At 38.4% G+C, this 53229-nt stretch overlaps 1 protein-coding gene and 2 non-coding genes across 5 annotated transcripts; 2 read left to right on the top strand and 1 right to left on the bottom strand.

The window, feature by feature from the left end:
* The first annotated feature begins 3629 nt into the window (after nt 1-3629).
* On the top strand, nt 3630-3702 carry TRNAR-CCU (transfer RNA arginine (anticodon CCU)). Its single transcript has one exon. It is a non-coding gene; the product is annotated as a tRNA-Arg (tRNA).
* A 1025-nt stretch (nt 3703-4727) lies between these two features.
* Nucleotides 4728-4809, top strand: TRNAS-AGA (transfer RNA serine (anticodon AGA)). Its single transcript has one exon. It is a non-coding gene; the product is annotated as a tRNA-Ser (tRNA).
* Nucleotides 4810-16273: 11464 nt separating this feature from the next.
* Nucleotides 16274-28166, bottom strand: LOC104087376 (gamma-interferon-responsive lysosomal thiol protein-like). 3 transcript variants are annotated; one of them, XM_009591807.4, is made up of 5 exons: nt 27752-28164; nt 19091-19156; nt 18713-18853; nt 17290-17382; nt 16274-16771 (listed from the first exon to the last, which is right to left on the bottom strand). In XM_009591807.4, exons 1-5 carry the CDS (start codon nt 28004-28006, stop codon nt 16565-16567), a joined length of 762 nt encoding a protein of 253 aa, XP_009590102.1. In that variant the 5' UTR covers nt 28007-28164; the 3' UTR covers nt 16274-16564. The 3 variants fall into 3 exon arrangements, with proteins under 3 accessions (XP_009590102.1, XP_009590103.1, XP_009590105.1); XM_009591808.4 differs by lacking the exon at nt 27752-28164 and adding an exon at nt 19898-20191; XM_009591810.4 differs by lacking the exons at nt 16274-16771; nt 17290-17382; nt 18713-18853; nt 19091-19156 and adding exons at nt 21105-21536; nt 22066-22158; nt 25564-25704; nt 26662-26727 and having other exon boundaries at nt 27752-28166.
* Between the last annotated feature and the right edge of the window lie 25063 nt (nt 28167-53229).

The raw sequence follows: 53229 nt of genomic DNA, 5'->3' as shown, positions 1-53229 counted from the left end.
CTTATACTTTCCTAAGCCGAAGGTCTATTGGAAACAACCTCTCTATCCTCACAAGGTAGGGGTAAGGTCTGCGTACACACTACCCTCCACAGACCCAATTATATTAGGTAATACTGGGTATGTTATTGTTGTTGTACTTTAGGTAGAAGGTAATCACATGAAAGATCTAAGTTAATCACGTACTTTGAGTTTGGACATTATTATACGACATAGACAAATTCAAAATTTTAAGTTAGCAAGTGAAAAATTATAACGACTCGGCCGGTCGTTTTGAGTATTACAATCCCGGTTTCCCATTTACTACTCAATTTATGACTTACCGGGTTAGTTGATTCGGGTCCGGAAAGATTTCGGAGTGAAATGAGACACTTAGTCTCATAATTAAAAACTTAAGTTAAAATAGCGACCGGATGTCGACTTATGTGTAAACGACCCCAGAATGGAGTTTTTATGATTTCAATAGCTCCGTATGGTAATTTTTGACTTAGGAGCGTATCCCAAAAATTATTTGGAGGTCCGTAGTGGAATTAGGCTTGAAATGACGAAAGTCGAATTTTTGAAAAGTTTGACCGGGGGAGGTTGACTTTTTGATATCGGGGTCGGAATTCGATTCTAAAAATTGAAATACCTCCGTTATATCATTTATGACTTGTGTGCAAAATTTGAGGTCAATCGGACGTGATTTGATAGGTTCCGGCGTTGTTTGTAGAAATTGAAAGTTTCAAAGTTCATTAGGCTTGAATTTATGTGTGATTCGTGTTTTTAGTATTGTTTGATGTGATTGGAAGGCTCGACTAAGTTCGTACGATATTTTAGGACTTGTTGGTATATTTGGTTGAGGTCCCAGAGGCCTCAGGTGAGTTTCGGATGGTTAACGGACTAAATTCGGACTTAGAAGAAAAAGCTGAAGTTTATGTCATATGATGCAATCGTACCTGCGGAAATTCCATCGTAGGTGCGAGCCCGCAGAAGCGAGCTTGACAAGCGCAGAAGCGGCAAGGGGCTGGTGTGGTAGAGTGCGCAGGTGCGAGCATTTTTCTGCACCTGCGAGGCTGCAGGTGTGAAAGGAAACGCGCAGAAGTGGAGGGAGCATTGTGGACGATCACAGAAGCGGGCATTTCGTTGCACCTGCGAGACCGCAGATGCGGCTAATCTGGTCGCAGGTGCGACATGCCCTGGACAGAATAAAATTGGAAGAGTTCCGAGTTTTACCATTTTTGGACCTTCAAGCACGGGTTTTGGGGCGATTTTCAAAGAGAATTCAAGGGAAACTTGATGTAAGTCACTTGTGATCATTTCTACTTCATAATATTGAATTATCATCGAATAATCCGACTAGATTACATGTTTTTGAGGTGTAAATCGGGAATTTGAACCTAGGGATTTGAAAATAAGATTTGAGAGTTTGAAAGTCGAGTTGAGGTCGGATTTTGATAAAATTAGTATGGTTAGACTCGTGGTTGAATGAGCTTTCAGGTTTTATAACTTTTGTTGGGTTCCGAGACGTGAGCCCCACAGGCGATTTTTGGGTGAAATTTCGAATTTTGATGGAAAATTTATATTTTCTTATGGAATTAATTCCTATAATTTTTATTGACTGATTCAGATTATTTGTGGCTAGATTCGAGGCGTTTGGAGACCAATTCACAAGGCAAGGGCCTTGCGGAGTAAAGAATTTCACGACTTGAGGTAAGTAATATTTTTAAACTTGGTTATGAGGCTATGAATCCCCGAATTTGGTGTTATATCAATTGTTGAAGGTGACACACATGCTAGGTGACGAGCGTGTGGGCGTGCACCATAGAAATTGTGACTTAATAAATTTTGTGGAGTTGTAAAATATAAAGAATCATGTTATTATCCGAATATCCTCCTCGTGTTAGGAAATTGAGTTGAGACTCTTATTAAATATCATGTTTAGGCTATGTGCCGATATTCTTGGACCCTTGGGGTCGTGTTGCTGTTGAAATAATTATTTTTTAAAAAAAATGTACATTTCACACTCAGTCGTATTCATCCATTGTGAGGATATTTATGGGATCGAGTTGCGCGCCACAGCAGGTCATATTGACTTTATATATATTATTATTGTTCTGGATCGGGTCTGCCCACCTGCAGCAGGCCATAATGGCTTTATACATTATTATTATATGGATCGGGGCTGCCCGCCTGCAGCAGGCCTTATAGGCTTTACTATCATTTGGATCGGGGCTGCCCGCCTGCAGCAGGCCTTATAGGCTTTACAATTTTATGGATCGGGGCTACCCGCCTGTAGCAGGCCTTATAAGTTTTATATCACGCTTGGGCTGAAGGAGCCCCTCAGGAGTCTGTACATACCCCCAGTGAGCGTAGATGATTATATATATTCGGGATGGACTTCCCAGGGCATGGACTTGCCTTACTTACGATGATTTTATATATATATATATATATATATATATATATATATATATATATATATATATATATATATATATATATATATATATATATATATATACTTGCTTTACTTATTTATATTGTAATGAATTTACCTGGACATGAATCTTGTCCGTATCATTTATATTTGGGGATAAATTACCCCAAGGCTGGATTGGCCTTATACGGTACTAAGTGACTTATTGTCACTCGATGTATATATATATATACGGGTTGGAACACCCCTGGGCTGGATTTGCCATAAACTGTACTGAGTGACCAAATAATTTATGACCAGTTATTACATGAGGTCTTGCTGCTGGAATGTCATATTCCTCATATCATGCGGTATTGATCTATTTCACTTGTACTGAGTTTAACTGTTGAACTTGAAAGCATGCCTACATTTTTATACCATTATTTATACTGGACTGTACCTGCGGAGCTCGTCACTACTTTCAGCCCCGAGGTTAGTCTTGTTACTTATTGAATTGGTTGTACTCATGCTACACTCTGCACCTTATATGCAGATCCAGGTGCTTCCGGACACGCCGACTGTTAGACCTCAGTGTGTTACCAGTTGGAGACTATCAGGGTAGCTGCCTGGCGTCCACTAACCTTGTCTCTCTTTCTTTCAGTTATTGTATTGTTCTATACTTTCAGACAGTGATTTTTATCAGTCATACATTGTACTCATATTAGATGCTCATGTACTCAGTGACACCGGGTTTTGGGAGTGTTATATTTGTATTTGTGAGATTTCTTCCGCTGAATTTAATTATATTATTTTCAAACCTAAAAGATATGGTGGTTTATTGAGATTGTTGGCTTGCCTAGTAATGAGATAGGCGCCATCACGACATGTGAGATTTTGGGTCGTGACAAAAATACAACTACAACAAGTTGAAAGCAATGGATGCCACACTCAGAGTATGTTCACCGCCATGGCCGGAGCTACACCGTCCAAGAATGATTGATTGAACACCCTTCACCAAAACAGTATACACTGTATATTAGTGAAATTTCTAACTTCCGCTATTATTCGCCGCAACTATGTACGATACCAATTTACTTTTCTTCTGATCAAAATGGATCTAAACGTTGAAATACAATATTCTAATATAAAAAATTTAGCCCCAAAGAGGTCACGTGATCATGTAAAAACTTAATGAGCGAACATGATAAGAGAAATGGAGCTGAAGTGCTATGTAGCGTCTGTAGCTCAGTGGATAGAGCGTCTGTTTCCTAAGCAGAAAGTCGTAGGTTCGACCCCTACCTGACGCGTTTAGTTTTTTTGTATTTGGTGTAAGTCTTATACTGACTTCTATAGTTTTAACGGAGTTTTAATTACCTATCAATTCTCTTGGCTACACGTATTAATTCCAAGTGGTTTTATTGTCAAAAAAGAAATTTCATTTTTGTTGTTGATTATAGTTTACAAAAAGTTCTTAAGTTGTGGCCATTCACATATATATTGAAATTAGAATGCGTGAGTGTACTCACTGTATTCGACTTGAACTATATATATGTAATCAGTAATTTTTTTTATTTATACAATGTTGGAGCATATTGATAACTAATATAACAGATTAGTGGAAGACTAGACCAAATGAATCATTTAAGACCGAACTAATATACACACACACACACACATATATATATATATATATATATATATATATATATATATATATGAAAAAAATATAGATGATTAATTAGTAGTCTAATTCAAGCTGCAGCCTGGCAGCCATCTCTGTCAAAGTTTTCCTTTTGATATTGTGATTATTCGATAGAACTTAATCTTTTATTGTTTGTCTCTAATTTGTAGCTTATGATTCGACTTGGTTTTTCACATTTGATTTTCCTCAATTGTAGTCGGTAAAACTTACCCACACTATCACTTACCTTCTATTCTAGGTAGAGGTATCAAAATTGGCACAGAAAATACATGATCCACCCAACCCGCCTAAGGTTGGGCGGGTCAATGACCCGTCATTTGTTGAATTCAGTCCATCTTGCTACGTAGTATTTCTTTTTCCTGCAATTAGCCCTTTTTAGGAATCTCCCTTCTCCTTGCAACAGCTCTATCCAAAGTGATGATTTCAACCTCCAATACTAAGATGTAATCATGTATTTGGTATATGGGCTTTATAGTTGGGTCAGATCTTCATAACAGTCTAAGAATTTAAGTAGGTAAGTGTAATTTCTTTGCATGCTTTTCTAACTTTTGTTTTAAACATTAATCAGCTAATAAACTATTAAGAACTGACATATTCTTATAGTATGATAAGTCTTCTTTCATTCATCAAGTGGTCGTGCCGGAGTGGTTATCGGGCATGACTAGAAATCATGTGGGCTCTGCCCGCGCAGGTTCGAATCCTGCCGACCACGCACTTTTCAATTTTTCATATTTTCTTTTCTATTTCATCTTTTCGAAGTTACCATTTTTGGACAGGTTGTCAAGGAGAAAGATTGCTAACTTGAAACATAATAAGTCAGCGATCTTTGGTTTGTCGTACACCCAGGCGATCTTTGGAGGAGCATTTGGTTATGTTCTAGAATACGATGGTGAAGACTCAGATTGACTACTTCCTCCTCAGGAAGTGTGATAGAGGGTTGTGTAAGGATTTCAAGGTTATTTCGGGGTAGATCCTCGCGACGCAGCATAAGCTCTTGGTGATGGATGTTGGTATAATGATAAAGAGGAAGAAGATGTTTGTACGAGGACAAACGAGAATCATGTGGGGAGTCTTGACTAAGGATAAAACTCAGGAGTTGGAGAGGAGGTTATCGGCTATAGGAGCCTGGATGAGTAGTGCGGATGCGAGCGCCATGTGGATGACGACGACGAACTGTATAAGGGACACGACGAGAGAAGTATTAGGGGTCTCGAGGAGTTACTCTAGCGGGCACAAAGATGACTAGTGGTGGAATGAAGTGGTCCTAGGTAAAGTGGAAGCAAAGAAGGCTGCGTACCTGAAGTTAGTAGGGAGCACACACGAGGAGGAGAGGAGAGCGAACAGAGAGAGGAATAAGGTAGCTAGGAAGGAGGCGAAGTTGGCAGTCACAGAGGCTAAGACTGCAGCGTTTAGCCGTCTGTACGAGGAGGGAGGAGCATTTGGTTACGTTCTAGAGTACTGTGGTGAAGACTCAGATTGACTACTTCCTCCTCAGGAAGTGTGATAGAGGGTTGTGTAAGGATTTCAAGGTTATTCCGGGGGAGATCCTTGCGACGCACCATAGGCTCTTGGTGATGGATGTTGGTATCATGATAAAGAGGAAGAAGATGTTTGTTCGAGGACGACCGAGAATCAGGTGGGGAGCCTTGACTAAGGATAAAGCTCAGGAGTTGGAGAGGAGGTTATCGGCTATGAGAGCCTGGATGAGTAGTGCGAACGCGAGTGCCATGTGGATGACGACGGCGAACTGTATAAGTGACACGACGAGAGAGGTATTAGGGGTCTTGAGGAGTTACTCTAGCGGGCACAAAGATGACTAGTGGTGGAATGAAATGGTCCTAGGTAAAGTGGAAGCAAAGAAGGCTGCGTACATGAAGTTAGTAGGGAGCACACACGAGGAGGAGAGGAGAGCGAACAGAGAGAGGTATAAGGTAGCTAGGAAGGAGGCGAAGTTGGTAGTCACAGAGGCTAAGACTGCAGCGTTTAGCCGTCTGTACGAGGAATTGGGGGACAAAGAAGAGGATAAAAAGTTATTCCGGCTGGCCAAGGCGAGAGAGAGGAAGGCTCGGGATTTGGACTAAGTGAGGTGCATCAGAGACGAAGACGGTAAAGTATTGATGGGTGAGACTCAGATTAAGCGGAGATGGCAGGCGTACTTTCATAAACTTTTGAATGAAGAAGGGGACATGGATATTGTGCTAGGTGAATTGGGGCATTCCGAGAGTCACCGAGATTTTAACGCATTAAGGTTGGGGAGGTCGTGGGGGCTATGCGTAAGATGAATAGGGGCACAGAAACTGGGCCAGACAAAATCCCGGTAAAGTTTTGGAGGTGTGTGGGTAGAGCAGGTTTGGAGTGGCTGACTAGGTTGTTTAATGTTATTTTCAGGACAAAGAGGATGCATGACGAGTGGAGATGGAGCACAGTGGTATCGCTGTACAAGAACAAAGGCGATATCCAGAGTTGTAATAACTATAGGGATATCAAGTTACTAAGTCATACCATGAAGTTTGGGAGAGGGTGGTGGAAATGAGGGTGAGAAAGACGGTGTCTATATCCGAAAACCATTTTGGGTTCACGCCGGGTCGTTCAACTACGGAAGCTATCCACCATATTAGGAGGCTGGTAGAACAGTACAGGGATAGGAAGAAGAATCTGCACATGGTGTTTAATGACCTGGAGAAAGCATATGACAAGGTGCATAGGGAGGTCCTTTGGAGATGCCTGGAGCCTAAAGGTGTGTCGGTCGCTTACATCAGGGTAATTAAGGACATGTATGATGGAGCTAAGACTCGGGTTAGGACAGTGAGGGGCGACTCTGAGTATTTTTTCGGTTGTTATGGGGTTGCACCAAGGATCTACGCTCAACCCGTTCTTATTTGCGTTGGTGATGGATGCTCTGACACACCATATTCAAGGGGAGGTTCCATGGTGCATATTATTCGCTGATAACATACTTCTAATTGATGAGACGCGAGGCGGTGGTAACGATAGGCTGGAAGTTTGGAGACATGCCCTTGAGTCTAAGTGTTTCAAGTTGAGCAGGACGAAAACAGAATACTGAGTGCAAGTTTAGGGCCAAGTCGAGGGAAGAGGGCATGGGCGTGATGCTTGGACCTCAAGTCATCCCCAAGAGAGACAGCTTCAACTACCTTGGGTCACTTATTTAGGGGGATGAGAAGATTGATGAGGATGTCGCACATCGTATATGGGTGGGGTGGATGAAATGGAGGTTAGCATCTGGAGTCCTGTGTGACAAGAAAGTGCCACTGATGCTCAAAGGTAAGTTTTATAGAGTGGTGGTTAGACCAGCCATGTTGTATGGGGCAGAGTGTTGGCCAGTTAAAAACTCACATATCCAGAAGATGAAAGAAACAGAAATGAGGATGTTGAGGTGGATGTGCGGACATACTAGGATGGATAAGATTAAGAATAAAGATATTCGGGAGAAGGTGGGCGTAGCTCCTATGGATGACAAGATGCAGGAAGCGAGGCTCAGATGGTTCGGGCACGTGCAAAAGAGAAGCCCCGGTAAAGAGGTGTGAGCGGTTGACGTTGACTGGTACGAGAAAAGATAGAGGGCAGCCTAAGAAGTATTGGGGAGAGATGATCAGGCAGGACATAGCGTGACTTCAGATTTCCGAGGACATGTCCCTTGATAGGAAAGTGTGGAGGTCGAGCATTAGGGTTGTAGGTTAGGAGGTAGTTGAGCATTTTTGTACTTCATTCTGGGTGCAAGACTAGTCTGATAGGGTTTTATCTTAGACTGCTAGTGGTTAATGTTGTATCCACACTATTCTTTAGTTTTTCATCATACGGGACCTTATTTACTTGTTACTGTTATTATTTTTTATTTATTTTTTGGTCTATATATTGCTATTACTATTTTTATGATTTTTGTTGATGGTACTGATTTATTGTCTCTATTCGTCTTCTTGAGCCGAGGGTCTTTCAGAAATAACCTCTCTATTCCTCGGGGTAGGGGTAATGTTTGTGTACTCACTACCCTCCCCAGACCCCACTTGTGGGATTACAATGAGTTGTTGTTGTTGTTATTGTTGTCTATATCCACATTTTGAAACAAGTACGTTCAAAGGAGTTAAGGAGCTTCAGCCATGGCAGAACTTGAAGATTCTAGAAGAAGAAGAAATGAGAGAAAGGCAATCTCTGTTATTAGCCAACGAAGAAAAGGAATGAATAGTTGTACAACACTATCAACTAATTACTGTATTTATATAAAATCAACTAATTAACTTTTAGTAGTTATAACTAATTACTACTAACTAATAAATAGCTGGGGGCCACTATACTTAACACTCCCTCTCAAGCTGAGGGATGAAATACATCTTTCATTCCCAGTTTGCCTAATAGATATTTATGTTGTGGCTTGCATAGACTCTTAGTCAACAGATCTTCTTGTTGCTCAGTTGTTCTGATGCGTTGAGTTCTAATCAGACCTTGAACAAGATTTTCTCTCACAAAATGACAATCGATGTCAATGTGTTTGGTTCGTTCATGAAAGATAGGATGAGATGCAATTTGTATAGCAGCCTTGCTATCACAATGCAGCTGTATAGGCTGTACTAGTTCAGTTCCTAATTCCTTAAAAAGTCATGTTATCCACACTACTTCTGCTACAGTAGAGGCCATACTTCGAAATTCAGTTTCAACAGAGCTCCAGGATACAGTTCCCTATTTTTTTGACTTCCATGATATCAGTGCTTCACCAAATTTTACTGCATAGCCTGTCACTGAAATCCTTGACTCTACACAAGCTCCCCAATCAGAATCACAGTATACAGACAAAGATTTGCTTACTTTTGCAGGCATAAATAGTCCAAGTCCAGGAGCAATTTTGATATACCTCACCACTCTTTGGACAGCTTCCATGTGAGACACCTTAGGTGCATGCATATACTAACTGAGCACTTGAACCACAAAGGCAATGTCAGGCCTTGTCATGGTTAAATACAATAACCTTCCAACTAGTCTCTGATAGCCTCCCTTGTCTTCAAGTTCCTTATCAACTGTAGATCTAACATCTGATATTTGCTTGTCAAACTCAATGGATGTGAGCTTGTGATTGAATTCCAGAGGTGTTGCTGTTGGATTTGCACCTGCTAGTCCTAGTTCAGAAACTAGTTCTAGAGCATACTTCCTTTGGCACATAACTATTCATTCCTGAGATCTAGAGAACACAATCCCTAGAAAGTATTTAAGTTCACCAAGATCTTTCATCTTGAACCTTTCCTACAAATCCTTTCTAACTTGTTTGATAAGTCTTAGACTACTTCCAGTTACTAGAAGATCATCCACATAGACTAGAATGACTACTAACTCTAAATTCATCTTCTGAGTAAATAAAGAATAGTCATAGTGACTTTGAGAAAATCCCATATCTATAAGAGCTTCAGTTAGCTTCAGGTTCCACTGCCTAGGTGTATGATTTAATCCATAGAGTGACTTATGCAATCTGCACATATGCTGACACTCCCCCTGGCTTGAAAAGCCATCAGGAACATGCATATATACCTCTTCAAGAAGATCTCCTTGAAGAAAAGCATTGTGAACATCCATTTGGAACACATGCCATCCTAAAGCAGGAACTAATGCAACTACAGCCCCCGCAGTAACCCTTTTGGCTATAGGAGAGAATGTTTATGTGTAGTCCAACCCTTCTTGTTGACTATAACCCTTTGCCACCAGCCTGGCCTTATATTTGTCCACTTTACCAGATGACTTGTATTTAACTTTAAACACCCACTTGCAACCTATAGGAACCTTGCCAGGAGGAAGAGAAACAATATACCATGTGTTATTTTCTTCAAGAGCTATGATTTCATCTTGCATAGCCTCAACCCACTTGGGATCCCTACTGGCTTCTAAGAAGGATTTGGGTTCCACAATAGCAGAGAATGCAGCAAGGGAAGCTTTATAAGCAGAGAACAACCGATCATAAGCCACATAGTTTGACATTGAATATGCAGACTTCTTTGGCGGAACAACATAATCTGCTAGCCACACAGGTGGCTTGGTGGTCCTAGAGGACTTCCTGAATGCTATGGAATGAGCAGATGGTTCACAAGCTAAGGCATGGGGAGAAATTGGTGAGGATAGATTAGACTGACCATGATCTTGAGAAACTGAGATAGAAGGAGATGAGGTCTCATCTGCATCAGTATAGTTCTGGCTAGAAGAGGTTGCAGGGAAATCAACATCAGCAGAAGAAGAATCATTAGAGGAAGCAGTTGGTTGTGTAGGTTGTTCTACAAACTCCAATACAAGAAATAAGGGAGAAGCACCAGAAGACATATGCTTGAAGGGGAACACTTCTTCTTTGAATACAGTGTCCCTGCTAACAAAGAACTTTTTGGAGCACAAATCATAGAGGATATAGCCCTTTTGAGAGGAGGATTACCCCATGTGAACAGCTGGAATTGCTCTGGGGCAAAACTTATCCCCTTTCGTCATAGTAGTAGCATAACTAAGTCTGCCAAATACTCTCAGATGTTGTAATGAAGGACTTCTTTGGAAAAACTTCTCAAAGGGAGATTTTCCTTGTAGTAATACAGTAGGTAATCGGTTTAGAAGGTAGACTGCAGTAGAGACACATTCTCCCCAGAATTTGAGGGGAAAGAAGGCTTGAAATCTGAGTGCTCTAACCATGTCTAGAATAGACTTGTGCTTTTTCTCAACGACCCCATTCTGTTTAGGGGTATATGTACAAGAACTTTGATGTACTATACCTTAAGTCTTCAACAAGGTTTGCATCTGGTCATTAAAAAACTCTGTGTCATTGTCTGTTCTTAGGCATTTGAGTCTGTTATCAAACTGTGTTTAGGCTATTCCTATAAAGTTTTTAATCACCTCAACAATATCTAATTTAGAATGTAATAGAAACAACTAGGTATATTTGGAATAATCATCTACTAAGGTCAAAAAATATCTTTTGCCATCATACGTAGGCACCTTATAGGGTCCCCAGACATCACCATGCACAATGTCAAAGATATATTTAGAGCAAGAAGAGCTAGTATGAAAAGGTAGTCTAGATTGCTTGGCTATAGGACATACAGTACAATGATGTTCCTTCAGCTACATACTATGCAAAGCATCTACAGATCTCAAGACCTTTAAGGGAGCATGACCTAATCTTTGATGTCACAAAGAAGATACATCATAAGTCTTATTGTTTGCTAGATTGCTACATTTATTGGTGTCACCTGGAATGGTATGTACAATTGAATAGGAATGAGTGCCTTGGTGATTGAGTATTGCTATGTCATCTGCCTTGAGAATGTACAGACCTAGCTCTTCCTTACCAATCCCCAACACCTTCCCACTTGAGAGTTCCTGAAAAATACAGAAATCAGGGTAAAATGCTGCTAGACATTGCAACTCCTTTGTGAGTTTGGACACTGAGATGAGATTATATTTAAACTCTAGAATGTGGAGAATGTTCTGAACTTTTTTATCCTTGAAAAAAGAACAAATACTAGTATGAGTAATAGACACATGTTCTCCAGTTGGTAAATGGACTTTACTCCTAACATTTTCTGGTATTTCATCATACTTCTCCAGCAGGTGCAAACTATGAACCATATGGTTTGTTGCTCCTGTGTCTATAATCCAGTTACTATGCATCAAGCTTGTCATACATGCATGTATACTACTTGTTGTCCCTGCAGTGACAACATTGGCAACAAGTTCAGCCTCCTTGTCCTTGTTCAGCAAATGCAGAATCTGCTGGTACTGTTCCTAGTAAAGAAGTAAGCTGGAGAAGTTGGTGTCTGATGTCCTTGACCTTATGACTCTGAAGTTAGAATACCAGAACTTGTCACACTATTAGCCTGAGCATTTTGTGCCCCTCATTTTCTCTTGGTTTTGAAGTCAGAAGGATAACCATGAAGCTTAAAACAGTTCTCTCTAGTGTGACCCTTATATTTGCAGTAATCACACCAAACTGCCCCTTTACCAAATGAGTTTCTAGGTCTATAACCTCCATTAGAATTAGTATTAGTCTGTCCTCCACCATTGTAACCTCATGTATAACCTCCATTACAGTTATTGTTAGTCTGTCCTCCACCATTGTAACCTCCAGTATACACCTTATTGCCCATCATAGCAGCTTCATTACTCTCAACATATACAGCTTTTCCATTAATTCTCTAACTCTCCACATTAACTATCATAGCATAAGCTTGGTTCAGATTAGGCAAGGGTCGAGTCATGAGGACCCGATTCTTTGCATTCTCATAGGATTTATTTAGCCTTGTGAGGAATTGATACAATTTCTGTATCTGATAGTATTCTACATGTTTCCTTGATTCAGCACAACCACAAGTAGGTGGTGGAGTTAAAGTTTCATACTCGTCCCAAACTCTCTCAGTTTAGTGTAATACACAGACACGGAGGATATGCCTTGAGTTAATGAGGCAATTTTCTTGTGTAAATAGCAAGCCCTAGATGCATTATCTTTATCAAATCTTTCCTTAAGATCCTCTCGCACTGTGTATGCATCGGAAACATAGATCACTGAACTAATTAAACTTGGTGAAACTGTGTTCATTATCCAAGCAAGTACAATAGCATTGCATCTATCTCACAGTTCATGCAAACTAGTATCATATCTGTTTTTTCTACAAGTGCCTAGGACAAAGCCTAATTTATTTTTACCATGCAATACGATTTTCATAGATCTACTCCAAATAGAATAGTTTTCTGAACCTTGAAGCTAAATAGAGATGATAACAGAACCTTAAGTATTGGAAGGATGAATGTAGAGAAAATGATTGTGGTCGATAAGTTCTGTAGACATTGAAGCAGCAACATGAGAACCAACTACCTCTTCATTAATCGACATTCTCACAGTAGCAAATGCTTTACCAGATATCTTCACAATTTAATCAAATGCACACAAATTTAAACACGATCTGACTGCGATTCAACCAAAAAATAAAAAAATTCCCAAATCCTAGGTTGAATAGAGAGATTTCTGTGTTGAAAAATAGCTCGATCAAATCGATGAAAGGTTGATGCTTCGATACAGTTGGATTATTCAAGTTCTCTCACAGCTGAGCTTAAGGAGATCGAGCACCGGGCTCTGATACTATGTTAAGGAGCTTCAGCCGTGGCAAAACTTGAAGATTCTAGAAGAAGAATAAATGACAGAAAGGCAATCTTTGTTATTAGCTAACGAAGAAGAGGAATGAATAGTTGTACAACACTATCAACTAACTGCCGTATTTATACAAAATCAACTAACTAACTTTTAGTAGTTATAACTAATTACTACTAACTAATAAATAGTTGGGGCCTACTATACTCAACAGAGAGATATGGTAAATTTACCAAGAAACAAGAAATAAATGCCCTTTCAAATCATAATAGTTAAGAAATTGTAACACCCCGGAAAATTCGAAGCACTTAAGTGTAAAGCCCCGTAAAATTTTACAAAAGAAAATAATGTTTCGTGGTGCCAAATAGGTTTTACGTGTTAAGGATTATAGAAATTCTTGCTCGGACTTTTTGGGTTGAATAATGCACTGAGGGATAAAGGAAAATTTTTGGCAAGAAAAATGCGTTTTTGCGGTCCATTATGCGACCGCAGAATCACTCCACAGACCACATAATGGCCGCAGAAGTGAGGCAGGAGAGAGTCAGTTTGGATGCAATTCTGCGGTCGACTATGCGACTGCAGAACAGGTCCGCGGGCCACATAGTGACCGCAGACCCAGATAGATTTTTGGCTAGTTTTGGACACCAATTATGCGGCCGATATGCGGTCCGCATATCGATTATGCGATCGTAGAACCTGTTCCAGAGCCTACTACCCGACCCTACTTCGTTAAATACACGCTTTGGGCCATTTTTGAGCTAAAATATGATGTTTTAGAGATAAGGGAGTGTTTTAGAGAGAGAAGAAACCCTAGGCTAATTATTCATCAAGTCTTGCTCAAATCTTGGAAGATTAACAAGGAAAACTCACAAGGTCTTCATCTTAAAGGTAAGATTCTACACCTTAACCCCTAATTTTGAAATTATCTGAAAATGGGTAATTAGCAAGATAATTTTTGGGCATGAGAGTTGTTTATTTTACATGCATATGATATCAAGGGGTTTAGAAAGATTGTTGAACTAAGCATGGTAAAGAATGGGTTGTGGGATGAAGGAATCCTCCATAAAAGGACCTTGAAACCTTAATGCACACTTACTGTTTGATAAAATGTTCAAATGAGCTAGAACCATGATTATCTTCCTAATTTTGGTTCAATTTGTTATATTTCTACGATAGATTGAAGTTGCTAAGAATTTTGGAATATTTTAGAGTTTAAGGAAGCTCAATTGAGGTATTTTAGCTAAACCCTTCTCTTAGAATTGAATCCCACGACATTCATGTAATTTATGTAAGTCACGAGTGGTTCTTTATAAAATTGGCTATTCCGAGTAAGATTGGGTTGAAAGATATATGTTCCATAAGTATCCCAATTGCTTTATTTATATTATGTTATCAATTGAGGATGTGTTAAAAATATGGGTTGTGCACTAAAAATATTCGACTTCAAGTCAAATTTAAACGAAGGCTATTATGCCAAATTTTGTGAAGAATTTCCATGTGCCTTAGACTCTTAATTGCTCACAGGTGTACTACACACCTTGATTTGAATTGTTGTTGTTGGTAATAATGATGTTGATGTTGGAAAGTGAAAAGGTGAGCATGAAATACTAAATACGGCCAACGTGCCAATAATAATTTATAATTATGGCCATTAGTGCCAATGAAATGAAAAGAGGTGAAAGAAGTATGAAATGCTATGATTGATATAAAAAGTTGATGTCTCGAATAAGACAGCCTAGCCGATCGGGTCGTGATCGGACATCATGCCGCACACATGGTGGTGATTTGTGCTGGAAATTGTAATTGAAATGGTGATTGTGGTTGATGTCCCTAATAGATAGCCTAGCCGATCATGTCGTGATCGGACTCCGTGTTAAAGATGGTGGTATTGATATTGAGAATAATTGTGGTTGATGTCTCTAATGAGATAGCCTAGCCGATCGGGTCGTGATCGGACTCCGTGGTGAGAGTACAGTGGTATTGGTATTGTGAATAATGGTATTGTGAAAAATAGTATATCGTTACTGAAAATCTCCCAACGTGAGATATGAAAATTAATTTGAACATTGTCTTGATCCTAAATTGAGGTTTGATGTTGTTTAAGGCTTCCATTGATATTATGATATTCTTGTTTGTATTATTCATTATTCTATTGAGAGGGTATTTTGTCATTCATACTAGTACTATTCCATATGTATTAACGTCCCTTTTGCCGGGGGCGCTGCATCTTCAATGGATGCAGGTGGTTCCATAGTAGGGGACACTTAACAGTGATAGCGGTACACTCTCTTTCCAGCAGACTTGGTGAGCCCCACTTCATTTCGGGGTTATGTATCTTTTGTTCCTCGTGTATTGTGTTTGAGGCATAGCCGGGGCCTTGTTGCCGACTTTATCATAGTACTCTTTTGTATCTATTAGAGGCTCCGTAGACATAGTGTGGGTTGTGTATTGGTGCTGGAAAAGCCAAACTATATTATGTTGTGGTTGTATTACTTGTCCATTTGAGACTTTAAAAATGATGAAACTATTGGTAATGAATTGGTATTGTAGACATGAACACCTTTTGTCTAATTATTGAAAATATGTATTATTTTCATTCATGGATGAGTTTAGGTAGAAGGAAATCTAATAGGCTTGCTCGGCCGGGTTCACTCGGTTGAACGCCAGTCGCGCTTCCCGGTTCTGGGGCGTGACAGAAACGTTTCCTTTTGCTCATGTTTAGATTTCTCAACTAATTGGTTAGTATTGAAGGCATGTGAGGCTCTCAAGTTGTTTCAAGTATTTGTTGCTTTTGGAACCACGAGTTTTAAATTGTTTAGTGCAACTTATAGTGAACTGATAGGCAAATAAAGTATAACAACACAAAAACCATGAGAGCATTTTAATCGCAGATATCTGAAAAATACCGTAAAGAATGGTTCAATGATATCCTTGGATTAACTACTGTTTCATTTATTTAAAAATACCAAAAACCATGAGAGCCGGTTTTTTGTGTTAGTTCTACACTTCTATTGAATCCATCGTTTTCAGCTTGAACTATTTACATATACGCAAAAGAAAAAGAATAAACTATAGTTGAATTTGCCTCTTATAGTTGCTAAAATGCAGACTCAGCGACATGGCTATTTTCATGTAGACAACTTATAAAAATCCTTACTTTCTATTTCCACATCCCAAATTAAACCAAACTCTCATATTGCGACATTTCCTATAAACAGCTGATTAGAGAACTGAGCACCCTCATTATCATCCATCATGATAAATATTTTACAAATGCATTTCATAAAAAGAACCAGCATCAAAGAACTTGGTATATTATATGCAGCAACACGATAGAGCGGCCTGTGGATTATGCAGATGCAGCCAGCTTAACGCGATTCACCGATGAAGTAAATGTTGAACTTATAGTTGATAACTTGGAGATGGCTGCTTGTTTTAAACAGAAAGGACTGATTTTCTTTCCCATTTTAATCACATTGACAGATGAGCTGCAACCGGGGATCGGAGTAGTTCCTTTATAAGCCTTGCAGATGTAGCTTATGAAGTCCCTGTAGTCCTGCAACAATGAAATTTATTGTCATAGAAGGAGAATTTTCATACAATAGTTACAAATTGTAAGGGCAGCTCGGTGCACTAAGCTCCCACTATGCGCGGAGCCCGGGGAAGGGCCGGACCACAAGGGTCTATGGTACGCAGCCTTACCCTGCATTTCTATAAGAGGCTGTTTCCACGGCTCGAACCCATGACCTCCTGGTCACATTGCAGCAACTTTACCAAAAATAGAGAAGACTTTTGAGGAACTATTGAGAGCAAAAGGCAATTTTAGAGTTAAAGAGCTCTAAATCAACCCCGAGGCTGAAGTCTGCTCCTTCTTAAAGTGAATTTACTGGCAACTTTCTTATTAGTTTTCCAGGGAAATGCCGGGGCCGGGAGCCGGGGGAGGAGGTTGTTGTCAGTGTGCATGCGAGAAAGAACTCAAAAACATATTTTGACAAACTGCCAGAACGAATGGGAATATAACACTAGAGAATGCAAAGTGCAAGTTCAGAAAATATAGAGCAAAAAGAAACTGACATCATAAAGTGGTTGGCCATCAACAACAACCCATGGTACATATTTATGAGGAGGTTGAAGGGCATTTGTCTCAGCCGCATAGCGTAATTCGAGCTGCACATAAGATCAAGTAACATTAATTCACACAACATAAGATATTACTATACGAAATGAAATATCAGACCAAATAAAATTTGTTCCATCAAAGTTGTTTACAAATCAAGTTCGCTTCAACCTCCAAATCGAACAGAAAGGTACTTCCTTCTGTTTATTTGTTCCTAACGCTCCATTACTGAGTAGAGATACCTTAATCAACTTACAGAAAACCGAAAGCCTGAGGATGCAAAACTGTACAAAGACTTGACTCTTAAGAAAAACACAACAAGTCAACAAAATCCAAGAGTTGCATCATATCATTTACATAGTTACATCTAAAAACTTATCCAAATGATTCGCAAAGTGCTGGCTTAGCATCCAAATATCTTTGCATGAAGAAAATAGGAAGGAAGCATATACAAGAGGGTGGAGCAAAGTGAAGGTTCAGAAACTTCTAGAGAACAAACAATAATAACACTGATAAAGAAAGCAACACGTTAACTAAATAAAGTTGTTGTCGACTCTCTCTATTAAGCTAACAAGCGTCGTCTGTGTGATAGGCATGGTTAGACGGGGGAGACCTTTCAAACAACTGCTCGTTACAGTGAGTGCTAGGTTATTGCTGAAACCCTTGGACAGGGAAATGAACACCGAGTATTTACTCCAATTGCAACCCAAATTCAGTCACTGAGCTTGGGATTTGCAAGGGGTACTGCTAAGAAGCTAGAACTGAGTGCAAACGTACAATCTAAAGGTGAATTAGCTGCGAGTTCTGATACACAAAGCTACGCAAAGGTTACAGCAACGAAACATAGCCAAAGTGAAGAACAACCTAAGGTGCCAATTGAACAACCTAAGATGCCAATTGAAGACAAATTGCCAGATTAATTCGTTTCCGATAAGCATAAAAATATAATGAGTTCAATGCTATGGTGACTGAACTTTGTCCTCTAAAGAAATTTCTGAAGTAGTTGTACCACTTAATACTTAGCATTTTTCTCTTGAACTTCTTCACTAATTTGATTCAACCCCCAACTTTATATTACTCTCATGCGTCATAAGAATAGGGTTACAATAACAAATTCAAAACAAGCTGCCACATCTCCTAGTCCTAGCCCAAAGAATTCGTTACCTAAATTTTATGTCATTAACCGGCCACTTAGATCAGATTTTGACAAAACAACAGGAGCAGATAAGACCTCAACAATGAACTTTAGGGCAGAGAAGCCAATAATCCTTTTAAGAAATGAACATGTTGATTGAAGAAATTTTTCTTTTTTCATATGAAATGCTCGAAAAAAAGAAAGAGAAACACAGGATTAGCGTTAAATCAACCAAGAGAACTAACCTCTTTCCCTCGCCCACTGCCGACACAATCTTTAACAAGCTTTGCCTTCAAATTCAGTTTTTCAAAACATGTTTCCCACTGGGTATAATTCTTATGGTAGACCAAACTTTCCACACAGTAAATGAAAGGAAAATGTTCATTCTGCATCAAATATCCAATGAAAATGAAATTATGATTTAGAAGTAAACATATATCTTCAATCAAACTGTGATGTTTTTAAGCTTGATTAACTTTGTCCACTACAACAGTAAGGTCATTAAAACTACTTTTTCGCGTTAAAGTAACTACTGGAAAATCATTTTATGAAAACTGAACTATGTGTGAATTACTCAGAAAATACAAAATGACCAGAAAGTACAATTTCGATTAGTAGCTTACCAAATCTGGCCAGGCATCAATTGCACAAGCCTCTAAAGTGTCCAAAAAACATTCAGCTGGACCATGCTGCAACCATCACAAAGAAAATTTCATAAATCTCTAAGTGTGCTTATACTATGCATACACACATATAAGAACCACAATATAACTTAAATTAACCAAACTATAGCCCAGAAACAGATCTAGCCCTCCTTAACGTATTCAACTGCACTCATTGTTTTTGTTCAACAGAATTTGACCAGAGGCGGATGCAGCGTTGCGGCACTGGTTTTTTCTGAAAGTAGTACTTTCGACGCAAAACATAGATTTATGTGTAAAAATATAGCAAAATTGCAACACATAGTAGATATGAACTCATAACTATAAAAATACAATGAGATCAATGCTAAAAACTTTAAATGTTGAATCCATAAAGTTTAAATCCTGAATTCGCCTTGGAGCTTGATACTATGCTTTTATATAAGTATCACAACATAACTTAAAGGGATATTTACACAATAGTTGGCCGGATTTACTATTTATTTTTCTAGCTAGTATACATAGATTATATACTAATTATTCACAATTATACATGAATTAAACATTCGTCGGTTGTTCTTAGTTGGATTAACAACTTTTAAGGTTAATTCTTCTAACTTTAAATGGGCGAAAGAATAGCGCAAAAATAGATAGAACCATTGTTTACTTTTTCTTGACCATTATAAATATGCAAATTTTTTTTGATAAAATATATAGATATAACAAGCTACCAACTCTAACTCATAAATATAGAAACATAAAAAGCAAGAGAGAAGATTCTTGGATGACCTGGCATTTGAAGGTGTTATTGGGTTGGATCTTAGTATTGCCCCATGGAACAAGTTTAAGATCAACAACATCAATGAGTCCATTCTTGAAAATCTTAGGTAAATAATTAACAATGAAATTTGAACAACCAGGACAGAGAGTTTCGTAATACAAAGTCAAAGACACTTTCTGCTCGCAAGAAATGGGAGAAATTTGGGTGAAGCATAGAAAGAAAGCAAGGAAAATGGATACACTTCTTTGGAAAGAAGATCTCATTTTGGCTTTTGACTTTCTGGGAAGGAATTGGAGTTTAAAACTCTAATTTTAATAATTGCATGGGACTTTTTCTATTGGAATAATGTGATAATTAGCTGTCTTGTATACGAATAAAAAAAAGTCCACGTGAATTATAGTTTATCTAAAAGCTAATCCAAGATCTATTATCAATGTGATCACCCCTAACATTAATTTTGTAGCTACAAGCTAGGAAATCAAGTTGGATTCTCCAGATAATAATAATAATAAATATTCCATTTGTCCCAATGGAATATTCAGTAACAAAGTTTTTGTTACTAAATATTTATTCCTCTTTATTTATCTGCTTAATAAGTTGTTTCATCACATTATATCATGTGCAACAATTGCAATTCCTTGTAAGAGAATATCTTAAACAAATATATACTCTTGTATGTCAGAATATACTCTTCATATTGCGGAATGCAAAAAATACATGGTTTTAGTTTAGTCTTAGATTTAGGGTAGCCTCACTCCTCAGTAGATACATATGGAAAGTAGTACGAAAGATTGAGATTGAAATGTGCGCGTAAAATAAGATGACCTCATTCTAAATTCACAGAATTTGCTCTTGGATATGCCTCTATTAATATATAGGTCACGTGTTCTTGCTCTTGGATATGCCTCTATTAATATATAGGTCACGGGTTCAATCTGATGTCTGCATCAGGGTAGACTGCCTATATTAATATATAGGTCACAGGTTCAATCTGATGTCTGCATCAGGGTAGACTGCCTATATTAATATATAGGTCACGGGTTCAATCTGATGTCTGCATCAGGGTAGGCTGCCTATATCATACCCCTTAGGGGTGCGGCCCTTCCCCGGACCCAGCATGAATGCAGGATGCTTCCTGCACCGGGCTGCCCACAACACATGCCTCTGTTAATAAATGCAAGCTTAGAGAGACATGGCTGCTTTCATGTAGACAACTTAATAAAAATCCATACTTTCTATTCCCACATCCCAAATTAAACCAAATTCTCATATTACAACATTACCTATAAACCGCTGATTAGAGGACTGAGCACCTTCATTATAATCCATCATGATAAGTATTTTACAAATGCATTAACCAACTACAGTATTTCATCATTTAATAAAATGAACCAGCATCAAGGAGCTCTATATTATACTCAGCGCGATAGAGCAGCCTGTGGATTACGCAGACGCGGCCAGATTAACGCGGTTCATCCATGATGTAATAGCTGAACCTATAGTTGATAACTTGGAAGTGGCTGTATGCATTAAACAGAAAGGAGTAAATTTCCTTCCCATTTTAATGACATTGACAGTTGAGCTGCAACCTGGCACTGGAGCTCCTTTGTAAGCTTTGCAGATGTAGCTCATGAAGTCCATGTACTCCTGCAACGAGGAAATATATCGTCATAGAGGATAATTTTCATACAGCACCGTAACCGGTGGTTTCTGAGCTTTACATACTTCTTGATCACGGCCATCACCTACTAAACTTCCATCCTCCCCCTCCCCTCCCCCTCCCCTCCCCCGGGTGTAGAGGTCATTTTACGTTAGTTATAAACCATACAAAACAAAACTCAGAAAGCAGATAGATATAGAAAAGACTATTGATGAACTGTTGAGAGCAGAAGGCAATTTCAGAAGTAAAAAGCTCTGAATCAACTCAGAAGGCTGAAGTCTGCTCCTTATAGTGAATTTGCTGGCAACTTTCTTATAGTTATGAAATCTTTATCCAGGCAATGCCGGGGCGGGTGGGAGTTGGGGGAATGTGTGTGCGTGTGTGTGTGTGTGTGTGTTGTTGGTGGGCATGCGGGAAAGAAGACAAAAATATAATCTGAAAAGCTGCTAGGAAAGGACTATAGCGCTACATAATGCAAAATGCAAGTTCTGAATTGTAGAGTAAAAGGAAACTGACATCATAAAGCGGTAGGCCATCAACAACCACCCACGGCACATATTTATGAGGAGGTTGAAGGGCATTTGTCTCGGCTGCATAGCGTAGTTCGAGCTGCAAATAAGATTTAAGTAACATTAATTCACAGAACATATATAAGAATACTACAATACGAACAAAACATCATACCAAATAAAATCTGTTCCATCAAAGTTCATTACAAATCAAGTTCGCTTCCAATAAGCTCCAAAGCTAATGATTCTTTTGTTGTTGGATTTCAAGCCAAACAGATGAATGCCGAGGACTAGCTTTCAAGTTATTCTAGATAATTTCATTAATCTCAAAAACTTAAATCCTTTACGGTCTCAGCACAGCAAGAAATCTCCTATCCCAAAGAACTTGTTACCTAAATTTTATATCGTAAGCTACCTGGATAACCTAAAATACAGGAGCATATAGGAACTAACAATGAACTTCAGGACAGAGAAGCAGATAATCATTTTACGGACACAAAGAAGGCAAAAGGTACCTTAATCCCCCTTACTCAACTCTTAAGTGAAAACTTATAATGCAATGTGTGAAAGGTGTGAGGAACGACATCCATGCATTTGCTTTATGAGAAACAGAGAAATAAGAATGATTCTATAAAGAAATCTGACGATGGGAAAAAAAAAAAGATGGAGAACGGGCTCCAAATCTCTTTAAATGTTACTGTGCGTTGTCACAAAGGAACAGAAACTCATCCTGAAGAAAGTTACTTTCTTCTGTCAATCTGTTCATAATGAATAGAGAAGCCTTAATAAACTCACAAACTCGCCAAGAGCCAGAAGTCTAATATAATTGCTGACCAAAGCTGGCTTAGTCTCCAAAACTTTGTTGTATGAAATGTGGGGGAAAATAGCACACGGAAAAAATATTCATGGTGATTACAAGAATAACAATTGACACTGAGATACTTTATACAAGAATAAAAAGAGAAACAAGGGCATCAAGATTTTAACGTGGAAAGCCCCAGGGAAAATTCACGGCCTAAGAGAAGCAAATAATATCACTGTAGTAAGGGATTTTACACTTGGTAGCCTCGGTCGAAACACTCAACAAACCACTAACAATCAGAAGAAACAACAGTCTTTTGATTTATACACTTCACTATCACACCGTTCACACACACTATTTTTACTCACAGACTAATTCTCTCACGCCTTGTCTGAGACTTACTCGTTCTTGATTGGATGATCAAAATGGATGAAGCACTCTATTCCTCCAAGGAAAAATTAAACGACAGAAAAGGAAAAAAATCTCCACAGAAACTCAAACGCCTCTGCCAACTTTAACAAGAATTGGCCTCCAGCACATATGAAAAATTTGAACATGTCTATTGCCAACTTGAGAATGGAATGGACGCCACAGACCCCCTCAACCCCCCCCCCCCCCCAAGACCCATTCAACTAAAGGAGGTAACAACAGACCTTTAGTTGGAGCACATCCCAACAAGTTCTTTGCACAACTCAAATTTGTCTCTTGAAACCACCATAGTCAGCAATAGAAGTCCTCTTGATGGAGGAGGTACCAATAGACGACTTTGAGTTGTGCAAAGAGCTTCGATCCACTCCAACTAGAAGTACGTTGTAATCTCATTCAAGTAAATAGGCCTGTATGGGGAGATTTTTCAGGTTCATCCCATTCTCAAGTAATTTTTCCTTTTCTTTTATTGTTTAATATATCCTTGGAGGCCAAGTTACTTTTGGCATATAAAATGGGTGCTTCATTCCTATTTTGATCATTCAATCCAAAAGATAACAATAACAACAACATACTCGGTGTAATTCCACAAGTGAAGAAAAATAGTTTGTGAGGCAAAACAGAGAGTGCGAGCAGTACTACAGTGAGGTGAGTAAATCAAAGGACAATTGTTTCTTTAAAGTGTACAGTGGTCTCTTGAGTATTTACTCGAGGCTACCAAGCGTAAAACTCCTTGGTATTACACTCTCTAGAAAACATATTTTAGATTTATCAGCAATTATTTGGTGCTCCACAATAATGAAAACTAACAAAATTCATGGTTTTGCTATTATTCACTGTTTTTTCGTTTTTTTTGCATTTATTTTGTGTATATGCCTAATATATGGGGCGGAGTGTTGGCCTGTCATAAACTCTCATGTTCAGAAAATGAAAGTAGCTGAAATAAGGATGTTGAGATGGATGTCCGGGCATACCAAGTTAAATAAGATTAGGAATGAAGTTATTCGGGAAAAGGTGGGAGTGGCTCCCGTGGAGGATAAGATGCGGGAGGCGAGGCTGAGATGGTTCGGGCATGTGAAGAGGAGAAGCACAGATGATTCAGTTAGGATTTGCGAGAGGTTACCTCGGTGGGTATGAGGAGGGATAGAGGTAGGCCAAAGAAGTATTGGGAAAGGTGATTAGGCAGGATATGGCGTAGCTGGAGCTTACCGAGTACATGACCCATGATAGGAGGATGTAGAGGCCGAGAATTAGGGTGAAAGTTTAGTAGGCAGTCGAGCGTTTCTCTTTTTCTTTCTCAGAACGGTAGCATTAAACCTATTGTTTGATTGCATTCATTCGCTTCTATTTTCTTAATATCTTGTTGTTGTTACCACTTGTTGCCACTGCTTCTTTTCATCTTGTCTTTAGCCAGGAGTCTGTCGGAAACATCTCTGCCCTCCTAGGGTAGGGGTAAGGTCTGCGTACACACAACTCTCCCCATACCTCACTTGTGGGAACTTACTGGGTTTGTTGTTGTTGTAGTATTCTGTGAATATGCCTGAATCTTTCTCCTTCCATTTCCCTTTTTCTTTTCCCTTTCAGATTCGGAGTGGGATATTATTTGCTCCTCACGGTCCGTGATTTTTTTCCTTATTGAGAAAAATTTTCCACATTAAAATATTGGTGTTCTTTTTTTTCTTTTTATTCTCGTCGATTACCGCATTCCAATGTCCGTTGTTATTCTTGTAATTTACCATTGTATTATTTCTGTGCACTATTTTTCCAACACATTGAAGGGCATATCCAAGAGAGAGAAAGAGGAGCTATATCCAAAAGGGTGGAGCTATAACTATTAAGACATAACACGTAGTAATACTTTGCTTTCTTTTCTTTCTTTTTTATTACTGTCTACTGAACCTTATATTTGTGAAGAAACACTTTAAAATTCAATTACTTCTATTTAGATAGATGCATAATGCTGCTTGTCCTCCTCTCAAAGCTAGCTAGTCGATCGGAGAAGAATCTCTTTTTCATATTCATATGCTCAACATCTATAATTAAGCATATAGCAGAAAAAATAGAAACCAAAGTTCTTTTTTTCTTTTGCACATTATGTTGTGAAATCTAAACTTTCAAATAGATTTAGAATTGTTAAACCCAAAGTGAAATCTTTAGAGCAGTGTAACTCAGAAATAATACCAACTTACCAAAAAAATTCACAATAACACCCAAAAAACAAAAGAGAGAGAAACAGAAAGAACAGGATTAGCTTTAAATCAATTCAAAAGAACTAACCTCTTTCCCTTGCCCACTGCCAACACAATCTTTAACAAGCTCTGCCTTCAAATTCAGCTTTTCAAAACATGTTTCCCATTGGGTATAATTCTTATGGTAGACCAGACTTTCCACGCAGTAAATGAAAGGAAAATGTTCATTCTGCATCAAATATCCAATAAAAATGAAATTATGATTTAGAATAGCCTCGTTAGTGAGATATGGAAGTAACCAGCTACTTGCCATTTATCAAGTCTCTCTAACGTAGTTTAAGTAGGGCCGGCTTTAGCATAAGGCAGCTAAAGCAAAGGCCTTAGGCCCCAAAATAATGAAGGCCCCATTTTTTACTAGTAATGAATTAATTTTTCTTTAAACATTGAGTACTTTTGATGAAAAATACAATATTTATATAAAAAAAGAAAAAGAAAATTTTGTTTTAATGATGATTCTGATGGCTGGGTATTACTTTCGGAAATAAGAATAGCCTTTCGAGTATAGGAGAACATTTTTTGGACTAGTATGAAGGAAAAACACCAAGGAAGTACAAAGAAGACTACTCGATATAAATTCTAGAGCATTTTATACATCATGTGGTTGTTATAATCTAAATTTCGTACGTTATGACATGTCTATCTTGTTCAAAAGCTATATCATTCCTTGGAGTAGTACAACGTATATATTCACTCTTTTCTCCTTCTATACTAAGCGATGGAAAATTTGAAAAGATAGTGTACTTAGTCTAACACTTAAAATCATCATCGCAAACATGTTGAGAAAGCCATATTGAAAGTATAAAGCAATAAGATTTTAAACTCCACAAATAAGCCTTTATTGAAATTAGTAGAAGTTAGTGCGGATTCAAAGACTAAAAGTGAAGCTTATTGTTTTGCAACGTATGAGCTTGAAACTTTCGAGTAAAGTTTTATTAAAATTTGGCTTTAAGCCCCAAATCCCGTATAACAGTAAAGTCAACAAACTACCTTTCTTGCACTAAAGAGGACATAGCCACACCCACTATGATAGTAAAATCACAAAATCATTTTTTGATAGCTGAACTATGTGTGAATTGCTCAGAAAAATACAAATGACCAGAAGGTACAATTTTGATCAGTAGCTTACCAAATCTGGCCAGGCATCAATTGCACACGCCTCCACAGTGTCCAGAAAACATTCAGCTTTACCATGCTGCAACCATGACAAAAAGAGTTTCATAAATCTCTAAGTATGCTTCATACTATGCACATACATATATAACAATGGGTTCGCAGGTTCGGCAGACCCCAATGTTTCGGGATCAAACCTTATACATATGTGCATAAAAACAAGTAAAGATTGAGTTATAGATATACATTTCGGAAGCCACTCTCTTGACTCAGAACCTACAAATTTAAATTATGGATCTGCTAGATTTAGCCCTTTTCAACGAGGTCAGCTGAACTCATTGCTTTTTGTTCAACGATAGTACACAACTACACATGCAAAAGCACTACTCCCTATGTCCCAATTAGGGGTGTCAAATGAGTGGATTGGGCTGATTTTGGGTAGGTCAAAATGGGTTGAGTCAATATGACCCGCCCAAAAGTAACTTGGCTGAGATGTGTTGGATCAAGTTGGGCTAAATATTGGGCCATAGCCCATCCGCCCAACTCTCACCAAGCTTTAATTAATGTGTATTGTTTTCTTACGAATTGTTTAATTATTAAATAAGACTTTTTTTCTTTTGTTATGGTCATATATAACATATCAAACAAAAAAAAAATCATAAATATTTTAGCAATGTTACTCATGGATCAATGGACTAAAAATAAGGCCAACTTTAGATGGGCTGAAATGGGTTAGGTCAAGATGAGCTGAGTTCAACAAATGGAGAGTCAACGACCAGTCCATGGTTGGGTGGGTTGGGCGGGTCAAATGAGTTTGGGCTCAAATTGCCACCTCTAGTCCCAATTCACTGTCATACTCTTCATGTTTTCTATATTTAGAAAATAATTTAACTATAAACTTCATGTTTTATACTGTAAAACAAGTTTCAAAAAAAGAAAAACTTTATCAAACTTTGAGCCTAGTCAAACAACAACACATAAAATGGGAGTAATAAGTTGCATAAATTTAACAATCTAAACCCACTAACTAGAACTGGTAAATCTGTCTCTGCTATAGTTGTGTGGAACTGAAAAGAGAAATATAGGGAGAGAAAAAAAGATTGAACCTGGCATTTGAAGGTGTTGTTTGCTTGAAGCTTAGTATTGCCCCATGGAACAAGCTTAAGATCAACAACATCAATGAGTCCATTCTTGAAAATCTTAGGTAAATAATTAACAATGAAATTGGAACAATAAGGACAGAGGCTTTCGTAATACAAAGTCAATGACACTTTTTCCTCGCAATAAATGGGAGAAATTTGGATGAAACATAGGAAGAAAGCTAGGAAAATGGATACCGTTCTTTGGAATGAAGATCCCATTTTTGAGATGATGGGATTTTGGGATTGTTTTGGTTTTTTTGACTTTTGGGGTTTCTTTATGCAAGCGGATAGTAGAGGAATTTGGGGCTCTTTGGTTCTTGAATAGCACGTGGAATTGAAAGAGAGGAGACACGATAGACTGACAAATGATGAGGAAAGTTTACTGTCCTAGAATGGGAGGAGGAGTATATAAAAATAAAATTTTACCAGCAATAATTTCTGAAAAAAATTATATTTCTTTTATTTGGTGTCCAATATATACAATTGATCTTCATTGAATGCTTTATCGTTTAAAATTAATTAAAGGAAAATGCTCGCTATCACAATTTTTTCTATTTTCAAACTCGAATATGATATTTTCAGTTATGGATAAGGGATCATATCCTATTATAATTCTTGGTGGTCTAAAAACTTATCTCACACACTGTTTAGAAAACAGAACTTTTGTGAAAGTTAAAGATTTGTGATATGTAATATTATTATTATTATTATTATTATTATTTTAAGTGGAAGTTAAAACATTCGACAAAACTAATCTGTAAATATTAGTTTACAAATAAGAAGTTTCAATATTTGCAAATATAAAGCTTGCCCATTTTTCCTATAGTTTTATTATCGTCAATGGAAAAAAGGAGAAAGACTAAGCACAAATGTATCTCTCCACGTCTGTGTGGTAAGATTCATTACAGAAGGATTTATAGGATAACAAAGATGTCATCTCTGATGTGACTTGAACACAGCAACAATACAGTATTAAAAAATCGAAGCAAAACAACCAGCTAACAACCAAATAATAAAAAAATCAAAAAAAATACTCAAATAATAATAAGAATAAAAAAATAAAAAATACAAGACTAACACTATTACTACTATTAAAAACTAGAATGATACTTGGAAGTTGGAACATGTATTGGCGGTAAAAACTTACCCCATCGGGTTTTTATACCCAACCCACAAATAAATGATACAAGTCATTTTATTTAACTACAATTATTAGTACATAACCATAATTAATTACCATATGTTTTTTACATGATTTTAAATAATATTATAAAAATACTTAATAATCTTGACATTCTCTCGTTCTCTTTATGTTCCTTGCGTTAATGTCAATTTAAACTCGCGGTAAGTTAAAGAAAACACGAGAAACCAACTGGGAATGACAAGTCTTTTAGCTACTAGTAGACGTTCATTTGTTCAAAAATTATTCCCTAGGTTACATGCCAAAACAAAAATGTAGTTTATTAGGATTTATTGATAAAAGAAAAGAAGAAGAGGAGGCAAACTACTTTTTTTTTTCTTGGTACTTTCATGTATTCAATAAAAATATTTGTTTTGCTTGCTCCTAGGCAACAAGTAATATATATGCTTACTTGCAAAACTTGTCTCCTTAGCAACAAGTTTCAGCGATGAAGAGTGAAGATAGTGTTAGAAGAAAAACTGAGGGAAATAAAAGAAAGAAATGTGACGGCAACCCTAAATTTTATTACGGTGCCTTATTAGATCTCTCCATCTTTAAATTTTTTATTATTTAAAAAGGAGACTCGTAATAAATTTTAGTTTATTGTTTATGGCTAACTTAACTAAATTGGGTATAAACACCCGGTGCATGTATGTTTTTATCTGTGTTGGCCGTTTAAGAATCCGTTTAGATTAGCAATTACAAGTAGTTGATAATTATCAAGTGGTGAAAATTATTTTTACGGTTAAAATTAATTTTATAAATTAGCAGTTACGTGATTGAATATGAGTATTAAAATTGACAATAAGCAGGCAATACATTAAGTAAAAAGATACCGATAAATATATTTTTGTTAAATGATTGAAATATTTTCAAAGATATTTATAAAAAAATTATAAATTTAAATGCAATTTTACAAAAAGATAAGTGCAGAAATAGAATCAAGAGATATTAAGTTATGCTTTAGGAAGAGTATTTTGGAAATTACAAAATATACTAGGGATAAGATCGCAAAGACTTGATCAAACTAAAAATGCCTATAAATTATAAAATTATAGTTGGGGGTAATTCACTTATGACTGTAACGACCCGATCGGTCGTTTTGAGCTCTAGCACGTCGTTCAGTGTTTTATAACATGTACGTGTGGTCAAAATTGAATTTGGGAAGTTCGAAGTTGATTTGGAAAGAAAAACTCTAATTTCGGAAGCTTTAAGTTGTAAGAATTGACTAAGGTTTGACTTTTGAGTAAACGACCTCGGAATCGGGATTTGAAGGTTCCAATACGTTCGTATGGTGATTTCGGACTTAGGCGTATGTTCGGGTTGGGTAACGGGTCGCCCAAGAACATTTCAGCGCTTATTGTAGAAAGTTGGCATTTTGAAGGTTTTAGAATTTCCTAAGTTTGGCTTGAAGTGAATTTTATATTATCGATGTTTGTTTGGGGTTTCGAGCCTTGGAATAGGTTCGTATCGTGATTTGTGACTTGTACGCAAATTTTGAAGTCATTCCGGATTGATTTGTTACGTTTCGGCGCAAATTATAGAAGTTGGAAGATTTAAAAATTCATAATTCGATTTGAGGCGCGATTCGTAATTTCGATGTGGTTCGACGTGGTTTGAAGCTTCGACTAAGGTCATACCGTATTTTAGGACGTATTGATATATTTGGTTGAGGTCCAGTGGGACCCGGGTGGATATCGGGTGGTTAACGGATTGTTTGAAAATTTTTGTAAACGCTAGTTTTGGGTAGCCACTTGTGTCATCGCATCTGCGATGAAGTTGATCGCAGATGCGCAATCGCATAAGCGAAGTAGTGCTCGCAGAAGCGAATTTTGGAAGGACTGGCAATGGTCGCAGGTGCGAAGATTTTTCCGCACATGCGTGATCGCAGATGCCACCATTGGAGCACAGGAGCGGACAGAGGCAGCTGGGCGTGGCTTCGCAGAAGCGACCGTTTTGTCGCAGATGCGAAATGCCTTCCGCATGTGCGATGGGCTGCTGGCCAGGGACTTCCACATGAGCGAATTTTGTCTCGCAAAAGCGAGACCGCAGGTGCCAAGCTATGTCCGCAGATGCGAAGCAACGCTGGGCAGAATTTGTTTTAAGACGGGTCCTTGCTCATTTTTCACTCCATTTATTCATGGGAGCCGACTTTGGGAGTAATTTTGGAGCACTATTTTCATCATCAACTGGAAGGTAAGCGATCATTGTAAGTTAATTACTTGGATTATATATGGATTTTTACATGGAAATTTATAAAAATTATGGGATTTAAAGAGGAAGACATAGAATTGATAATTTTGGATTTTCACCATGATTTTGGAAGTGGAATTAGGAATAAATTGTATATTTGAGTTCGTGGTGTTACGGGTAAAGTTTATCTTCGAAAATTTTCGGAATCCGGGCACGTGGGCCCGAGGGTTGACTTTATTGACTTTTAGAGCGGAGTTGAAGATTTTTATGAATTGATTAATTATAAGCATTGGAGTATATTTTGATTGAGTTGCACATTGTTTGACCAGTTACGGATCGTTGTCTTGAATTGAAGAGTTAGAGAGGTGTTGAAGCCGATTTTGGAATTTCGGAGCGAGGTTAGTCTCATGTCTAACCTTGTGAGGGAGAAATTACCCCCTAGGTGATGTAATTATTATGGACTTAGGACCTTATTATAAAATAATTGAATTATTTGAACTCATTATGATGGCTTAACTAATTAAAATTGATTTAGAAATAAATGTATGTATACTAGGACGGGCCTTATCACCTTGAGTTGTTGGCTATTCATTTGAGAAACGATAAAAATTATATTCCATTTGTGCTCATGTACTGTATTGTAAGCACGTGTATCATAATTCGGTAACTTCCTTCCTTTCTTGTAGAGCGGGCCGAACGCCTCGGCAGTATAATAGGTTCATCTATGGCTCGTGCCACTCGACCCTCGGTAATGTACACATTATTCTGGATTGGGTCGAACGACCTCGGCAGAATCGTGCGTTATATCGCTAGTATTCCGAATATTCACGAGATAATCTTTCCACTGATGCTCGACATTGTATATGGTATTCCTTATTTATTTGATATTGGCACTTGACATTTTCTGAGTTGTTAAGGTAGAATACAAGATCGAGAAATTCATACTTCAAAAGAAATATTTGGAAGATTATATAACTTACAGATTTACCCCCCATTATCGTTGTGCACTTCATATCTGTTATGAATTATTATATTATTTTATTGGACCTCTAGTAAGTGTCGATGTCGATCCCTCGTCACTACTTCCCCGGGGTTAGGCTAGATACTTACTGGGTACGCGTTGATTTACGTGCTCATGCTGCACTTCTACACTAAATGGTGCAGGATCTGACAGGTTCATTTGGTAATCATCTTGGCGCGTGGGTGCACCTATTGAGGAGACTTTACGTGAGCTGCATTCCAGGCTACGCATCGCAGTCTACCGAGTCTCCATCGTATTATTTATTTTATCCTGTCTTACTTACATTCTAGATACGTGTTGTATTATTATTGAACTCCTTAGAAAATGCTCATGCACTTGTGACACCGGATTTTGGGTTATACTAGTTTGTGCTTATGGTTTCGTACATCATTAACGCCTTTCAATTCTTTTATAAACTACAAATGCCATACATCCCCGTAGATTTAGAAGTGTAAATCTCATTCCTTATTAAGAACTATGATTTCGAAAGTAATAAAATGAGTAATTAAATGGATAAATTATCGTTGGCTTACCTAACTGTGGGGTTGGGCGCCATCATGACCTATAGTAGATTTTGGGTCGTGACAACTTAGTATCAGACGTTAGGTTCACTTGGGGTCTCACGAGTCATGAGCAAGTATAGTAGAGTCTTGCGGATCGGTACAGAGACGTCTGTACTTATCTTCGAGAGGCTACAGGACTGTTAGGAGTACTTCCCTTCTTGATTCCTCATAGCGAATTTGATTCCACTGAGGCTTGTGCCTTTATTTTCTTCCCACTCAATCTTACGTGACATGGGGTGCTTGTTATCATTTGGGCATCGAGGATTTGTAGTGATACTGCAGGCGTGGTGCAGGATGTTTTTCCCTGCGTATTCGAGCAGGCTATTATCATCGCCTTACGGAAGGATGTCCTTTTGTTTCAGCTCAGTATCTGTATTTCCTATGGTTTTGTGGTTATGCACGGATTGCTATGATGTTCATGCGTTGTTATCGCACAGTGTTGCTGTAATGGTAGGGTGCTTGTTTATGCGTTGAGGTAGTGAATGACTTGAAGGTAGGATTTCTCGGTGCATGATTTAGAGGTTCAGCATTTAATTCCATCGGAGAAAAGGCAATCAGACTATGAATGTTCAAGCCTTGGTTGATGGAGTAACGAGACTTGATATTTTTGAGCGTGGTGTAATTATCATTTGTGATGTGGTGTCGTCGTCCTTGTTGGAACGCGTTAAGGTTCGCCGTTGTTATGGTCTTCTTCGATTTTGCCTTCGGGGCAGGGTGTTGTGAAATTGTGCCTGAGAAGCGGTTGTTAGAGATGGCGGTGTGTAGCGGTTTTGAAAATCGAATTTGTGTTTCTAATGTTGATGGCTCGAGAAATATGATCTTCGAAGAGGCTTAGAATCAGTAATAATTTATTGGTTCAGGTGCCACAAAGGTGGATTTTGATTTGATGCAACATTTGGGCAGCGGAGTATGAGGAAGGACATGGCGGGAGGTGTCTCGCGGTGGTTGAATTACTGGCAGGTCAAGTATGAAGAGTAGAGGTCGAGAAGTTGCTGAAAGGAGATGGTTTAACCGAAGTGGGAATGGTAGTGTAGCATATGGATTATGTGACAAGTTAGCCACATGCCTTGATAAAGTTTAGAGCGATTTGGGGGTCATGATGGAAAGTGACTAGGTCTACGGACCTTCTTTGAAATGAAACCACACGTTGAATATTGTTTAGACCAATATAAAATAGGGTGCAACACCTACATTCCTGTACTGAGTACGAACCGATTATGGATTTCTCTGAGCTATTATTGTCATTTCTATGTTTTATCTATACTATTATTATTAGGACTTGGACTGTGCCTTTCTGAGCTCGTCACTGCTTTCATCCCAAGGTTAGTCCTGTTACTTATTGAGTACATTGGGTCGGTTGTACTCATACTACACTCTGCACTTCGTGTGCAGATCTAGGTACATCTGGACCCGGTGGTTGCTAGACTTGGAGCAGTTCCTGCTAGGAGACTATTAAGGTAGCTGCTTTGATGCCCACAGACCTCGGCTCTCCTTCCTTTCAATTTTATTTTGTATTGTTCTATCTTTCAGACAGTTGTGTTAGAGATTTAGACTGTGTTGGCACTTAGTAGCTCATATACTCGGTGACACCCGGATTTTGGGGGATTTTGTAGCTGAGTCGCAATTGTCTTACCAGTTATTTAAATCTTCACTGTTAACCTTATTACATCATATTTTAAATTTAAAAATGCATAGTTATTTTATGATTGTCGGCTTGCCTAGTATTGTGATAGGCGCCATCACGACATGTTGAGATTTGGGGCATGACAAGCTGATATCAGAGCCTAGGTTACATATGTCTCACGGGTTATGAGCAGGTTTGGTAGAGTCTTGCGGATCGGTATGGAGATGTCTGTACTTATATTCGAGAGGCTGCCGAACTATTAGGAAACTTATCTTTCTTGTATTCTTGTCGTGTGGATTTGTTGCCTCTAAAAACTAAACTTCTATTATTCTATTATCTCACAGATGGTGAGGACACGCGTGATCGGATTGGGCGAACGGCCACCAGTACCACCAGCTAGGGCCGCGAGAGGTTGGGGATGCGGTAGAAGCCGAGGTGCAGCTCATACAACAGCTAGAGCAGCACTGTGGAGCCACCAATTGCTGCAGCTTAGGAGCAGATACCAGACGTGGTTGAGCCGGTGGGACCAGTTCAGGCACCAGTTGTGCCCATTGTGATTCCAAGCCTTTAGGAGGCTTTGGCCTAGATATTGACTGTATGCACTAGCCTTTCTCAGGCGATTTTAGTTCAGGTCGCACCAGCCACTTCTCAGTCTGGGAGAGATGCTCAGACTCCCACCGCCCATACTCTAGAGAAAGTGGTTCAGGGACTTCAGACACCGAGGGGTACTACTAGCCCATCCGATTGTAGTTTCTCAGGCCCAGGTGGGTCCACCTATTAGTGATGAGGAGCAGAATAGGCTAGAGAGGTTTAGGAGGCTCAAGCCTCTAGCATTTAGTGGGGTTGAGTCAGAGGATGCTCAGGACTTCTTAGACAGGTGCCAGCGGATCCTTCGCAAGGTATTCTGGAGACTAGTTGAGTCTCATTTACTACTTTTCAGTTGTCGGGGGCAACCTTCAGATGGTGGGAGACCTATGAGTTGAGCAGGTCAGCCGGCACTGCACCACTTACGTGGCATGAGTTCTCAGTTCTCTTCTTAGAGAAGTTTGTTCCACAGACCCTTAGGGAGGAGTTGCGTAGGTAGTTTGAGCAGCTATGACAGGAGGGTTTGTCAGTGACCCAGTATGAGATGAGATTTTCAGAGTTGGATCATCACGTGATCTGGTTGGTTCCCATAGAGAGGGAGAGGATTAGGAGGTTCATTGATGGCCTCAACTATGGACTTCCCTTTGTCATGACTCGGGATATTGCATCAGGTGCTAGGTTTGATGAGGTGGTTGATATTTCTAGTCGTCTAGAGCAGGTTTGCAGCCAAGAGCATGAGGAGAGAGAGGCCAAGCGGGGGAGGCCAATCAGGTGGCGGTCAGGCTTGATGCTATGCTTTCCCTGCCAGGCCAGAGGCCGTTGCTGCAGACGCAGTGATCACAAGTATTGTTTCAGTTTTCCATATGGATGCTTCCATATTATTTGACCTTGGTTCCACTTATTCATATGTATTATCATATTTTGGTTGTTATTTTGATATGCCCTGTAAGTCCTTAGTTTTGCCTGTTCATGTATCTACGCTGGTGGGTGATTCTATTATTGTAGACCGTGTATATCGATCGTGTGTGGTGACAATTGAGGGTTTGGAGACGAGAGTTGATATTTTACTACTTAGTATGGTTTATTTTGACGTGATTCTAGGCATGGATTGGTTGTCCCCATGTCATGGTATTTTGGATTGTCACGCTAAGACCGTGATGTTGGCGATGCCAGGGTTACATAAGATCGAGTGAAGAGGTTCTCTAGACTATGTTCCCAGTATGGTGATTCCATATCTGAATGCCTAACGGATGGCTGGGAAGGGGTGTTTGTCATATTTGGCCTTTGTAAGAGATGTTGATGCTGATACTCCTACCATTGATACTGTTATGGTAGTGCGAGACTTTCCGAATGTGTTTCCTGCAGACCTGTCGGGTATGCCACCCGACAGGGATATCAATTTTGGTATTGACTTGGTGCCGGGCACTCAACCCATTTCTATTCCTCCATATCGTATGTCACCATCAGAGTTGAAGAAGTTGAAAGAGCAACTTCAAAAACTCTTGGATAAGGGGTTCATTAGTCCTAGCGTGTCGCCTTGGGGTGCACCAGTTCTGTTTGTGAAGAAGAAGAATGATACTTTGTGGATGTGCATTGACTATAGGCAGTTGAACAAAGTTACAATTAAGAACAAGTATCTTTTGACGCGCATTGATAACTTATTTGACCAGCTTCAGGGAGCTAGAATGTTCTCTAAGATTGATTTGAGGTCTGGGTATCACCAGCTGAAGATTCAGGACTCTGTTATTCTGAAGACAACATTCAGGACCCGCTATGGTCACTACGAGTTCCTAGTGATATCTTTTGGGCTGACCAATGCCCCAACAACATTCATGCATCTGATAAACAGTGTATTCCAACAATATCTTGATTTGTTTGTCATAGTATTTATTGATGATATCCTGGTGTAATCACGTAGCCAGGAGAAGCATGCACATTATCTGAGGATTGTACTACAGGCATTGAGGGAGGAGAAGCTTTATGCTAAGTTCTCCAAGTGTGAGTTTTGGCTCAGTTTGATGGCGTTCTTGTGGCATGTGGTGTCCAGTAATGGGATCAAGGTAGATCCGAAGAAGATTGAGTCGGTTCAAAGTTGGCCCAAATCGTCTTTAGCTACTGAGTTTCATTGTTTTTTTGGCTTGACCGGATATTATCGCCGCTTCGTGGAGGGTTTCTTGTCTAATGTAGCATCTTTGACCAAGTTAACCCATAAGGGTGCCCCATTCAGGTGGTCTGATGAGTGTGAGGAGAGCTTTCAAAAGCTCAAGACTGCCTTGACCATAACTGCAGTTCTAATTTTGTCTTCAGTTATACAGTGTATTGTGATGCTTCTAGGATTGGTATTGGGTGTGTCTTGATGTAGGAGGATATAATGAATGATTATGCTTTACGCCAATTAAAGCCGCATGATAAGAACTACACCGTTCATGATTTAGAGTTGGCAACCATCGTCCATGCATTAAAAATTTGGAGGCATTATCTCTACGACATGTCTTCTGAAGTATTTATGGATCATCGGAGTCTTCAACACTTGTTCAAGCAAAATGATCTAAATTTGAGGCAGCGGAGATGGTTGGAGCTGTTAAAAGACTATGATATCACCATTTTGTATCATCTAGGGAAGACCAATGTAGTGGCCAATGCCTTGAGCAGAAAGACGGTGAGTATGGGTAGCCTTGCATATATTCCTATTGCTGAGAGACTGCTTGCATAAGATGTTCAAGCCTTGGCCAACCAGTTCATGAGGTTAGATATTTTTGAGCCTAGTCGGGTTCTAGCTTGCATGGGTTCTCGGTTTTCTTTATATTATCGCATCATAGAGCGTCAGTATGACGACCCCCATTTGCTTATCCTAAAGGACACGATTCAACACAGAGATGCCAAGGAGGTTTCCATTGGAGATAATGGGGTGTTGCAGATGCAGGGTCGTATTTGTGTGCCCAATGTGGATGGGTTACGTGAGTTGATTCTTGAGGAGGCCCACAGTTCGCGGTATTCCATTCACCCGGGTGCCGCAAAGATATATCAGCACTTGAGGAAGTACTATTGGTGGAGGAGAATGAAGAAGGATATAGTGGAGTTTGCAGCTCGCTGCTTGAATTGTCAGCAGGTGAAGTACGAGCATCAGAGGCTGGGCGGTTTGCTTCAGAGGCTTGAGATTCCTGAGTGGAAATGGGTGCGTATCACCATGGACTTCATAGTTGGGCTTCCACGGACTTTGAAGAAATTTGATGCTATTTGGGTGATTGTGGACCGGTTGACTAAGTCCGCGCGCTTCATTCTAATTGGGACTATCTATTCATCAAAGCGATTGGCTAAGATCTATATCCGCAAGATTGTTCGCCTTCACGGTGTTGCGATGTCTATATTTCAGATCGAGGCACGCACGGGTTGAGTTGAGTACAACATTCCACCCTCAGATGGACAAACAATCCGAGCGTACCATTCAGATATTGGAGGATATGCTACGCGCTTATGTCATAGATTTTGGGGGTTCTTGGGATCACTTTCTACCGCTTGCAGAGTTTTCCTACAACAACAACTACCAATCGAATATTCAGATGGCTCGTATGAGGCCTTGTGTGGGAGGCGGTGTCGGTCTTCAGTTGGTTGGTTAGAGACGGGTGAGGCTAGGCTATTGGGTACTGACTTGGTTTAGGATGCTTTGGAAAAGGTTAAGTTGATTCAAGATCAGCTTCGAACGACATAGTCTAGGCAGAAGAGTTACGCCGATTGAAAGGTTCGTGTTGTTTCCTAGATGGTGGAAGAGAAGGTATTGCTCAGAGTTTCACCCATGAAGGGTGTTGTGAGATTCGGGAAGAAGGGAAAGTTGAGCCATCGGTATATTGGCCCTTTTGAGGTGCTTGAGAGGATTTGAGGTGGATTACAAGCTTGCATTGCCACCTAGTCTATCGAGTGTTCACCCAGTGTTTCATGTTTCCATGATCCGAAAGTATTTCAGTGATCTGTCTCATGTTTTGGACTTCAGCACGGTTCAGTTAGGTGGGGATTTAACTTATGATGTAGAGCCGATGGCCATTTTGGATCGGTAGGTTCGAAAGTTGAGATCGAAGAATATAGCTTCAGTGAAAATACACTGGAGAGGTTAGCCAGTGGAGGAGGCTACTTGGGAGACCGAGCGGGAGATGCGGAGCATCTATCCACACATATTTGAGGTTCCAGGTATGATTCTAGACCCGTTCGAGGATGAACATTTGTTTAAGAGGAGGAGAATGTGACGTCCCGATAGGTTATTTTTAGTATTATAGCCCCGTTCCCCCATTTATTGCTTATTCTATATTTGTTTGTTGTTATGTGACTTGCCAGGGTGATTGGTTTGTTTTCGGGAATGTTTCAAAATAAATTGGGACACTTAGTCCCAAGATTGGAAGCCTAAGTTGAAAGAGTTGACCAGATGTTGACTTATGTGTAAAGAACTCCGAAATGGAGTTTTGATGCTTCTGATAGCTCCATATGGTGATTTTGGACTTAGGAGTGTGTCCGGATATCGATTTGGAGGTCCGTAGGTGGTTTTGGCTTGAATTGGCGAAAGTTGGAAAAGTTGAAGTTTGGAGAGTTGTGAAGTTTGACCGAGAGTTGACTTTGTGATTATCAAGCTCGAATTTTGGTTTCGAAATTTGTAATAGGTATGTTTTGTCATTTATGACTTGTGTGCAAAATTTGAGGTCAATCAGAGTTGGTTTGATAGGTTTCGACATCAACTGTAGAAGTTGGAAATCCATTAGTTTCAATAGGCTTGAACTAGGGTGTGATTCATGTTTTTGATGTTATGTGATGGGATTTAAAGCCTCGACTAAGTTCATATGATGTTTTAGGATGGGTTGGTATGTTTTGATGGGGTCCCTGGGGCCTCGGGTGTGATTTGGATCGAAATCGGATTGAATTTTGGACTTGTATAGATGCGGCCATGGGATAGCAGGTGCGGTCCTATGTGTGTTGGACAGAGGTCGCAGGTGTGAGGGTTTTTTTTGCATCTGCGAACCCGCAGATGCGACGAAGTCTCTGCATATGCAGATTTTAGTCGGAGGCTCGTTGGTCGCAGAAGCGGAAGGGATCCGCAGGTGTGCTCCGGCAGGAGCAGAGCTTGGACCGCAGGAGCGGACCCCAGAAGCGGGATTTGAGAGCAGAAGCGACTGGTCAGGAGTTTTAATGAAAAGCCGCAGAAGCGAACTTTCTTCCACATAAGCGGTGCCGCAGGTGCGGCTGGGAGTCCGCAGAAGCGAAACTACTGGCAGAATACATAAAGACGAGGGTTAGAGTATTTTCTTTATTTTTGGACTTTGGGAGCTCAGATTGAGGCGATATTTGAAGGGATTTTCACTAGATTTCAAGAGGTAAGTGGTTTTTGATCACTTTTGTCCATGTATTTTGAATACCCATTGATTATTTCACCTTTTTGTCATGAATCTATGTTAGAATTTAGGGATTTTTGACCCATGTATTGGAGAGTAAGATTTGGGGATTTGAGTGTCGATTTGTGGTTGAAATTAGATGATTTTGGTATGGTTGGACTTGATATTGAATGGGTATTCAAATTTTGTAAATTTTGTCGGGTTCTGAGATGTGGGCCTGGGGTTGACCTTTTGAGTTTTGTCAAGGAACTTAACTTTATCATATGAAATCGATTCCTATAGTTTGTATTGATTGTATTAAGTTGTTTGTGGCTAGATTCGAGTCGTTCAAATACCGATTCACGAGGTAAGGGCTTGTTGTAGTTGTGATTTGCGCGGTTTGAGGTAAGTAACACTTCTAAACTTGATACCGAGGGTATGAATCCCTGGATTTCATATTATATGGTTGGTGTTGAGGTGACACACATGCTAGGTGACCGGCGTGTGGGAGTGCACAGTGGTAATTATGACTCGGTTGATTATGTCGTACCGTGTAGTTATCTACTCTTGTTTCTATCCATGAAATTCCTATGTGTTAGAGTAATAGAGCTGTGATCCATGTTAGATATCATGCTTAGGATATATGCTTATTCCGTTGGGACCTACTGAAGTCATTTCTGCTGTTGAGTTATTTGCTTAAATTGCTTTTTTGTACTCAATCATATTCATCATTTGCATATCATATCTCAGTCTCTATTATCATTTATTGTTACATCATATTATCATTGTTTGGACTGATTGGTATGAGATTTGTGATATCGAGAGACTGGAGAGATTGATGACTGAATTCAGGCCTGAGGGCCAGATTTGTGAGTAATTTATTATGAGATTCGGCTGTACGCCGCAACAGGTTTTATTGATTCATTACGGGACCGAACCGCACAACAAGTTTTATTGATTCATTATGGGATCGGGCTATATGCCGCAACAGGTCATGTTGGCTTATTTTAGCGCTTGGGAAGGATCCGCCATTCTGGAGTCTGACATACCAGCAATGAGTGTATGTACCGTACAATGCTGAGTGATTGAGTGTGATGAGTGTGAGTTGAGGCAGTCAGATTGAGTACTCTAATAGGGTGAGTACCTGGGAGTATCATTGTTATGCATCGCATTTGACATGCATATTTGATATGTAGATATAGAGATATAACATTCCTCATGCTAGTTATACTTGGTATATTTTACCAGTATTGAGCTTAATTGTCTACTTTGAAAGCATGCCTACATTCATGTACTGAGTACGAACTGATTATGGATTTCTCAGATTTATTACTGTCATTTTTGTGTTTTATCTGTACTGTTATTATTTGGACTTGGACTGTGCCTTTCTGAGCTCATCACTGCTTTCTGTCCAAGGTTAGAGTTGCTCCCAAACACACACTCAAGTATACGTGGTCGTACAAGTAATATAGGATTGTAAGTCCAAATATCATACTCACAGGGACTTGTGATTAACTATCAACTAAATTAAACCAAATAATTAATCTATTCAATCGAGTCCTAACGTATGAATATTTAACTAAAATTAATCTAGAGTAACAAATTAAGAGATTAAAGAAAAGCTTAAGGACGAATTCAATGTGAGTGAATATTCTAGAGCTATGGGTTAGATAACAATCCCGTTGAGTTTTTCACTTAAATCGTCTAATTAATTTATCTGGTTTATTGGTTGACAGGGTTAATATTTCTCGTAGCCTTCTCCCAAAGTACTACTCGCATATTCAAGCTAATCTAACGCCTATATTCTTATGGAATTAGAATTAACAAGAACGCATTAATAATTCATGTATAGTAACCAAGCAAGGCGATTACGTATATTTCTATCCTAACTGCAAATCCGTCCCTCCCCCCCCCCCCCCAGAGTTAAGATTTTGCTCTACTCAATCTTATATGCAATCTAGAAATCTCTCTCCCGAGTTCAATCCAAGATTCGTAGATAGTATTCAATTGGTGATCAAACAATCAAATAATTAAGCGCAAGATTGAATAAATAAACCAATATGATAAAATAATAAGAACAATTTAAACTTCAAACTACAACGTTCATGTAGCACCCAACAACTCTAGAACTAATAAACTATGAGATTAAAGTAAGAGAAGAGAAAGAAAAACTAGTTAGAAGCCTCCTCCAAGTGTGATGTTCTTGCCTCCGGTCGCAAAACTAACTCCGAAAAATGGTGTATAATGACTATTTATATGTGTAGGGAAGAGATCTAGACGAAATAACCAAGTCCAAAATCAAATAGGAGACAAAGTAGGCTTTAAAAACCCGGAACACGCTTGCTGTAGATCGTGCCTCGCGAGGAAAAACACACAGTCCACCTCGCCTCAGCCTGTGCGACGCAAGATCAGTAGCGAGCAACAAGGCTCGCGTCGCCTTCTCAATAGCGAGCAACAATGCTTGCATAGCCAGAATGATGTTTCGTTTCAATTCAATTTGCTTTGCTTAACTTTTGCCTTTCACGTTTTTGTTTCTTTTTTTTCCAAAATCCTTTGCATTGTTCTTTTTTTCCTCTTGTGATTTATCTTCAATCCTTGTCTTAATTATTTCTTCTTCATCAATAATTTTCTTATCATTATATAATCATAAGCCCATTGTTTTAGTGCATGAATCACACTTTAAATATTTACTTTGCTCCAATTTCATTTTCAATGTACCTACACATAAAATAAACTTAATTAAGCACAAATATAGTATATTTTAGCATTAAAGCACCTAAAATATAAGGTAAGTAATGCACTAAAAATATGAAATTATAGCCAAACATCACTACCCCACACTTAAACGTTGCTCGCCCTCGAGCAATCAAACTACACTTTATATAGACACGACCTTTTTAAATAATTCTCCTAACTCATCACACCAAGAATCTTTAAAATAGACTAAGCACAAGGGTGTAACATATTCACCTCAAGATTTGACTCGCAAGTACCATGCATTATTCACAACTCACTCACTTACTCTAATATAGATGTCAATGATATTACCTTTCCTTCATGAATCAAGTGCCCTCACACAACAAAAAAGTTTAGTTCCACACACAATAAAATTTAAGAACAATTAGGAACTCAAGATAGAAAGAATTCACTCACTCTTAGAAATAACATTCATATGCCACAAAAGATGCACCATAGGCTTGCCCATAGTATACTACTCTACTAATCGAGCTCATTCAGTCTAGGATCAAGTAGGACTTTAATTGGTTGTAATGTAGGCTGCGGGTCGGGTATGATACATTGGGATATAAGAGTGACTACACCTCCCTAATCACTTCAATACATACACTTTAACATTAAACCCCACATTTATGTCAAACCATAACTCCACCTTCACATCAATGTATATTAACTCCATACTTCTTTAAGCACAATTACATTAAGAGCCACCACTATCAAGGAATATTTTTCACCGCAATACAACTATTTTTTCCCTTTCTTTCTTTTTCAATTCAAGTGACTTTTATTTTTTTCAAAACAGTGCACCTTTCTCCTTATTTCATTAGTTCCACTCAAAATCCAAACCAACCACCCCACACTTTAACTTTTACAAAGTTCATAACAATTCAAGTGCTCATGAGAGGTAAAAAGGTTCAAATAAATGGTTAATTCAAACAAATGGGTAAGGCTTGTAATATGGTTGCCAAATAAATAGGATTACAGGCTCAAAGGGGTTAACTACGTTACACAACAATTAGGCAGGTAAATTATATATATCTGGCTCAACAAAAAAACGCTTATATCACTTCCAAGACTGAACAACGCTACTATTTCGTTTTGCAAATATAGGGGGCAAGTTCTAGACATCAAATGCAATGCACAGAATAACACACAAACCTCACATACATATGGCACATAACTCACTCAGGATTGGACTCATCAAGACACTCTAGTCAAAGTAGTAAAGCAAAGTTAAGATCATATGATTTAAGGTACTTATACAAGGGTCAAAAACTGAGCCTAAGCGTCACAACCAAAGTACTCACTATTCTCAAGGCATAACAAAGTCAAGAGATATTTCTCCAATATAATTCATTTCACAGTGGCTCCTACACCTAAAAACAAAAAAACTAACTACACCCGGTTCAAACAAACCCTTAAAAAAAGAACCGCGGCACAAAGAAAAATCAAGGGGGAATTACTACACTACCTACAAAGAAAATCTTTTTGTCCTTTTTCTTTTAGACTTAAATCCCTCAAGAAACCTGTCGAATGAGATCCATCGTCGGGAAAAATCTAATTTTTCTACTTTTGTTTTCGTTTTTGTTTTTGTGAATTGTTACTAAAATACTACACAACTACGAAAATAAAAATAAGAAGTTAATATTTTTATAACATCCTACTACTAATTATCTAGAGAATTCTACCATCCCACACTTAAAAGAGTGCATTATCCCCAATGCACAAATAAGCAAAATAATAATGAGGGTGGACAAGAAACTCCCTGAAAGGCCAAAGGCCGAAGCAATAGTGGCTCACGGGTACTCAGACTTCCCCCAGGTATGGTCCTTTGTGTGGCACCCCACACTTAGTTCTCACTATCTAACTCGCTTTTGCACTCTTCCAATGACTTTGCTTCCTATGCTTATAATCCTAAAAAACAAATACTACAATAATAATAAGAAAAAAATAGAAATAAACGAAAGCAGTAAAGATGGATTGCCTCCCAACAAGCGCCTGATTTAACATCGCGACACGACTCTATCACTTTCACCACTTTTCCTTCCACTTTGAGGATGTAAATTGCGCCCCCAATTTTGATTCAAGTTTGCGATTATGATTCTGGGGTGGTGGTACGAATACAAAAGAACCAAGAAAACAATGTCACATCTTTCACTTCTTGGCCTTTAAGTGAGGGATGTCGTTTTGTCTCCTTAGCATTGCAAATTTCAGAATATATGCACTTTGTTCCCCATCCATTGACTCCTCCATATGCTCGAATGGATCAATTCTCGTGTCACCAACCAAGCACAATGTTGAAAAATGGTTAGAATAAGGTCCAATACGCTCCAACTCCAAAATTGCATTATTTTTGACATCCTCTATTTTACACTCTTCGTCAACCTTCGCATCATCAACAAAGTTTTGGTAGAATAGTTGGAATTCCCGTTTTTTCTCCACAAGCTATCCAGTATCCACAACAATTGGTTGTAGGGCATCACACACCTCAACCTTTTTATTCACTTTAGCCCGCAGGTCATGGATATCTGAGCCAAATTGGTCTATTTCTTGCCTGAGCTCAGTTCTTCCTTCTATCAGTTGTTCTGTCATATTTGAAAGGCCATCACAAAGAAATTCATGAGATTTTATCAGTTGAGCTTGTTCCTCTAGCCAAGATTGGCTCACTATGTCTAGTTCTTCAAAATTATCTTCTGGTGGGAACTTCTCTCTCTTTAGCCACTTCGTCCCCCTCGACCTTCATCCTCATGATTGTTGCACCAATTCTTTGTATAGACTTTTGATTTTCATCTTGTTGCTTGTCTACTTGCCTCATCATGTCCATAATACGAGCAACACGTTCCATATCCTCCACTTCATTGCTCCTATCAAACTCATAAACATTATCAGAAACATTATAATAAGAGCTCTGATACGGATAATAACCATCCCAATGTCCACCTTGACAACCACACACATTACAAAAACTCCACTCATAAGATTGAGATTCACAATTTTTTCACATGAAATATGAACAGGGATCAACAAAATAAGAATAACTAATATTCGACCAATTCTCATTCCAAGATGCCATGTAACAAACAATATAATACTAACTACACTAAACTAAAATTAAAAACTTGAATAGAAAAAAAATAAAAGTCCAATCTTGCAAAATAGTCAATTTTAAAGTCCCCGACAACGACGCCAAAAACTTGTTGCTCCCAAACGCACATGCAAGTATACGTGGTCGTACAAGTAATATAGGATTGTAAGTCCATATATCATACCCACAGGGACTTGTGATTAACTATCAACTAAATTAAACCAAATAATTAATCTATTCAATCGAATCCTAACGTATGAATATTTAACTAAAATTAATCTAGAGTAACAAATTAAGAGATTAAAGAAAATAACGACAAGCTTAAAGACGAATTCAATGTGAGTGAATATTCTAGAGCTATGGGTAAGCTAACAATCCCGTTGAGTTTTCCACTTAAATTGTCTAATTAATTTATCTGGTTTATTAGTTGATAGGGTTAATATTGCTCGTAGCCTTCTCCTCAAGTACTGCTCGCCTATTCAAGCTAATCTAACGTCTATATTTCTATGGAATTAGAATTAACAAGAACACATTAATAATTGCTGTATAGTAACCAAGCAAGGCGATTAGGTATATTCCTATCCTAACCGCAAATCCGCCCCCCCTAGAGTTAAGATCTTACTCTACTTAATCTTATATGTAATCTAGAATTCCCTCTCCCAAGTTCAATCCTAGATTCGTATATAGTATTCAATTGGTGATCAAGCAATCAAATAATTAAGCACAAGATTGAATAAATAAACCAATATGATAAAATAGTAAGAATAATTTAAACTTCAAACTACAACGTTCATGTAGCACCCAACAACTCTAGAACTAATAAATTAGAGATTAAAGGAAGAGAAGAGAAAGAAAAACTAGTTAGAAGCCTCCTCCAAGTGTTATGTTCTTGCCTCCGGTCGCAAAACTAACTTTGAAAAATGGTGTTTCATGACTATTTATATGTGTAGGGAAGAGACCTAGACGAAATAATCAAGTCCAAAATCAAATAGGAGACAAAGTAGGCTTTTAAAATCCGGAACACGTTCGGTGTAGACCGTGTCTCGTGAGGCAAAACGCTCAGTCTACCTCGCCTCAGCCTGTGCGACGCAAGATCAGTAGCGAGCAACAAGGCTTGCGTAGCCTGACTGCTGCTTCGTTTCAATTCAATTTGCTTTGCTTAACTTTTGCCTTTCACGTTTTTGTTTCTTTCCTTTCCAAAATCCTTTGCATTGTTCTTTTTGTCCTCTTGTGATTTATCTTCAATCCATGTCTCAATTATTCCTTCTTCATCAATAATTTCCTTATTATTATATAATCATAAGCCCATTAATTTAGTGCATGAATCACACTTTAAATATTTACTTTGCTCCAATTTCATCTCCAATATACCTACATATAAAATAAACTCAATTAAGCACAAATATAGTATAGTTTAGCATTAAAGCACCTAAAATGTAAGGTAAGTAACGCACTAAAAATATGGAATTATAGCCAAACATCAGTTAGTCTTGTTACTTACTGAGTACATTGGGTCGGTTGTACTCATACTACACTATGCACTTTGTGTGCAGATCCAAGTACATCTGGACCCAGTGGTTGCTAGACTTAGAGCAGTACCTGCTAGGAGACCATTGAGGTAGCTGCTTTGACGCCCGCAGTCCTCGACTCTCATTCCTTTCAGCTTTATTTTGTACTGTTCTATCTTTCAGATAGTTGTGTTAGAGATTTATACTGTGTTGGCACTTAGTAGCTCATGTACTCGGTGACACCCGGATTTTGGGGGATTTTGTAGCTGAGTCGCAGTTGTCTTACCAGTTATTTATGAGAATCTTCACTGTTAACCTTATTATATCATATTTTTAATTTACAAATGCGTAGTTATTTTATGATTATCGGCTTGCCTAGTATTGTGATAGGCTCCATCACGACATGTTGAGATTTGGGTCGTGACAAACATACTCTTATATTCTTTAATTGCCTTTGTTTTCTCTCTTATTGTCGTGTTACCTCTTTTATTGTCGAGTTATTCTTATTTGGAGTTGTTATTCACGATGTCTTTCTGTGTTGAGTTATTCCATGTATTTATATATAGATACTATTTCATACCATCTCTTATATTGTTAAGCTTACGTTGTACTTTTAAAGTGAAAATTATCATTTCGTGGAAATACCTTCATTTTGAATTATTGAAGTTGAAGTTATGAAAGCTAATATTACATTGAGGTTGGAGTTGTTGATTATTGAGATATCTTTCCTTGTTGATTAATTTTCGTTCATATTATTATTATTGAGATTCTTGTTCATATTATGGTTGAGCCGTGGGCTATATGTTGTGGAAACTTTGGTATTATTGATTTTCGGTAAGTTGTGGCATATGGGCACTTATGGTACGAGTTATTATTATGTTGTGATATTGATTCACATGCGGCGGTATAAGGATATGGGTTAATGTGCATGCGGCGACATAAGGTAGGATTTATGTGTGTGTTGCTAGTAAGGGAATTACTTGAATCTAAGCGGCGACATAAGGTGGGCTAAAGTGCGTGTAGCTATTTCAGAAAATATTTTTCAAAACTATCTAAATGTAAGGCTCACACGGTGGTAAAAGAAAAGATTGTGATTGTGATTGTGAAATGAAGTTACGAGGCGGTACCTCAGTTGTGATTCTTGTTGTTATCTCTTATTTACCTTACTTATTTTTGTCCGCATTATTTCCTTGATGTTCTTATCATATGTTCCTTCCTTGTTTCCTTTATTGCTTTAAATTCAGTTGTTAGCTTACCTTATTGTATTGCTTTATTGTCACTATTTCTTCGTTTTCATTACCAGACTATACTATACTTGTTTAATTTTTTTTATCCTAGTATGTGTCTTGACTTGGCCTCGTCACTACTCTACCGAGGTTAGGCTTGATACTTACTGGGTACCGTTGTAGTGTACTCATACTATGCTTCTGTATATTTTATGCAGATCCAGGAACTTTGACTCAGGCTAGGCATCAGTGAGTGGACCATACAGTTCGGAGACTTCAAGGTATACCTGCTCGGTGCTCGCAGGCCTCAGAGTCACATTCTGTTCTTATTTTGCTACTATTTACTCTTTACCTAGACAGTGTTGTACTAGGAATTTTACAGTATATTTTTATAGAGCTTATGATTCAGTTCTACCGATTTTGGAAAATTTATTACAGCAATTCTGTTTGGATTTATTATGAGTTTTACCGAATTATCTTGTTATCTTAGCTGTTAAATTCCGTTAAGTTATTCATGAATATTAGTCTTACCTAGTCTTAGAGACTAGGTGCCATCACGACTACCTTAGGCGAGATTTTGGAGTTGTGACAAGGAGGAAATTGTGCTTGAACACAAAATAATTGCTAAGAGAATAGAAGTCGATAAAGCAAAAACTCAGCATCATATCAGGATTACCCCCTCCCACAACCGTAAAAGGCACTACAAGTTTCTTAGGACATGAAGGTTCTTATAGAAGGTTCATAAAAGATTTTTCAAAAATTTCAAACCTCTAACTAACCTACTAATGAAAGATGTCATGTTTGATTTTTCAGATGAGTGCAAGAAAGCTTTTGACATCCTCAAAGAGAAATTAACTAACACGCCCATTGTAGTGATCCCTGACTGGAGTTAACCTTTTGAAATAATATGTGACACAAGTGATATAGCGGTGGGAGCAGTTTTTGGACAAAAGAAGTATACAATTTTTAGACTCATATACTATGCTAGTAGAACTCTCAATGAAGCTCAATTTAATTATGCTACCATTGAGAACTATTGGGGTAGTATTTGCCTTTGATAAATTACGATCTTTGTATTTGCCTTTGATAAATTACGATCTTACCTTATCGGAACAAAGGTCACAATATTCACTGACCATGCAGCATTAAAATACCTCTTAGCAAAAAAGAAGCTAAACCTCGATTGCTAAGGTTGGATATTATTGTTACGAGAATTTGACCTTGAAACTAAAGATCGAAAAGAGTGAAAAATCCGCCTTTAGAATGTACTGATATCAAAGAAGAATTCCCTGATGAGCAAATCTACTTAATTGTAGCACTAGTTGATCGTACCCCCATGGTTTTCGGACATTGCAAACTACTTGGTTGGTAACTGGATACCTCAAGGATTCTCCTACCAACAAAAGAAAAAGCTTTTAACAGATGCTAAATACTATTCTTGGTATGGTCCTTGTTCAAATATTGTGCAGATGATCTCGTTAGAAGATGTGTCCTTGAAATAGAAATGAGTAATATTCTGCACCATTGCCATGACGGGGCTGATGGCTATTATGCAACTACCAAGACTGCCTCCAAAGTGTTGGAAGCAGGATTCTTTTGGCCTACCCTTTTCAAGGATGCGAGAAATTATATCACAAAGTATGATAGATGTCAACGAACAAGTAATATTTCCAAAAGAAATGAATGCCCATGCAGTCTATTCATGTATGTGAAATATTTGATGTATGGGGATAGATTTTATAGCCCCTTTTACTTCGTCCTATTCCTATGAGTACATCTTTGTGGTAGTAGACTATGCGTCGCAATGGGTTGAGGCCACACCCATGAAAAAAAATGACGCATGGACGATGTGTGATTTCCTTAAAAAATATATTTTCACAAGATTTTGCACCCCACGAGTTAATATTAATGATCAAGACACTCATTTCATCAACATATAATTTTCTAGCATATTAGCTAAGTATGGTGTAACTCATAAAATGGGCACATCATATAATGCCCAAACACAAGGGCAAGTGGAAGTTTCCAATCGCGAAATAAAGAGAATCCTAGAAAAAACGGTTGAAAGCTCAAGAAATGATTAGGCAATAAAACTTGATGATGCATTATGGGCCTACCGAACGATATTTAAAACGCCTATTGGTACAACCCTTATAGATTAGTCTATGGAAAAGCATGTCATTTGCCTGTCGAACTTGAACATAAAGCTTTTTGGACTTTAAAAAACCTGAACATGGAACTATGTCGCGGGAAAGAACATATTACTGCAGGTAAATGAGTTGGACGAGTTCAGAGTGAAAGCTTATGAAAATTCAAAAATATTTAAGGAAAAGACAAAGAAATGGCATGAAAATCTAATTCAAGACAAAAACTTCAAAGTAGGAGACCTAGTACTTCTGTATAACAGTAGATTGCGGCTCTGCCCTGGAAAGTTCAAGTCTAGATGGACGGATCCTTTCACTATCACTAAAGTTACTCCTTATGAAGCAATTGAAATCCAACAACAAGAAAGAAGTGACAAATATAAAGTAAATGGACAAAGACCGAAACCATATCTGAAAGGAGGCTTTCAAAAATAAATCACAATTCTCATTCAATAATTATGAAAGACTACAATAAGTCGAGCTGGCGACATTAATCTCAGAACTACCCACTCTTTATTTCTTAATTATATATTGCACAATTTCTCTCAAATAAATATCTAAAAAAGTATGTGTATATATATATATATATATATATATATATATATAGGAATATTATTTTAAATCTAGTATAGTGAAACCATTACAGCAAAAATTATCATATTTAGTGAAATATACCTACTGGTATCCTTTCTTCTTATGTTTTACATAGTTAGTATTATAATGACCCTACTTACGTATACACATTCTTCATTTGGGTTTTCTACTTAATATAATTTAATAATAATAGCTAGAATATTTCTATATCTATAATATTAGTACTTTTCTGATAAAAACAGAAAGTGGAGTTGAGAACTTTCTATGAATCTACATGTTAGAAGAAGAAGAGGTTTTGGAAACTAAAAGAGTAAACAATGGATATTTTGACACATCACTCTAACATGTAGCCATATACAGTTCAAATGTGTACTAGTAGATGTCACTCTCTGTCACGACCCAAAATCCCACTAGTTGTGATGGTACCTAACCCAACCCGTTAGGTAAACCAATTTCTATCTATCCAATTCCAATGAAATTAATTAAAAGAAAATATTTAAAACCAATACATCTCCCCAAGAACCGGTAGTACAAATTATGAGCTTCTAAGAACAGAGTATACAAAGCGAAAATAAAATAAATACATAGTCTGTTTGAATAATACATAAACAGAACTTTTACAAATCTAAGGCTACCCTGAACAAGAGGCAGCTACAATCGGAACGCAGGTACATCTTCAGATCCCGCAACCATCGAGCACAGCAACAACGACAGCCAATATCTGCACGCAATATGCAGAAATGTAGTATCAGTACAACCGACCACATGTACCGAGTAAGTAACAAACCTAGTCGTAGGTTGAAAGCAGTGACGAGCTTCTACCAAGGTCGGGTCTAAAACCACTAGTCCACAACAGTCCATAACAACATAAAGCAAATAATATAAGAAGAAACATAAAGATAAAATGCTCAGCCAAATCACGATTTCAAAAATAATAGTTCTTCCTTTCAAATACATCAGTGAAAACCCAAATCGTTTGCCGAAGTTGCCAAAAATATGAATAATTTGAGAACAGTAATTTTTCCATTAATTATTTCAATAATAAATAAAAATATCACTATGCCCATCTGTCAAACACATCTCTATACATATCTGCCAGTGTAAAACAAATGCATCACTATGCCCATCTGTCAACATGTATGAGAAATCATGAATAATGTGATACCGTACAGCATGAGGAAAACACATCTTTATACATATCTGCCATATGTGCATGTCAATACAATGCATCTCAGAGATTGTACTCATGTACTCACACTCTCAGAGTACTCAATCTCACTGTCTCGCATTCTCTCACACTATGTTCAACACACTCAATCACTCAGCGCTATATAATACCTACTGTGGTGTGCAGCCCGATCCCTATTTATAGTTGACTGCACTCACTGGGGGTGTGTACAGACTCATGAGGGGCTCCTACAGCCCAAGCGCTATAAGCATGGCCAACTCACGTGCTGCACGGCCAACTCACGTGCTGCATAACCAACTCACATGCAATAATAATATAAGGATCCGCACGGCCAACACACGTGCTGCACGGCCAACTCACGTGCAATAATAAAATAAGGATCAGCACGGCCAACTCACGTGCAATAATAATATAAGGATCCGCACGGCCAACTCAAGCGTTGC

Source organism: Nicotiana tomentosiformis, chromosome 2 (genome assembly GCF_000390325.3).
Source record: "Nicotiana tomentosiformis chromosome 2, ASM39032v3, whole genome shotgun sequence".
Lineage (NCBI taxonomy): Eukaryota > Viridiplantae > Streptophyta > Magnoliopsida > Solanales > Solanaceae > Nicotiana > Nicotiana tomentosiformis.
The sequence above is the reverse complement of the archived record's forward strand: the minus strand, read 5'-3'. Positions and strand labels throughout refer to the sequence as shown.

Excerpts from the sequence above, each read along its gene's own strand:
- LOC104087376 (XM_009591807.4), bottom strand. The coding sequence starts at position 28,006 with ATGGGATCTTCATTCCAAAGAACGGTATCCATTTTCCTAGCTTTCTTC. Across the intron at positions 19,157-27,751 it reads ACAACACCTTCAAATGCCAG|CATGGTCCAGCTGAATGTTT; the intron begins GTTCAATCTTTT and ends TGATGGTTGCAG. Across the intron at positions 16,772-17,289 it reads ATGGCCAACCACTTTATGAT|GACTACAGGGACTTCATAAG; the intron begins GTCAGTTTCTTT and ends TCATTGTTGCAG.